We start from the raw sequence: 63,022 nt of genomic DNA, 5'->3' as shown, positions 1-63,022 counted from the left end.
ACAGTTTGAGCGAAACCGTGAAATAAGTGGGATTTGTTGTAAATTGCACAAGGACATGACTACTCGTCGCTATAGGATTTGTTTCCCGAATAGACCAAATGTCAATTTTTCAGGAGACGAAAAACAAATTTCATTGTCGTATATTGAAATATCAGTAGATGTATCAATCATTCTTTCTACACTGTATGATTGCAACATTATCTAAGAATAGATTCCAAGAATAATATACTAGTATAAATCAGTAAATGCACAGAAAATGCGTTTTATTTACAAGTACTCGTTGTGGATATTCGGGAAATTTTTAGCGCTCTCTCAGAATAATGGATATTCGGGACAAATCATGGACGTTCGGGACTTAAAACCGTAGCGTATTGCTGCACGGCCCACGGATTACTGAGTGGTTAAAAAGTACGCACCTCAAATGTTATATTTATTTACACGATAATTGGTAATGATTACTTTTACTATTTAAATACCTAATTATCGTAATAACCCAAGTTCGTAGGTAATAATAACATGCGGCATTCGCTTTTTTCGGTTTTTTTCGTAATAAGTAATAAAATAGTTTTTAATAATCTTTTTTTTTTATTCAACGAATAATTCACAAGATTTAAGAATGTACCATTCTAATTATTGAACATACATAATTTTGAAAATCACTTCTGAGAAAATATATTAAAACCAATAGAAAAAATCTTTTTGAAAAAAGTAAGACACCCGGCAGGAATCGTCCCTGCATCTCCTGGGTTTACGACCAAGTCCACGAATTATCCACTATGCTACGAGGTGACATACTTATGACGACAAACTTTAACTATCGGCCTGTTAATACCTGCTCATCAGTATTCTTCAAAATCAAGCGACTATTGGCGATCGGTTTTTGTTTATTAAATAAAAGTAGGTATCTACTACTTCAATTACTAACCGAAGTCACGGATTTCTCCAATATTTTATGATGGTACTTACTCGTACTTGCTAACAATTTTATATTAATACTTTTTCAAAAAAAAAAAAAAACTATGTATATATATCTGTATATTATTATACCTATATATTTCTATAATTAACAATTAAACTTATTACAAACCACCAAATAAATATTATATATTTACTATTGGAATGACAACACAAAATAATAGCATCTATAAATTAATTACCATTGGCTGCTAATATTAGGTAGGTACCAATATCCTAAGTATATAATATTCACCAAATAAATAGTTACTAACATACATATTAAATTAAATTAACTATCAGCGCATTCAAAAATAAATCATAGCATCGCCTTTATTTTCATAGAAATACCTAGATTAAAAGTAAAATAAAGACAAACAATGTTTGATTAATAATAATTTGAAATAATAATTATTTTTTACGTCATAGTAGTTGCCGGGTCATCCTGTAGAATTCATATAACCGTTGGGATTTTGTGTCATTTATCAAAACAAAATGCAGTTATTTAGGTTAAAATACTCACTTCCATAACTTTACTATAAGTTCAGGGCAAACTGGTGATGTATCAGCTATAAACGATCTCTTCAAATTAGATGAATTCACTATTAAAACAATAGTAACTTTAAAAACAATATCAATAAGACGAAATTTGAAAGAGGATTCCAGACGGCCGAAAAATATGAAAGTGGGCGTGATTGTTTTAGAGCTAGACAGCGTGAATGTGGGAGCGAGATGCACGACGTCAGCGCGGTTTGATTGGCTAAAAGTCATATTCGGGAAATAAAAACTCAGCCAGAGATTTATTTCGACCGAAATTAACTTGGATATTCAGGTACGAATAGTTGGACATTCGGGAGAACAACACGGAGTAATTGTAACTTAACATGGCGTATTCGGGTTTTTCAAAAAAATATCTCTGTTCCTAGATAAAAAAATATTTTTTTTATAAATGATTTCGGTAGAGTTCGATAAAAGAAATTGAACTGCATTAAAATGTCGATTTCGACAAAAATGGATATTCGGGAAACAAATCCTATAGCGACGTACTGTTAAAAGGTATGTTAAACATTTAATATCATACAAAATGCTAATCCAATTGAGAAGTATCTATGTATTTGATTTATGTATATGTACATCATTAGACATATATTTTGGAAAAAATAGGTGGGTAGCAAAGAGTAGTCTAATCTCTTTGGTGGGTAGGTATATTATGATGGTGGCCAATAACTGATTCCAAAATACGTCGATTTTCCTTTATCGGCCGGCCTAGTATTACATTTATTTTTATTAGTTGAATAGTGTTTTAACAGTTTTATTAATCATTTTTGTTTTGATTATATTTCTCCGACATTCGTAGATAAATGTTGGCCACCTGGCCCATAATTGTAGCTTTGATGGCCGATAATAGAAACATTTTTCTTGATTGTTCCAGAATAAAAATGCATCAAAATAAACTAATGAAATATAGTCAAGAACGGAAGAATAAAAGAAGCAATAGAGTATATGAAAGACCATAGTGAAGAGTCTTTGCGTTCAGTAACAAGAAGATTTGAAATAAGTACCAAGAAGCACGCTAAAATTCAAAACTAAAATTCCTTCCGCAAAAATCATATACTGAAAAGTTTTGTATGCCGTTCGACTATGGGAAAACTTCAATGATTTTCATTTATCCTCTATGCTACGTCAAGATGTTTGTTAACTTCTATTAGGTAGGTATAAGATTTTTTTTGAATTTTTGAAATCAATTTCCAACAAGCTCTACGTATTTAATTAAATATGCCTCTCTCACTGTAACTCAACGTGTTCTTTGTATTTTTAAGTAATATATTACGTATGTCTACTAAAATGACGATAAAGTTGCATTAAGTACTTGATTGAACACTTCATAATGATGTGTGATCATAATATTACATTAACTGTTTTTTAATTTTTGTTTAAATAATGGTATTACAGCAATTTTGGGGTGGCCAATAATTGTAGATTTCTGCCTTTTTTTTATGATGTAAAATATATTTTTTTTAAATGTTATGATAATTGATTATTATAAACAAATAAACAATTTAACATATTATATTTTTTTATTTCACCTTACCATCGATATGTGTCCACAAAAAATTAACAAAGTTGAAAAAATCCTTAACTGGCCAATAATTGTAGCTCTTACCCTACCGTTTTTGGCGTTCGATATTAACTTCTCATGTTTCTTTTCTTTGTAAACACTTCCTCGACTCATTTGAGAATACATTTCAACACATTAATCAGTTCAACATTCATTATAAATATTGAAAAATTCTATTAACCTATCAACACGAAGTCACTTTAATTTTGTTAAGGCAGACATATTGAAATCCGTATCACATGACCATCAGAGCAGCCGCTGATTGGCTTATTCATTTTAGGGGGATTTGAAATTCACACGCCAACTGTTTTAGGGGGTTTTGAAATTAAGCCTAATTTTTGATAAAAAATATTGACGGTTTTAGGCCTTTTTGAAACTATAGCTTTGGCCACCATATTATAATGGACAAAAACATATCTCTAAATATATATCTAACTCAAGGAAAACCGTTTGAGGGGCTTTTTAAACTAGGCGCTTCATATATGTATACACATACGTGTATACCCGTTTAAGCATTATTATAATATTTTAAGTCGTGAAAACGCTGAAATAGGTATAATGTTATTTTCATTCTAACATCTAACATTATTTTTAATATTTGTTGTAATTAACATCATGGCATAATAATTATTCTCAATCCGTATTAAAAATGTGTCAAGCGCGAAATGTATAAGGTACAACTACTGAGAAGATAGAAGCAAGGTGAGTTAGGGTAAGTGCGTCTATGGGGGAAGAGCATCTAGGTTAAATAACTTTTTACTGCAATGAATGTAATTACTGCCGTCGATAGGAATCTATTACAAATAAAGTGAGTTAGGGTAAGTGCGGTATATAAATTGACTAGATGAACTTTAAGCTGATGTTGAACTTTAATCGTTTGTAATATCTCTTCGAAATTTTTGTTGACTGTTCATCAATAATCACTTTTTCGACTACCATATTCATTAGACGTATATTTTGCATCATTAATTATAATAAAAACGTTTTAAGAAAACAAGGCGAGTAGACACTTTTACCCCCGCATTTGGGGTAAGAGCATCTAGTTAAATTATTTCTCATAATTGGATAATATAATATTTTAAGTGCAACATTTTGATTGTTTATGGTGGTAAATTTCCGTAGGGAACAGAAGATATTAAATAAAATCAAAAAAGTTGGGTAAGTGCGGCATATATAGCACTAGTGATGTGACTGTGGTAAAATAAAATAGGTAACTCGTTATTTTTAAAATATTTTATTTGCTGAATAATTTGAGATGTAAGTAGGTACAATGTATAATTCAACATGTTCACAGTACATAATCTAATATATAAAAATCAATATTTGTTTGTTTGTTTGTTCGTATTTTATGCGCTGCCATACCGTTCATGCGATTGCGATAAAACTTTGTCAACTTATTGGTTGCACTTGCGCGAAGAGTATAGGCTATATCTTATATATAAAAATGAATGTCTGTCTGTCTGTTTGTCTGTCTGTCTGTCACGTATGCGTTCCTATACCATTCATCTGATTGCGATGAAATTTTGGTAAGTGGTTGTATGCACACCTTAATGTTTCTGAATTAAAAAAATTATCATCTTCTTCATTCTATTTTCTTTTATTCGTATGGTTCCTATACCATTCATCCGATTGCAAAGAAGAAGAAGAAGATGGTTGTACTAATTCAAAAACCTTCTCAGGTGTTGGCACAATTAATTACTAACGAAAATTTTATTGCAATCTTTTTGACTGCAATCATACATTTTTTTTGTATGGACAAGTTTTTGGTTAGTGATGTTCCTTGCAATATAAAATGTATTGAATTTGTAATTTATGGTACCTAAACATTTTTTAATACAACCTCTAGATTCATACAGTACATTACTTATAATGTAAGGCCACAGATTAAATACCTACCGTGCAGTGCATATTACAATATATCGACATGACCGAATACTTCATGCAATAACACACCAAATCTAAAATGTTCATTTTTCAGCAGAGCGAAAAAACTTTTCTTTTCTTACAGAAATAGGAGCATCTCGGCCTGTATTATTGATTTATGAGGTCATACGTCACACTTGATTGACAACTTAAAAGAAGAAGCAAGAAAAAATAATGTCACAATTTTAAAATTGCCTCCTGAAAGATGCTTGGGATGAATCATTGGTGAAATGGCAAAGACTACACGTAGGCTCAAAACTGCCCAAAAATGAATTTTCAAGAATAATCGCAGAAATCTAGAAAAAACTTGACTACCAAATAATCAAAAACGGATTTAAATAGGGAGGATTCAGCCATTTTATCGAAACTTTATAGGCTAAGACAAGTTTGACCCTATGATTTCAAGTAAAAATATTACGGAAACTCTAATTATTGATTATGAGCACTGTATTGATCAGGGATCATTTCCAATGACACAATCTGCGGATGAATTAACACATCAAAAATCAACAGATTCTTCAATATTTGGCGAGGAAAATAACATATTTATTCAAGCACCTTCTACTTCTAATGAATGAATGACACCAGTGAAATCTACTAAGCGAATACAAATTTTGGATTGTCAAATAATAAAACCGCCAGTAGAAACTACTGATATTAAAAAACTTCTTTTGCGGATAAAAAGGGAGGATCCTGTAAATTTTTAAAAATCAAGCAGCAGAAGTAATAATTACCTATGAAGAAGTTTTCAACCGTCTGAAAACATCCGTTAACCAAAAAACAGTTTAAGAAGACAGACAAAAATTCAAAAAAAAAAGTTTTTACAAAAAACATGTTTAAGAAATTTAAAAAAAAATCAGTTAGAACCAGTGGATCAGACGAGAGTGAGTCTGAATGGAAATCCTCTTCCGAAGAGGAAAATGTTGTCGATTTTTATAGGTAAAAGTCTTATATTTGAAGAAGATTATTAGAACAAATTGCTTGGCGATTTTCAAATGGAGGTAGGGGCTGTAACTAATGAAATGTGGAATGCTGATATTCCATTAAATTCTACCAGTGAGTCAACTAAAAGAAATACTTGTAAAATGCCTTGTGAAAAAGTGTGAAAAACATTTTATTGGAAAAATTATGAAATTGGACAATAAAACTGTAAAATTTGTAAGAAAATCGCATGGGAGGGCCAATGATTTTTCATACCCTAAAGTAGAGGATATATACAAAATTGGCCATGAGCATATAATTTTGGTACTACCGACACCTACTACAGGACGAAGGGGAGAAATTATATTTAAAATGCGTTTTGATGGTGGCAACTGTGTAATCAGGTACAGTAAAAATCAAAAAGAATATTTTTATAACATATTATGTACTGTGAACATGCTGAATTTTACATTGTACCTACATCTCAAATTATTCAGCAAATAAAATATTTTAAAAATAACAAGTTACCTATTTTATTTTACCACAGTCACATCACTAGTGCTATATATGCCGCACTTACCCAACTTTTTTGATTTTATTTAATATCTTCAGGTTCAAATAGACTATATGACGATCGGGCACATATATGCTAAGAGCGTTTTAGTGTCTATGATCAAATCTATGCCATTCTGACATTTATACATACATATTGTATGACAGCTATGACATCGTATTTTCACTCTGTGACACCCTATGACACAGGACGCCAACATGAAAAACGGGTTTTTCGACATATATATGACCGATCGTCATAGAGTGTATTTGAAGCATTCTGTTCCCTACGGAAATTTACCACCATAAACAATCAAAATGTTGCACTTAAAATATTATATTATCCTGAGGTTGATATATTTTTCGACTGGTAATAATTATGAGAAATAATTTAACTAGATGCTCTTACCTCAAATGCGGGGGTAAAAGCGTCTACTCGCCTTGTTTCCTTAAAACGTTTTTATTATAATTAATCACGCAACATCTACATCTAATGAATATGGTAGTCAAAAAAGAGATTATTGATGAACAGTCAACAAAAATTTCGAAGAGATATTACAAACGATTAAAGTTCAACATCAGCTTAAAGTTCATCTAGTCAATTTATATTCCGCACTTACCCTAACTCACCTTATTTGTAATAGATTCCTATCGACGGCAGTAATTACATTCATTGCAGTAAAAAGTTATTTAACCTAGATGCTCTTCCCCCATAGACGCACTTACCCTAACTCACCTTGCTTCTATCTTCTCAGTAGTTGTACCTTATACATTTCGCGCTTGACACATTTTTAATACGGTTTGAGAATAATTATTATGCCATGATGTTTATTACAACAAATATTAAAAATAATGTTAGATGTTATATTACATATATTATATATATTACAAACGATTAAAGTTCAACATCAGCTTAAAGTTCATCTAGTCAATTTATATGCCGCACTTACCCTAACTCACCTCATATTAAACTGACTTGCTTACTTACTCCATCAAATCGTTACTTATGTCTATTCCTTTGCGCATTTAATTCAACCGTGCGGCGTCCAATTGTGCCGGCGGGCAATTACCGGTAACCAATCGCCTACGGCCAGTTCGCGGTGCCAAATTGTCCCATTCCCCTTAGATCAGCGTTTCGAGGGTCGTAAAATTCGCGTAACGGTTTCACTATCTTTAGAGAGCAAAACCAGCTGGAAACTTTTCCACGGAATCTTTTTATATTATGAAGTAACTAACTCAGTCGGTAAGCGGCTGACTCTAGTACAAATTTAACGTGAAAATATTGTGTTCGGCTGGAAGTACAAGGTACTTGTCGGAACAATGACTGCGATTCCTAAAAGGGGTGGTTTTCTGGTTTTCACCCCTACCACGCGAAAAACGCACGTACGGTAGAGTGTCTAGCATCAAAAGATTTGTCTTCGAATTTTCTTTCGATAACCCCCGTGATGTGACGTTCCTCATGGCTGAGGGAAAGCCTCCATAGTAGCGGCCGGCGCTCAAGCTTTGGCGGCTTGTAGGTACTTTCCCCTCGAAAATGAGAATGCTCACGACCTTCTATAGATCACGGGTCGTCGTATTCTGGCGGCTAAACTGGAATACCTGCGGCACCAGGGCCTGCAGGAGAGCCCCACTCTGCGGCATCGACGCAAAATACATCCAATCACAGAGCAGGCCGATATAAGTAGGTAATGGTATCGATTTCAAAACGTCGCTCTCGGAAGGGACCCTCCATGAGATTTGCCAGCGTCTGGGAATTGGGTCTGGGGGTTTTCGGACAAAAATTTGTATGGAACAGACACTTTGAAAATCAATATGAAAAAAAAATCGGTGTGTGTACTTATGTACGCGCGTTAGAAGTAGTTATACTTCTTTGGCGTAACAAAACAAATTAATGTTACAGTGGATTAGGTTGATGAAAACGTACGTGTGTCTCATATAGCTCATGCTAATTGTAATTTAATTATAGTATTGGACCAAAACTCATCTTTGCCATATAGCTGTTATAATCGATTCAAAAGTGCCCAGGAAGAATTATTACTAAAAAAAACAAAACTTGTGATAACCTAGATTCTTCGACTAGCTCTTAATTATATTGTTAAATTACACACGTAAGAAAACGGGCTGCTTATTGAAGCGCCGTTGGTTTATTTCTATAAATTTTAACTTATATTACTAAATTATTTAGAATTGCAAATGGCCGACAATAATAAATTCGCTGCCTAGGCAACGGAACAATAATTCTAAACTATAATATTATACTGTATAATCGTCACGATTGCAGTATCATACTGTGGCGAAAAGGTAGTGCGTTCGGCTGATAACCGAACAATCGGTGGTTCGAATCCAATCGAGTGCATTTATTTTCTTGTGAAAAAATAAATTGTGTGTAACAAGTCACACGCCAAAAATACACTCTGATCTGATTTTCTAAACGCACCAAAAGAAGTATAACTTCAAAAATACTTGTTAATTAAAAATTAATTAAAATTAATTAAAAAATGAAAAATTTTTTAGACAAGAATTTACGGAAAATATCGTGTCTTAAAATTTTGTATGGCCGGGCCATTTTTGTACTGAGAAAATACTTTTCGAAAAAAAAATAAAATTCTTTAAAGTTGGAGTTAGTCGATTTCAGAAGAAATAACGACTTTAAAAGATTTTTGTAAATTTTTGTATGGGAGTCAGGACTTGTATGTGATATTAACTTGGGCTAATTATAAGTAACTAATAAAAATTCGGGCAAGATTTGTTTGCGCTACTCTATGATAAAAATATACGTAATTTTCATATGGAAATCTAGCGTATCGCGTCACATTGTTCTGCCTTTCATTATGAAAGACGTTGCAATGTATACAACTTTATTCATTTACTAATTCGTCGTGCGATCTTACGGTTGTTTGCCTATATCTAATACATGCTATACAGCTATATTCAACTAATAGGAAACCATCCTATTAGTAAAACATATATAGAATCCAGTAATTGTTTCGTCGGTGTCCACATTTTCCTCTGCAGATTTTTTTCATACAGATTGATTCACGTATAATAATCTTCATACGTGAGATTATCATCACATTTTTCCATTGCTTCGACTTTGTGATTGTACGTGATATGTGCATACCATTGTCGTACAAATGGAAGTCGTCGCAACAGTTATATAGACATATACCCTCAATTACTGGTATCGTGTTGTATAGCAAATATTAATACCGGGAAAAATTGAACAATATTTAGCTTACAAATTAATCTTAAAATATCTTAACTAACAGTTCTGCATAACGCCTGTCCATATTTCACGCCCTAATATTCATCAAATCTTTTACATTATACTTTCATTACATTACACTTTATATTCCATTTCATATTCAAAGTTTAATTTCTGTAGGTACTAAAATTTCGGATAAAAATTTTATTATTATTTTTACCATTACCTTGATCAATTACCTATAAGTTCATGGTCCTTATGACCGACTTATCTCATTTACAGCTCACCTTGAGAGGTCGTTTGGATCTGTCATGTTGAGCTGCAGGACTTTGTACATACTATTTATTTTTAGCTTTATCAAGGGTCTGCATCCTTTACCTAGTGGTAGATTTTGACTATTAAGGTCAGATCGAAATGGTTACATCGTCACCTACTTCACTCGGAACGTCTACAGAGGGTTGTCGTTTTGTGTTTGTATCACTACTCTAACGCATATTGTGGAGATATAAGCATGCCGAATGCTTTCTCACTTGCACTTATGGTTCGTTTTTGTTCAGGCCTTGCAAAAAACAATAAATAACAGAGCTTTACGACGTCAAATGGACGACCGCCAGCGACAAACTAGCGCCTCTATCGGGGAAGCATGTGAAACTCATAAGCCTCCATGACATTTAGATGCAGTTGTATAAATGTAAGCAGAAATAAAATGTCTCATACAAAATCGAAGTAATGTGTTTGAATAGCTGAGATACTGTTTGTTTTTTATGCTCCAAAGGAGTCACAATGTATTTTCTAAAGGGTGTCAAACTGAATGAATATCGACAGATGCAAAATTCTATATTAAAATTCATTTTAATTGCTGTCTCCACGTACCTATGCATAAGAGATTCAAATAATATGATCTTTCATATTTACATTTATTTATTCAGATTTATTACTCGATTAACATCGTCCACTGAAAATCAGAGAATTCATCAGTAATAACAAATAAAAACAATAAGTTAGCAGTGGCAAAGTTAAAAATTGATCTTCACAAGACCAGAAAAAGTATTAACCGGTTCTATGCCTTCAACGATTTATCTCGCTCTGTGTTCGACAGGCCACGCATACAAATTTCGCAAGTTATAAGCTATAATATATTAAATATTAAGCAAGTGTACTTTTCTACATATTATTCCAATAACCTGAGATTAGGTATCCCAATTCTTAATTTCTCTTTTGATCCAGGGATATAATTATATCTATCATATTATATCAAAGAAATATTTTTTGACTGATACTTTCACCTACTGATGACTTTTGGTCTCCTAAAGAGAAGCCTTTTGGGTATTTTCATTCACGAGACATGATTTACTCAACAGATTCCCATTTTAACATGTTAGATTTTCATCGAGAAATATACTATAGAATGTAGACATACCAAGTTTTTGTAAGCATAAAGGCTCCTTCCAAGCTGTTGTCAGTGAATACTCAAAAAAGTGTGTTGTCCACATAATGAGATTCATAGTTCACTTTGGAATAAATGTGATCAAAAAATACTAGAAAAGAATCATATATTTCAGAGCGTTGGAGCGGAGCTCAGAGCAGGTGCACGGAACACTGGAGCAATGGGATTTTACCCGGAGTAGGAGCAGAGCCAGGCACCGAAAAATTTGTAGTGCTCCACTGTTTCGGATGTTTTTTTTTATTAATAAATTTTCGTCCTAAAATCCAATGAAAATAGTATATTTTGACACTTTGCAACACTGGAATTATTTGAAATATGGCAACACTGCTGAGTGATAAATAACCTCACTTTTTTGACAGAAGAGGCAAATAATGAGAGACGATATGCTGTCAGGTTTTGTTTAATAGAATTAATAATGAAAATGACGATTATTATTTGTATACATATAATACTTATTAAAACATTTTACCCGGAGGGGAGCTGACCCTGGAGCGGAGCCGGAGCAAGTATTAGGTCCCGGAACGGAGCAACCCAAAAAAGGGTCCGCTCCAATATTATATTTCATGTTTTCAATATAAAGCATATTATGAGGTGTCTAAAAACAATAACTGATATATAACTCCATAATTTAATATTGGTGGAAAATTACGTTTTTATGCATCAAGTGTACTTGCTGGTTGGTTTTAATGTTAATTACTTTTTTCTATCGTATTTTATTTTTAAACTAGAGCAATATGAATATTTCTATTGGCTGATTAACCTCTCGTTTGACGAAAAATTTGACATGTTAACATTTATTTATATCACTTTAAACAATCGGTTTCTGTAAATCGTTGGATTGGATTGTGTGATTTTGGAGCATTTTAGAAGTTATAGACCATTATAATATATTGTGTAAAATTGCACATAGAATATAAACATATTTTTTTTCTATTTTGTGACCGTATGTGAACACATCGGTTTTTGTTATTAGACACCTCTTATACATTAATACTGTTGACTGAAGGTACTTGATGGAATTTGAGTTAAAATTCTAATTGATTTAAATTTTGTACCATTCCTTACAAATAGTTTTTAGCAAGCCATAACATAAACATAATATTAAAGCAGGAATTGGCAATGTGATTCCTGGACCAGTGACACAGCTAGAAATATTGGGCCCTCGTGCAAAGACCTCCATGTTACTAAAAATCGAGAACTGTTCATTTAACTCTTCCTTCAAAGATTTTCTCCGATGTAATCGGCTTTCCGCTCAAACCGAGAACATTTTTTTAGATATCCATGTGATTTATTATTAATCTATAATTTTTGTGAATTGTTGATTGTGCTCTGGATCAAAGCACACCTTGAAAACACCATATTGCCAGAAGCGGGAATCAAACAAGCGACATACACTTGGGCCTTCCGCTCACGAGAATACTCAAAAAAGATGAGACTGAAACTAAAATTGCAGCCAGTATCTAGCTAATGTATTTTAATGGCGGCTCGCTCACGGCAAGAATGGAATCTCTCAGTTTCAAAACGTTCGCGACTAAACTGAAAAGACGCAACATGCTAGCCTCTCGGTTTCCAGATCCCCCATAAAACAGTGGTGCTGATATCAGTAGATTCAATGAAAAATCATATTTTCTTACCAAAATTGGTAGCACTTAACTGAAATGAAGCAATAACAAGTCAATACGTCAAAAGTTGGGTAAACTGATTTTTAATTTAAAATTTGAGGCAGAAGTTGAGAAATACAGAATTACAGGCAGCCAGAATATTCCCGTAAACATATTACGAAAAAAGCTTAGAATAAAGTATGAAAGACAATGGGTATGACAGTTTTGAGGTTTTGAGATTATTATTTCAAGTGGATTTCAGTATCGCCGTGTGCGAAGCATCAGTCATTGGTCAGTTTATGAGTTCCATCAGCAACCAGTTCGTCGGATTTTAGTTTCTCTATGAGCGAAAGGCCTTATTGATACATATTATAATATTTTGGATAGTAGAAATAAGTAAAACAAATTCGTTTAGGTAATAATACACATGTATATTTTACAAAATCATTATCACAATGAAAAAACAGCGATGGAGTTTTGATTAAATATTTTTATAACTTGATAAAAATTAAATGACTATGAGGATTGACCGGAACCGGAACTAATACCTGCAATAAAAATAAAGATATTAAAAACACTGCCATAAAATAAAAATACACAAAGCTATTTTCAATAGTTCCACACTTCCATAATATATACTAGTAGTACAGGTCCTATCCTGTCCTGCTGGAAGTGGATAATTTTTAAAATAATTTTCATCCAATCAGCCATAGTGAATTTCAAATTAAAAAAAATGGGGAATTAGTATTTTACACATAAACAAAATTGTGTCGTTTAATAATAGGAGCAATAGACAAATTAATCAAGGATAAGTAATGCGATTGATTAGAATGATATGTATACCTTTGTGGTTATGATTATTATGTCTTTGTGGTGGTGGGAGTCTTCTAGGTGGGGGTGGCGATGGTGGTGGGCTTAAATCCGTCTCCGTCTCGTCATATCGTCTCAATCTTCTGTCATCGCCACTGTCATAGTACCTTGTTGAATATAAATAAATAACACTTTTAATCATGCTTATAATTTACATATATATTGTCACCGTTCCCGCAAATAACATCACATAGACTGCACAATGCGTCATTCCAATAGACCAACCAATGGGCATAGTGCGAACTTACTTCTTATTCAATAATTTAGAAAATATAAAGCAGATTCTAGTGTTCCTTGTGTAAAACATCACGCTAAGAATTGAAGTACAATAGGCGCATGGTAATTCGACACCCATATTTTTTCACCTATGCCGGATTGTAGGAAATGCCGGATTATTGGATTTCTATACGAAATAATTCTACAACACGTGTTTATCTGTCAAGGTCGGGCACCGAACTGCCGAGCGAACGGCTCTCCGCTCTGTAATTCGCCGGATTAGAGAGCAGGAGAGCTGAGTTGCAAAATGTCGGACTATCGGACGTGCCGGATTGGTGAACGCCGATGTCAATGAATTAAGAATGATCTGACGATTTGGTTTACCTATCATCCTCATACCGGCCATTGTGATTGTAGCCCCTCCTCCGAGCTTCTGTCGGTGAAAAGGGTGATCTCATTCTGTTGTGCTGAGGAGTTGATCGTCTGGTGTCCGGACTGTATCTATCAGGACTATATCTGAGAATAGAAGAAACAATTTAAAAATTAATACTTATATAGATAATCCACAGGATGTCATTATTTGTTTAAATAAAATATGAATCAACAAATTCAATATGCAGGCAATGGAAATTTATCACGATAAAGCCTCAAAAATTAAAAAAATCATCCAAAATTCAAATTTTTTTCAAACAACAAAGCATAATATGGCTACCAGAATATTAGGAATGTGGAAGATTCAAAATGGTAATTTACAAAAATCGATTGTTAGCCATTAACTCTTTTTCAAATAGAAAAACTTGTTATAAACCAAGATTGCTGTCAAAGTCGCGGTATATAGGGACTGGCTTTAGCATTTCTATCCCATTAATCTGTTCTGTGCAGTCACCCAACAACAAGATTTGCTACAGTAGGTACCAGTGGCGAAAGGTGGAGGTAGGCTGTTAAGATTTGCCATTAATAGTGCACATGAAGCTTCGTCAGTCATACTTATTTGTTTTCATTGAACTAAGACTACAATTTACAGACGGTGTTCGTTAGTTTTTAAAATTCAATTAAACCCTGCGAAAACCAAACCATAATAGTCAAAAAATACTAAAATAAATAAAGTGCCGCCAATTAGTTAATTGATGTAATTACAGACGAGTAAACGCGTTTTCGGGTATACAATAGATAGAATAATATTTTTTATCTATTATAGTTTGATATAGGCAGGCCTTAAGGGGGTACATGCTCAGCGTACGTGTAAAAAGGAGCTTTTATGCTATTTTCAAAGCATGATCCATATAATGTTTATTATATATAACATTATTCGTAGAATGTTTATCACATTTGAATGGTCAAAGACATAGCTTATAATTAGTACCTTTAAATGTGTAAATCTTGCCCATTTTTTGAATAATAAAATGTCTAATTCTTGTCAAATTTGGGATCACAGAGATTATCAATATAATTTTTTATTGTAAATATTTCACTATAATAATGTTGACATAAATTTTACTAATGGTTTTATAAATGCTAAAAATTAATAGATATAAAAAAATCTTAACACCACTTCACATGGACGTACTGAAATATTACTATATTCTAAAACACTAGAGCGAGAGGTTTAAAAGAATACTATTTTATGTGATAAAAATACTTTATGCAGTCATCAAATGTTTAAAAAAAAGGATAATAAGGCTTCAAAATTATGTAAATAGATTATCTACAACGTTTATGGAATGTCCAGGATCATGCTTTGAAAATAGCATAAAAGCTCCATTTTTACGTACGCTGAGCATGTGGGCCGTTAATGGATTTAAATAACCAACAACATAATTTGTAATATGTTTTTCTAATTCAACGAAAACAAATAAGTATGAATGAAAAAATTGTGCACAATTTTGTCGGATTGCCCAAAATATACCCACCAAAACTATTATGGTTTGGTTTATGTAAGGTTAAATTGATTTTTAAAACTAAGCAACACGTCTGTAAATTGTAGTCTTAGTTCAATAAAAACAAAAATACGTATTGACTGACAAAGTTTAATGTGTACTATTTTTGTCAGATCTGAACAGCCTACCTCTACCCTTCGCCACTGGTAGGTACATACGTAGCTACATTTGTGTTGTAACAAATTTAAGCAAAAATTAGTGTTTAAATTTATTAATTACCTAGACTCTGGTGAGTATCGATTGTTATTTGGCGGTGGACTGCTGAGTCTCCCGAGGGGTGGGGGCCTGTGCGGCGGCAAGGGAGGAAGGTGGGGAAGAGGAGGGGGTAACATCATTGCAGAGGGAGGGGGTAAGAAGCCCATGGGGAGAGGAAGAGGAAGAGCCATGGGTGGCATTGGTCCCATCCCCGGCGGAAGCATCATACCAACATCCGGCACACCATCCATCACGTTCAATGGCGAAACGACTCCTGCAATAATAAGATCAAAATCAGTTAAATTTAGCATATAATATATCATGGAAAAGTTTTTCTTTATATTTGTAGTACAGTCGAACTCGGTTATTACGAGGAAGATCGGGACCGACTGAATTTGCTCGTTATAAGCATTACTCGTTATATCAGAGAATAGGTATTTTTAATGAGCAGTCACATAACACAAAAAGTCGCAATTCAAACAAAAATACACAATTACAGTAAAACCTCGTTAATAAGAACACTGATAATTCGAAATTCGCCGTAATTCGAAATTTTCGCAAAAAAAAGTTCCTTGAGTAATTCGAATTTCGTATAATTCAAAAATGATTTCAGAATCCTGGCATATAAAAATATTCAACAAATCGTAATCAAGTACACTATTTCATGAGCCAATCATTGAAAAATTGTGACAGACTTTTCTTAAAATATCATAAATTACTTATTTTATGAAGGTAATAAAAATAATCCTGACATTTTATGACCCATTAACACACATGGAACCGGAAATGTGGTAGGCACATCTATGATCGTAAACAATATTAATGAAAATCAAAATTTTTTCTTCATAATTTTAATATTTTTCCCCCATACATTTCATTTGTAATTCAAATTTTTTTTCGATTTTCGGTCCTGTGGAATTTGTATTAACGAGTTTTTACTGTGTTTTTTTTAGAAATGCAAGATACTTTGAATAAATATCAATTCCCAGATACTAAATGAAATATACTGACTCTTATCATTAGGAGAAGGTCCCGATAACCGTTGTCTCAGAGCCTGTGCTTCCTTCTCCATTGCCTGCGAAGTCCTTTCAGCCGCACGCCGTGCTAGCCACTGCTCGTGAGCTTTCTTCTCCAAAGCGGCAACACGCGCTCGCCACGAGGCTTCCTGTTCTGCCAGCTCACGCTTTACGCTCTCCGACATTTGCCTAAAACAAGATATTAAATTAAGTGATAAAAAAGTTATGTATTACACAACTTGATAGGGATTCCTCAATGTTTTCTTCTTTGGCGGCCGTTTAGATATTTCATTTATGTATGTGTATGACATAAATGCGATATTTTTAAATTATTTATGAAAATATCCTAAATAACGATGGATCAGTGTATTTGACGATTGTTGCATTTTTGCATGTTAGTGTGAATGCTTAGTTCTGGTACAAGTCATATGTGATTTGTTCTCAAAGTGGACAGCGTTTGTAGTAATTAATACAACAATACCGAACCACTCACCAAATTTAAGTTTCAAGGCAATATGTAGGCACATTTAAAAAAATGGAATTAACCGATGAGTTATTAAAATCTGTTGAAATTTTTGCGGCTTTTGGCAGATGCAGGCATAGTAATAACATGCAGATAATTACAATCATGAGTATTAGTAACCTTTTATTCAGCCTCACTTCATATAATTTGGCTTCATCTATATTATAATTTTGTTAATTATTGTGTTAACTGCCAATTCATTGAGGAAATACATTGTATTCTATATAGAGAAGGTTTACTTCAACACATTTGATTCAAAATATGATTTGCTACTTACTTGTATTGTTGAATTTCTTGCTGTAGACTTTGAATTTTATCAACAGTCGACATGGCTTCACCTTGCTGTGACAGCCATAGGGCTTCTTTTGTACTTAATTCTCTGCAAAATAAAAGAAACAAGGTCATTGAGCATTTACTGACAAAGTCTCAAATAATAACACAAACATTACATGTACTCATAGTTTATGAACAGACACTGCAGAAGTTTAGATGTCAAAAATTATTCATAATATCATTAGTCGAAAGACTATACTAAATATTATATACTAAAAGACAAATTAATATGTCATAAACTGTATTGGTTTGGCTCTTAATTACAAAAGCACTGCTAAAGGCAAATAGAATACATAAACAGATGTTTTTGATATACTCAAGACATAAAATATTTGCTTAGGTAATAGATGTTTATTTACATTAATGAAATGAATGCTTTTCAAACTCATTCTTTGTGATATGTGAGTGGAAGAAAATACTACACTATACCCAACATACTCTTGACATAATTAGAATTACAAGCATTCGCAAAAATTCCTTTAACTTAATGTCACATTATATTTTTTTTTTGACCATATCTGATTCTAATAAAATCATATAAAGGCTCATTTAGACGAGTCGAGACAAGCGTTCATTTTTTGTTTATACGTGTCACTGAAAGTGACATACACAATTCATCCAAAATGGCGTCAAGGAAAATTACGCTGCAGGTTGGAATTCAAACAATTTGTTATATGAACGCAGAAATTTCATCGAGAGAAAGACGGATAGGATAGAGTCGTTGGTGGATAAAACCATAGACTAATACAAATATACATGGGTAATGCGACGGAATATCATGGGGATATGATGACAGTACTCAGGAGCATAGTGCGCATGCGCAGGACTTTTGGAATTATCCGCAGTGAACACCAAATGATCAAAAAGTAGAACCAGTTGAACTTCATTCACTTTTGATTCCGGATGATCACTTTTGATGATTTGTTGATGAATGTGCGTTTACATGGGTCACTGGGGGTGATTCCTCCGCGATGATCGTCAAAAGTGAATTATGTAAACGAGACTTTATCGGCCTCCACATAGTAGAGGTTTATATTAACCAGATTTTTTTTTTTTTTACTAGAAATGGATGTTAGTCACTTGCCAATGGGACCCGACGCATAAGCCGCTTGGCTATCGTAGGCGTAGGCTAACATAATGTAGTTTAAATAGGACGAAGCAACATCGTACGAAGCTCGAGCGAATCTTGCAAGAAGCACTTCCTGGATGAATGTAAAAACCGTTTAAGAATTTGGACTATAAATAGAAGGAGCCTTATAGGTTTTCTGTTATGACATTCGAAATTATTTAGCTAACGCATGAAGCATCGTTAAATTGGTAAAATTCACAAATATTAACATTGTTCAGTTGGCATTCCGATTTTCTGACGTACGCAGTGGCTGCCAATTTGTATGACCATTGTTTTCTTATGACTTATTCGACTATATAAACGGTTTTACACAATTTTTACAAGATTTATCAACTAAATAATAATGTTGAACTGTAGTATCATGCAGCAGCTTATCTACTCATCGTGACAGACTGTCTTTTTATACGCCCTTCAAATTGGCAGACAATTGTCATAGTAGAAGTGTGAAGTTTTCTTCAAATGAGCTTGCAATGCGAAGCCACTTATAGTTAATTTCATATGTGGACAAGTGGTACTTTTTTTTTAATCAATTTGAAACATTTATGCTGTATTTCTATAAAAGGAAGTTTCATATCAATAGGCCACTTTGTTCACTTGATTTAACAGTGCCAAGTTGGTTTTTTTGGGCTAGTTGAAGGAATGGGTTTACACAAACAATCTGACAACAAATGAAACATTTGCGAAGAAATCAACCGAATTACTGAAGAAATATAATGAAAAATGTTATTGAAAAACATGCAAGATATTTGGCCAATATACTTTATAACTCATGCTAAGAATTAAATAAATGGGTTTTAATTACGAAGCATTAAAAAATAAAATCGAATCGACACATAAAAAACACCCTGTATTACAACATTTAGGAGTAGGAGTAGATAATAATATGGTCATAAATACAATTGACTTACTTTAATAGATCCGCCTCTTTCTGATTGAAGTAATTGGTGAGTACTTCAAGGCGGGAGGTGGACTGTAATGCATTCTGTTCCGCTTCATTTAACTGCTCCTTCATCTGTGACATTTTTGCTTCTTGTTCGTTCATTCGCTCGCTCAATTCGGCTTGGGCCGTCTTTTCCATCTGCAATATGTAAAATTAAACATTAATGCAAAATTAGTCTTCTGTAAAAACTAGGTGAACACTAAAATCGAAATTGTTTCTTACGCACCTCTAATTTTTCAGCAAGAATACTATTCTCTGAAACTGCTTGCATTAATTCCGCCTTAGTTTGACTGATGTCCACGATGGCTGCGAAATTTTTGTCATCAAGTTTTAGCAGCTTCAGATTTTCCTGAAAAGACAACGAGGCTATATGAAATAGATAAACTCTTTAGTATATTGCGCCTGCAGTAGAGTAGTGACAGAACACCCACTCCTCCAATCTCAATTAAATGAACGCTCTTCTGTGGCTAATGAAATGATTAGCAATAAGATTATGATATTTTAGGGCCCTATGCATAGTCAGTGGGTTTGTGAGTTATGTAGCCAATTTTCAGGTGCATAAAACTTAATAATTGGCGAAATTGAAACAAAAATAACAATCGTCAAATGAATACAATTTGTAAAACAGAAATCAAGTAAATATAATATTAAATGTCTTTTACTAGTTTTGGGCACATCAAAATTGTATTGAGTACCAATTATTTATGCTAACACAAACCAAAAAAGACCATGAGATTTGTAAATATGCCATTTCAATAATAAATAAAAATAGTGCTAGAGATACTGGGTCCACGGTGCATGAATTTATTAAAATAAATTACTGAGTTTTCATGTTTTTAAAGTTGTCAATTTATAAATATTTTTTAATTTATGGAAAAGAGTTTAAAAATGGCACCACTATCGATTGCCAAAAGTCCGACAGTTTAGCAAAAAATAAATAACATGTTGTTTGACATGACATCGAAATATTTGCATTTGAAGCATGATATAATATATAAATATATGTGGTAATCCTCCAGTTACCATTTCCGAAAGAATGTTATCATTTCGCATAAAAAAAAATCTGTGCAAACTAATAGCATCTGTACACGTGCATGGATTTACTTGCGCAACGCTAGTGTGTATTTTAAACTATCGCAATAATAACTGTAAAAGTGCTGACTGTCTCGCCAATCTCATTCTTCAAAAGTAGGTGAGACGCGATGTTGTCATTTTATAGGCTATTTGACAGGTCCTGAAAATCGTTTAACCTCTGAGTCTGCGCGGTGTAGTTTGTTTTTTTACCGGCATGTTCACCACTATCGTTCTACTGCGCATGCGCAGATATACAAAAAATCCTAACTGTCACGTGCAAATTCAGAAACTTCCAAACATTTTTGATTCATGCATGCATTCTTGCAACTTGCATGATAATACATGTTTATAATTTTTTTTTTCAAAATATTTGGGATCGGAAAAGTTTTCAAAATATCCGCAAAGAAATGGTGTTTTTTTGTTAGTTGTGACATCAATTGAATGCTAAAGTACTAAATTACTATCAATATCGCAACTTTTATGGGGTTGTATTGTATTATATTTGACTGTAGAAGTAACATCATCAGCCGGGGTCTATCCACTGCTGGATGAAGGGCTCCCTCATCATACTCCATTTTTCTCTGTCATTTCGTAATATGGTAATGTTGTAGGTTGGTAGGTACTGTTACGATAATATGTTTTATTTTTGTTTCAGTTCATGAGTAAATCTAAGAAAAAGAGCTGTCGATGTGCTTATTGTAGTACAGTGAGAGAGCCAAAACGCATATCTAATTTTTGTAAGCAATGTAACATACCGCTTTGCATACTATGTTTTGAAAAGTATTACATAAATGGGTGTAAAAAAATAAAAATTGAATTGTAACTTTTCTTATGTTTAAGTAAATAATATGTACAACCATTATTTGTTTTATTTGAAAAAAATGGTTGATAAAAAAATCATCATAAATTATAATTTTTCCAAATTTCTGATAAGATATTTTTTATTTTTATATTAAAATTGTTTTAAGATATTAAATACCTGATGCAAAATGATAGAGATCGGTTTGAAATGAAGAAAAAATGCTTTTCCCTATAATTAAGAAATAATTATAATGAATCTTACTTGAAGTGATGTCACCTCTTGAATGCGTGCCTTCAATAACACCTTTGCGGAATCCATTTCATTTTTAGCATGTCTCATCTTGGATTGGATCTCTTTGACCTCCACCACCCTCTGCTCTTCCATCTTCTGAAGAATTTTCTCTTGGTTGGAAGACAGCTCTCGGATATGCTGGGCCTTGTTTTCATTTTCTTCTTGGACCTCTTTTAACTTATCATTCAATTCAGTTAATTCCTTTGCAACGGATATATTCCTATTGCCTATGTCAGCAATCTTCATGAGTAGCAGTTCATTCTCTTCTACCTTGGAAGACAGCTGCGCTTTTGTCATATTCATTGTGGCTGTAAACGAAAACAAAGGAATCTTCTGTTAATATCACCAGTTTCAAATATTAAAAATCTATGACCACAATATACGACCACACCAAATTTATCATAAGAGAGAAAACGATAACTCAGAAATTCAGAACTTGTGAATAACCACATGTCACCTACAAGATGCATCACATGGGACTTTCACAGAGAGGATCACTTGTTAGCCAGTCACTCAATACTTTGGGTACCTACATGAGATACATTCTAACACAGAAAGTGTTCGGAAATTTGTACGTATGCAGTTTGCCGTATCACACTTCACCGTGAAATGTTGTATCGGAAATATATGGTGGTATATTAAATACCGTCCAACCTCTTTGGGTCGTATAGTACTGAGATAAAATTCATGTCTAAATAAAACACGGTTCTTGTCGGTTTACAGGAAGCAAACAATTTGTGAAAATAGCCGATATACTGGATTATTTGTTAGGTTAGGTTAGGTTTTCATTCTTGAATTCATGAATTTTGTCAAAATCTGCAATGAAAATTGAATTATTGTTCATATTGAATCTAATAAAATTGGAGACTGTATAGTAAACGGTCATCTCTTTCCGATAGAAAGCTCACGGCGAACTGTGCCACGGTGAAATGTTTTACGTACAATTTACATGTAGCCACGCATATATCAACCCATATTTCAATATGCCCTAAATTAAATGAATTCAAAATTTGCCACATATTTAATTATACTGTAATTGAATTGACCCAGCTGTGAGATTCACAAAGACATGACTCATATAACAAGGGAAAGTGTTTTAGTTTCGACTTCAATTTGGGAATAATATATATGGAACACAGACATCACCATTTAGTTCACTGCAGAGCCTTTGGGTCTCTCCACGTGTTTTTTTTTTAAATAAATTTTTATTGAATTACAAATAGAGATTTTTTTTTCTGGTAACCCAACTTTGTTTCTAGGTTACATTTGTATATTTTACTATTGTTAAAATGTTTAAAATGCTAATGATTGTTTCACCTATATTCCGTTTATCCAGACTTGAAATTTGGCACACAGGTGCTAATACGATGACAAAATATTGTACTTAAATTAAGGACCAATCCAGAGTTCCAAACATGGGGTCTCACCACACAATGTTCTTCCAAAAATAAATGATAACATCTGGCTCCATCGCCACAGAAGAATGTTTTCTCCAATACCTTCGGTTTGAATAAAAATGATTTCAATCTTTATTAATATTTGGGTGGGTATGAAAACATTTAAAAATATGTATTTGTATATATCGGAATATGTAGGCTGACACATACTTTGCTGGTCATCAAGTTGCGACTGGAGATTAGTGACGGTGAAGGTGAGCGAGGCACTGCTGGTGTCTTTGCAGTTCAGCTGTTCGTCCAAGATGGACTGCAACTCCAGCGCCGCCTCCGTGGAGTTGGCCAACTCCTCCTCCGCGGAGGCTAACTTGTCTTGCAGATCACAAATGGTCTGCTCTGAATCGGACAGCTCTTTTTTCAGGCACGCCACCATCTCGTTTGACCCGAACGAACTGTCTTCGATTCCAAAGAGCTTTTCCTTCGTCACCCCGAGGTCTTCTCGTAGTATAATGTTTTCCTGAAAATGAATCGTTTATAAAATTGTGTATGGATGTCTAGGTAGTGGAGGATCATATCGTCGCCCCAAAAGCGAAAAGGCACTTGTGACATTTTGATGATTGTGAGTGTTGAATGTAATTTTGTTCGTATTTTTTTTCTTTATATTATAGGTAAAATAGCATTTTTGAATCTAAATTCATGAAATCAGAATTAAGAAAGAAAATAAAGGTATTTGTAAACTAATTTTCAATTAACAAAAATGTAACATGTCCACGATTTTGTCAGTCTATGTGAGGTAGTTACATATAAGAAAAGTACTGTGTAATTATTTTAAAATGTGTAAAGGCCTTTGTACAAAAAAAAAAGATTTCATTGCACAAAATGGGCCGTTGTGACGAGAATCTTCAGAAGATATGAAAAATAAAAAAAAATTTAATCCTTTTTTAATTCCTTTTAATCCTTGAGTGGTAAGTTACCAGTGTTCTGAATTTCATTCCAAAATATTAAGAAATAACCTCCACACGATTTTTTTTAATCAAAAAAACTTAAACATGTTTTTCACAAAACTCTATTTTTGCACAAATGCCCTTTTGCTTTTGGGGCGACGATATGATGCTCCACTTCGGAACAAAATGGTATTTTTTAAAGTATGTACGTCAACTTTTGTCTAACATTATAATAATGTACATAAGCTATCTGCAATATTGAAAAATAATAGATTTTCAAAAAATGTTATATTTATGCGATATATGAGGATGGATTACTGTTCATTCCTTTCCAGTGGAGTAAGAGGATCAACATAGAAGACAATATCGCAAACACTCATACCTTACACACACACTACTTATAATAATACCTGAACCTAAGAAGTAAACTGAGTTATTTGAAAGTGTGAATTGAGGCAAAAAACAAAATACCTCATATAAAACACATGCAATGTTAATTGTCATGTCATTGTCATGTTGAGACATATTATTAAGTAGCGATATGTGTCACAAAATAAACAAATGGTGGACAGGATTTCTTTATTTGCTGGTATTGAAGTTTCATTTTTCAATTTTTGAAAATATTCAATTCGGCTACGTCCGCCCCTTAGGTGGACACTATATGGGTTTGGCAAGTATACATTGTTTTTCTATTTGTGTATGAGTCAGAGGATGTACCTAATAGGTTGAGCAAGTGCTGACATAAAAACAAAATCTGTTAATACAAACCTCCACTCTGTGGAGGCCCATATGATCCTATTAAGATCGGACATGGTCGGATATATATATACAGCGCCTCCAAGAATCCCTGTCGCTAGCCAGTCTTCTTGCGGCGTTTAGGTGATAGCAGCATCCCGTAGATCCGCTGTAGACACTCTATAGATAATATTTAGTGGCCTTCCAGAACGCCGGGATCCGGTTGGCATGAAGAACAGAGAAACCAGGTTGAGGTCTCTTCTGGCATCTTCGCCTCTTCACTTTCAATGTGATGAGAGGCTATTTGATGTGTTCTCATATCTCGTTATTACTCCTAAAGTCATACCCAGTATCCATCGCAAACATCTGTATTCAATGCTCAGTATACGGTTGCTCTGAGCTTTCATAAGGTGACATAATTCGCTACCGTAAAGCAGCACCGTCAAAATGCAAGAGTCGAATAGGCGGCATTTGGTTTCGACTGAGTACAGTCGTGAGTCCCAGATCATATTATTTGTTACGATCTTGTTAAAAAGACTTGCTGTCAAATTATTATTGCTGATTTTCTAGAGATTCTGAACTATTCATTTTTGAACCAATTTTGTACAATGAGGAAATTTAAAAAGATTTGAAAATCTTTAAAGAAGTTATGGTTTAGTTACGATGAGATGGTTTGGAAATTGTTACTTTTTAAGCTTCTAATACATGTAACTCTTGTTAAATAAAAATTTTCATCATTTTCTGTAAGTGGCCGAAATCCCATAAATCTAATTTTTTGTCTGATTTGCCGTTATCTCGTGAACCCCCTAATTTTCATATTAAGAATTGAATTTTTATTTCACAAGTAGGTATATCGAATTTGCAGCCTAATTTTCAATTCCATTATGGCAATATTTAATATAACGAGAGTCAATTGAATAAGTGTACATTATCTCTTAAATTAAAACTCATGACGTTTTTCCAACGTAGATGCGGTCACAGTTGTTGCGTGTTAATTTTATAATATATGTTTACCTTTGAAGAACACAGAAGGTCTTTCTGCAAAGAGTTCACCATCGCGAGCAATTTCCCATCGTGCTTCCTATTCTCGAGGTAATAGAAACCGAGTGTGAACATCAACACGCTAACGGCCGATATTACCATCCAGAATATCAGGTCTGTGGAGATATCCGTCCAGCCGCTGGGCAATCTATCCTCCGCATTGCATTGCCGACCCGACTCTGTAAAATCAAATTCAATAAAACAATCTATCTGATTGTTCCTTACAAAGGTTAAAAAAACAACAATAAATTGTAATCAGTGTATATATTTTTATTGTGTAAATAAAATTTAATCTTCCAAAGCGTATATATGCCCAATGACCAAAGGTGTTGGAAATTATGCTGATAGTTATGATTACAGTGTAAATAAAGCATAGAAATTGATAATACATACATAGTAGTTCTGTTACAAAGAATGAATTAAGTAATTCATAAGTGGATTAAGGCATTACAAATATTTCGAACCAAAACTAAGACGATTGATTAAAATTCACTATAGCCTGTTTTTGGTTATACCTTTCACTTTCATTCAATGAATGAAAAATGTTGTAACATCACCAACTACGAAAGTATCAATATTACTATTAAATACATTCAATGTATCTAATGTATGCAAGAACGCATATTCAATGTTTCAAATGTTGCACCAACAATTTAAATTGGGAGTCATATGAATATAAAATGAGATACTAGAAAATAGCTAAGGTTCCATTCAGGGTGTTTCCAAAAAACACTTTTTCAATTGTCCCTCAGGTTAAGGTACATCACTGCACAGCGTGCTTAACTAATTTTTTCAAACTCGTGAGTCAGTAATTGAAAGTGACCTATTTTCTTTTTTTCTGTTTCATAGGGTTTGTATTAAATAAACAGCTAAAAAATAACTCATAAAGATTCATTCAATGTGAATAAATGTGTGAATATTCAAATTATCATTACTCATTGATAAGTTTCCTTTCAATCCATTTTCAATTTTGAGTTAAACTTTATGAAGATTGTGAATCTGTGAGAAACAGATTTAATATTCTATTGATATTTGCATTGTGCAAGTATATTATAACAACACTTGATTAAATAATTTTAATTGATTAAGTACTACTTTTGGTGAAAAAAATGCAAAATAAATTTAATGAAGTAACAAAAATTGTAATAAAACAAAAACAGTGTTTCGAAATGATAAAACACAAACACAAAAAAATGAATGAATGAATGTCTTCGTGGATCTGATATAACTCAACCGAGGAATACGAAAATGAAAAATTATTGGGTTGGGGGTAATTGACAATGTTTTTTAGTTAGTGGTACCACAAACCTGGAAAAATGGCAGAAAGAAAGTCCTGGGAATGATCGTGATCGTGTTGAACGTTCATTTTATTCTGCGCCTCGTAATCGTTTGTTGTTTTCAATATGTCCGACGCGACTGGATTCAAAATATTCTCGTTGTTCAACGGAACACTTTCTGTTTCGCCCGGTTTAAAAAGACCCGTTAAACTTTTATAAAACCCTCGGAACATACTCTCAGACGAGTCGTTTTCACTAGACGAATCAAGAGGTATTTCCTCAAAAGAAAATACAGAATTTGAGGATTCTGCTGTGTCTTCGTTACCGCTAACATATTTCTCTGTAGCATACTCTTGAATAATCTCTGCTTTCGGTGGTAAATCAAAGTTTTCATTATTTTGATACAATTTTTTGTACGGGTCAATTATTGGTTCTCGAGTTGTATCAAATGTGTTTTCTACAGGAGGATATTGCGTACCGACTTCTTCTGTCTTATAACTGATTGATTCTTTTTCAATCGGCGTATCCATGGTTGTCGATTCATGGTGTGGATCATCTTTTGTCTCATTTACGTCTGAATTAAATGAATCATTTTCATTAGAATAGTACGAATCGGGTAAGGATCGATGAACTAATTGTGACAAAGGAGAGAGCGAACCTAAATATGCATTATTCAAATAAGGAGCATCTTGCTTCTGCTCTTGAACGGGATCATTATTATTGGTTTTAATATCTTCATTAGAGTTAAGATTTAAATGTGGTTCATTTACATTTATATTTGGTAGAAAAGAGTCCTTATTTTTATTGAATTCAGCCGAGACAGATTCATCAGCTTTTATTTCTTCTTTCGAATCATTTGATTCATTCAAATTTATTTGAATCTCTTTCGGTAAAGATTCATTATTTACAACTGGTATCGCATTACCTGTTTCTTCATTAATAACTTCCGCTGAATTATTAACAACATTACTTTCTGAATTAAATACATCAACAGTGTCTTTAGAAACCATAGTCTCGATAGTAACACTATCTTTAGGTATATTATTCAGCGATTCATTAGATGTAATTGCAGAATCATCAGAACTAACCGACTCGACGGACGGTGAAGTGATTGTGACATCACTTCCGACAACTTCAGCACTTGCAGAAATATTTAAAGCATCATTATCAGCATTAATATTTTCAGAAATACCTAGATTTGCTATAATTTCTGCTGTAGCAGCATTTACAAAGCTATCTGGATTAATTTCCGCACTCGTGGATTCCTGTGATTCCGTTTTTTCTGATGAAACATTTTTAGTATCTTGAACTTCCACTGGAGAATTAGAATAGTTATTCGCACCATTATTTTCTAATGAAACTTTTTTATTATCTTCAACTAGGACTCCATCATGAGAATCATTATTTGCACCGTCATTTTCTTTCGGAGGATCACTAATATTATTTACAGCAACGTTAACACTATCGGCAATTGGCTCAGAATCATTTAAAACGTTTTCAATTTCTTTTAAACCGCCTATATCGATGTTTTCAACAATCGGAACAACATTTTGGGAATCATCCGAGACTTCCATAACTGGAGAATCTTTTGGATTTGTCGAATCCAAATTTCCTGTATTAGATTTTGGATCATTATTGGTCAAACTATTTACAATAGGCAATTCATTAATATTGTTATTTACTGTGTCTATTATGGAATTGTTTACACTATTATCAAGCACACCATCGATACGTTCAGCACCATTAACATTCACATCTTTATCGAGTTGCACCGTTTGCGGTGGTAAAATATTCTGCTCATCGCTTTTAGCTTTAATTTCTTGACTAGTCTCTACTATTGTACTTGCGTCATCAGTCTTATCTAATTCTTCCCCGTCGTCCTCCTCCAAAGAACCTTCGTAAAACTCGTCCTCATCATCTTCTGAATCAACCATTTCTTCATCTTCTTCCTCATTTTCTTCGTTAACTTCGTAGTCAGGTTGTTTAGTAACCGGTGCTTTATCAACATGCACGGCTTGTGTAGATGTTTCATACGAATCATTGGGTATAGTTGTTCCGTCGATAACTTGATAGGTGGGTGTCGCTTCTAATTTCAAACCTTCAACGCTCGGCATAAATGAAGCGTCGGTCACCGACGAAGGTTTCAATTTGTCATTCGACGGCAGCGCTTCGGTCGGCGTACTTTTGACGTTGACTTCTCCGTTTTGTTTTTTAGTGACATTTTTGTCTTTGATTTTCTTAAGTACAATTTTACCATCTTTATCATGTTCATATAATTCCGTTAGCACATTTATTTTCGGTTTCTTGACAATTTTCATTTCTCGGATAAACTTTTTGGGTACATAGCCCCTTTTTCCGTTTATTTCCACGCCCCATAGCTCTGGGTTGCTTCCCGCGGATTTTGAAAACACTTTCACGTTTTCATTAGCTTTAAATGATAGAATATGCTCATCATTACTAGGAAAACTAAGTAACGTTCTAGCCTTTGAAAGAAATTCTGAAATTAATGAAATGAAGACATGTTAATAGATTTCGCTCGGTAAGTAATTACTGATAATATATAATTATTCATGATCACATAACCAATACTGTAAACTGAATATGTTTAGGATAGGGTCACTAATAATTATTATTTTCCTACAATATACCAATACCAACTGAGGAAAGTTTAACATGTTAATTACGATATAATTAAAGAATATCTGGCTTCGCTTACACTAACTACCAAATCACCATTGCAGCTCCTACACCAGTGAGTCCCAACCTTTTCCCCTTCGTTTCCCAAAAATTATATAAAATATCAGAGAACCTCTCCCTGGCCAACACATATTTAGATTCAGTGGGGTAAATTACAATTACAATTAGTAAAGATACATGTAACGAAAATCCTGTATTCCTTCCTTAATTTGCCACTCCTAAGCACCTCATGATCTGCCTACCCTCACAGGACATCGATGCCAGTAGAATTAGTATATAGTATAGCATTAAATCAATACTCTGTGTAACTAAAGTTTCAAACTTTAGATTCTCTCTTTATGATTTATAACCAAGAATTTGTTTCGTTTATATAGAAAAGAAACCCATTAATACTTGATATAACAATTATTATTCTTTATAGGCATTGAGTGTAGATAAATCATTATATATTTTTATTCTGACTATGTCCGATTAAAGAAGATCATATTATGGGCCTCCACAGTGTTGTATTAACAGATTTTCTTGTTTTTACGAGAAATAGATGGAAGCCACTTGTTCAACCTACACATTGAAAAACAATGTGTATTTGCCAAACCCAGAATTCAAACCAGGGACCGACTACATTATAAGCTGTTATGTTAGCTGCTCGGCCATCATAGGCGTGAATTAATATCACTACAAGCTAACCAATAAAATTCAACCAAATGAATCCCATGACCAGAGGACCAACAACTATAACCTGAAGTATGGTGGTTTCAAGAACTAATACACGACTATATTTACACCGCGATACTAGCGCAAAAATCACGCATCAAGTTGTAGTTGTCGATCTATAGAAGATATTATAAGACATTTTCTAATGACCTATAGATGGAAAAAGAAATCACTATCTTAAAAGATATTTGGACATAGTTATGCAGAAAGTAGCCAGTCCACAAAAAAATGAGATATGATATAGATCAGGTGCATGAAGGTTTTCTCTACGTTCTGCTGAAAATAGCCAAGCCGCAATAACACTATTCTTGAAATAAAATACTATTTACAATTTTACATTTTTAATATCATGTTGTTGCTAAAGTACCATTATCTCAGCTCGAAATTATTGTGGACAGGCTACATTCTGCATAACACCACGTTCATTTTATATGGATTGATTTATTTGCTTAACTCATTCGGTTTGTGTCCATCCAGACATATATAAATATTGATTGAAGAAATAAAATGTGAATTAGATCCAGCCACTGGATTTGAATCAGTAATCTACAGATCAGGGTCTAAACATGCTAACCACTGCTCGACAGTAGGCGTAAATAAATTGAATACCTAGTATTTTTTAAATAAAATAAAAATAATAAAGATTTTCACTTTCTGTCCCTACGTGATCATTTCAGGAAAAAAATATAATACCTATTAATTAATTTATATACATTTTGTTTTAAGTAGGCAACACTAAGCTTGTTTGGTATTTTTTCACTTTCTGAAAGTATGTTCCAGCAAACCAAACTAAACTGAACCAAAGCAATCTAACAGGACGGTCCGAAACTGTCAGAAACTATCAGATTTTTGCGGGAATGCGATTCTGACAACTAATTAGTGTTGCCAGTATCTAAAATTAATTCAATAATTTATTTGTCTCTAAAACAGCAACACATTTATTGAAATGTCAACTTGTTATGAAATTCCAAACTCCTATAGCTTGTTGTCTACAATAACACAAATTAATATTGTTTTTTAATTTGTGTCTGTTAGGGTATGGACCTAATAGGTTGAGCAAGTAGCTGACATCCATTTCTCGTAAAAAACAAAATCTGTTATTACAAACCTCTACTCTGTGGAGGCCCATATGATCCTATTAGGATCGGACATGGTCGAAAGAAAGAATAGAAGAATTGTCGTACTCATTTATTTTAAATGTATAAAATATAAATAATGCTTTTATAAGATTTATATGACAAAGGTCTTTAAAAATTGATTTGCCCAAAGCTTTTCTTAATCGCCCACTTGTTTAGATTGTCTTCATGTCAACATGATGTGACTTAGGACGACAATCGAATATAAATTGATAAAATCGAGAGGTACTATAAAAATTAGTTAGAAAATATAAAACATATAGTTTGTAGGTTAGAATCCGTTACAAGATATGAATAAAATGAAAATAAATTATTGGTCTGACATGATTATTTATAATACAGTCAAACTTGGTTATTATGAGGAAGATGGGACTGACTGAATTTGCTCATTATAAGCGTTACTCGTTATATCAGAGAATAGGTATTTTTTAATGAGCGGTCACATAACACAAAAAGTAGCAATTCAAACACAAATACACAATTAGAATTTTCCCCCGGAACAAGCATGGCATTCATACACTATGGCACTACAAGAGAAGTTGTGTATTGTAATGATCGCTGGTAGGTACGTACTTTCTTCACAAAGCTTGGATTTTTTTTTCAAATCTTGTTGGCGAAAACACCAATTATGTAGGTACTTAGACACCTAACTAGTGTCATAAACGTAATCCGAACCCGGCGGCATCCTGTCCGTCGGATTTTATTGCTTAGGGTCGAAATGTTTTTAAACAATCCACACAATAACAGTTTTAAGAAAATTTTTTGACGATATTTTAGCTCGGTATATCCGATAAGGAGCTCGTTATATAAGTGAATAAATGTATGGAGAAAATCATAAACTAAAATGTCAACGAATGTTTCCTCGTTACATTCGAGATCTCGCTATATCCGTGATCGTAATAACCGAGCTCGACTGTATTAAATCAAACTCTTTGTATAGAGAATATGGCTGGCATTATGGAATAATAAGACCAAAAGCGGTTTCTTGTTCCCATATTGTTACTTATGAATAATAGGTATTGATTACTAAGTTATATACCTAATTACTATTACTTAGACTAGCTATATACCTATATACCTAATTACTATTACTTAGACTAGCTATATACCTATATACCTAATTCAACTGAACTCCTACTGTGTAAATGTCTATATCAACATCTCACGATATATAAATCTCGAAGAATGTTTATCATCTCGATTTTTCTTAATCCTAAAAATATGATAATGTTCATAGGTAATGCAATATGTCGAAAAAATAACAAATGCGGACTATAATAAATGAATATCATTTTTAGGTTAGGTCTGTCTGGACAGTTATCACATTGACAAATCATGAGAAGTGGTTTGTTCTGAAACGTCAAACCACTTCTGACGGTAAGAAAATGGTTTGATGCTTGCAGGAACAGTGAACCAAACGTCAAATCTCAAACTGGTTTACTTCTTTTGCCCTTTCGACATCCCGTTTGCAAACCGACAAAAATGTTTGCTGGAACGCACTTAAAATCAACAAATTATGTCAACAGTGTTTAATAAGGTATGGGGTTAATAAAAAGATTTCAAAATCATCCGATTTAAGTAGGTTCCTACTTATTTAACAGTTATACAAAGACCACTCAAGTAACCGATAGAAGAAAAATACAATAAGGCATACTACCTAACTTGAAAAATAACCAACTGAGAAAATTGAAAGAAAAAACCAAACCATTGAAATAAAACTATGTAAAATACAAAAATAACTTAGAAGCTATTACAAAGCAGTGAAAGTGGATTATTATTTCAGTTAATATGTGCGATTTTATTTCAAATTGTGTATAATATATTCAGTAGCTAGTTAATGCTCAAATTTTAATTACATATCGGTATGTCAATAATAATTAGTAATAATAAAAAATAGATGTGAGAAAATAAATTATAGTCAGGCAGATTGAATGGATCATATTAATGTCGCAGAGATAGTTCACTGCGTATTTTCAATGGGGATAAAACATCTAAAGTGTACGCACACGTCAGTCGTCTTGGAAAATATTATACACTCTTATGTATTCGTAAATATGTGCAATCTGTGAATAGAATTTATTGCAGTGTCAAATCTAGGTTAAAGTTTATCTTGTTACCTGCGCATTCTTCGTCGAAACAGGCTCTCTGATCGGATATCAAAGAATCGGCATTATGAACCACCACGATAAATAAAGAAATTAAATAAATTAAGGTAATGTTCCCCATTTTAACATGTTAATTCGAAATCAGGCATACGGCCACATCACTCTAAACGGCTTCTTGACAGCTCAGTGTTGCCTAAACATGAAAATAAATAGTAATATTACAAGTCACTAAAAATACAGTACGTCATATAATAAAAAAATGAAGGAATACTTAATTTTTTTTCAAAGAAATTCTAAATTAGTTTGTAGTGATCCAGGGCATAGTTAATATACGTAAATTCAGGGCTAGAAATGGACCGGAGCGCACCGGAGCGCCATTCCGGTTCATGAAATCGGTAAAAAATATCGCTCCATCTTAACGGCCCACATGCTCAGCGTACGTCAAAACGGAGCTTTTATGCTATTTTCAGAGCATAACCCTGGACATTTCTTAAACGTTGTAGATAATCTATTTACATAATTTTGAAGCCTTATTATCCTTTATATTTATTTTAAACATTTGATGACTGCATAAAGTATTTTTATTACATAAAATAGTATTCTTTTAAACCTCTCGCTCTAATGTTTTAGAATATAGTAATATTTCAGTACGTCCATGTGAAGTGGTGTTAAGATTTTTTATATTTAATTATTTTTAAAAGCATTTATAAAACTATTAGTAAAATTTATGTCGACATTATTATAGTGAAATATTTGCAATAAAATATTATATTGATAATCTCTGTGATCCCAAATTTGACAAGAATTAGGCATTTTATTATTCAAAAAATGGGCCAGATTTACACATTTAAAGATAATTCTAAAGATACTGATTATAAGCTATGTCTTTGACCATTCAAATGTGATAAACATTCTACAAATAATGTTTGCTTTATAATAATTATTGTCCTAAGAATAAGGTAGTATTTTTTTGAAATACCTACGCCATTTCTATTGGCATTCCCCAGTGGTTAAGCTACAACATACGGCCGTAGGCCATAAATTGACAAACGATACATGAAGTAGGGAGTAAGATCATGGTTACGCGCATGTTTGAACATGTACCGTTTTTAAAAAAATATTTTTTTTTTCGGTTAGGTACCTACATGTTCAAACACGCGCGTTAACATGATCTTACTCCCTACTTCATGTATCGTTTGTCAATTTATGGCCTACGGCCGTATGTTGTAGCTTAACCACTGGGGAATGCCAATAGAAATGGCGTAGGTATTTCAAAAAAATACTACCTTATTCTTAGGACAATAATTATTATAAAGCAAACATTATTTTGTAGAATGTTTATCACATTTGAATGGTCAAAGACATAGCTTATAATCAATATCTTTAGAATTATCTTTAAATGTGTAAATCTGGCCCATTTTTTGAATTTATATATTAATCATTTTTGAGAACGAAATCACATTTACTTAATATTTAAATCAGTTATGTAGAATTACACAATAATTAAGTGTGTACCTATTGCATAATATTATTAATCTTTGAAGTCGATTTACTCTATTTGGTCACGGGTGCATTTTTATACCACCTCAATTATTTATTTTTGTGAATGGACATTAATTTTAAAATATTATATTTTTTTGAATTTAGAATATCTACCAACAAATTATTATTGTCTATAACTAATTAATTTCTTGTCAAGTTTCTGAATTTGCATGAGAAATTTTGGTGAAGGATTAAAAGTATAATAATATGTAGTTTTCAGTTAATCTTTTCCAAGAGTTCGATAATATGGCTGCGTTCCTTGATTTGAGTTCATTAAATGCTTTTGAATTTGATAATAACAACTTAGGTAGGTAAGGCAGCTAATAACTAATTTATTATGCATTATAATTTTAATATTTTAATGTTTATGTAATAATTTTTACCTATGATATAACAGCAACATACCTAGGTACATACTAAGACTTTTAATTATTATTTTTATAGATGATGGTAAAATTAAAGCATTATGTTTTTCTGAAACACTTTTGATAAGCTGCTTCCATTTTAAGACTATTGAAGAACCTAAGAAAATTAAAAGCAAGGAAAAAGATAAGAAATATATTGTCAGTTTATCTGGTTCAGATGTCAAAATAGCTGAACAATCTGACGAAAGTCAGCAGGCGTATGCTAAATTTTACTTCTTTTTCTTCGATCAGCAATTGGAAAATCGAAGTACAGATAGCCTAGTTTTGATAAACGGTTTCCCGGAATTGCAACAGAATAAGAAAAAATGTGGCTGTCAGGAAAATGAATGCCATTGCAGTCAGGTTGACTGTACTAAAGAAGACTGTCAGAGCAAGATAGTGATTGATAATTTAAATGAGCCAGACCATTTTGAAAGTGATGCATCCGTCCAATCTATGACTGATGTAAACAATGATGAATTTCCTGATGCAAATATTCTCAATCAAAAAATTAACGATGCAGAGGATGAAATTATCAATAATGATGATTCTAAAGAAAACAGTCACGCTGATAAATATGAAAATCTTTCTGTAGAAAATTCCACACCAGTAGGCGGTAAAATAATAAAATACAATCTTTTATTACCCACTACAAACTATATCCATACCAAATAATTACTCAAATTAAAATTATGATAGTAAAGTTGTTGCATAAATTGCATAGGTGGACTAAGTGGCCCCACTTAGTAGTCCATATTATGACATCACATTCTAACGGAGGTGAGACAGTCTGGTATAATATGATGATTATATTATTTAAATGGGGATATGGGGAGTTATAGAGTATGTGACATCATAAAACCAAGCATGTAAACTTTTCTCCTTTAATATTTTTTTACAGAACAAATAATTAATTATACCATGTGAACATTATACTGAAATCAATCATTTTCAATATATTATCTGGTTTATTATGAGTGAATAGTGGGAGGTTTAGTAAAAAAATGGTATATTTATAATGCAGGAAAGGCACCAAATCATAAGTCATTTATAGTTACATATTAGTAGAAGAATTGAGACTGTTAATTTCAAAGTTGTTACCACCATATTCCGCCATTTTAAAACTGTCACAATTAGGACTGTAAATCGAAAATTTTCTTTTACTAACATATTGAAAAACAATTAGAAATATTTGAAATAAATTACCATTATTGAAAAATCATGTTTAAAGTTAGTCATTTGATAATATAAAAAATGGCGGCTGGTGTGTATGAACGACATTGCAATCATCCTCCGGTTTCATTATATTTAACAAACGGGGATGGTTTTAATATTTCATGAAATTACTTATGATTTTATTATTATGATGGTAAAGTACTTAGGTACACAACTAGAGTCAAGAAAAATATTTAAAAATCCCAAATTTGAAACTAATAGTCACAATAGCGTTAGCACTGAACTTAATCTTAAATTGATAAAACTTCTGTACCTGAGAGCTAGTGTATCGGATGTCCAAAACTTTTTCGGAACTCAATAATTTAAGATTTCAGCCGTTTAATGTGGATTTTTGTTTTAAGGTTTTTGTTATAAATTAGCTAAAAACGTGAATTGGCTCCGAAAAATATGATATTTCAGTTACTAAATCTTTACTGACTTGAATCATTTTCTGCACAATCATACATGTACATGACACGCTGGCTCTTAGATACAGATATTTATCAACATGTTGTTTTTTTAACTAAAAAAAAAATTGTAAATTTATATACCTATGTTATTAATTAATATAGTATTATGGTATTCTAATATAGGAGTGACCTTCAGCGTACAGAAGTTCAGCAGAAGTGATGATAAATTTTTGATTTATTCATCATCCAAGTATCACAAAAATGGATTTAATGTGTGCGATGAACTAGTAAGCATTATCGGAATGAATTTGGATACAATAGAAGAAAATAAAACAAAGTAATTATTTTTAAATAATGACAAATAGTTTTCCTTTGTTATCACAATAATACAAAGGGTACAAGACGTGATCAATGGCGGCTGCAGTAACATCATGCAAGCGCACTGCGCTCCCTATAATTTCTTAAAACATAAATCTATATTATGTTTGCATTATTATAAGCAATCACAGAATTAATTAAAAAAATGGCAATACAACCTTTTTTTTAATGATGTCACGGATGTGCTTAAATGTCGTTTGGCTCAGAACGCCTTAGCACATTATAATTTGACATTAAAAATACATACTTACTCAGTGATGTCCTGTGGGGGTAGGCAGATTGAGTGTCGCTTGTGGGCGGCAGTTACTAGAAGGACGGCAAATCGAGGAGAATCATTAGGTATATATAGAAATAGCTACCTCAACTTAGTAATAATGAAAATATCTTTCCATTAAAAAAATCACCTCACTGGTTAGAAACAAAATGTATTAATTTGCAAAAAGGTTTAACAGGACTGTAATTTTTTTCTCGGGTTCGCCATGTTTAGCTTACTTTCGTTGGCCTTCGACGTCCAATATCCTTGGTGACACATGCAGATTTATCTGGTTTATTATCCAGTGCGTACGGAAGTTGCATTGGCCGTCGAAACTAAAGATCCCCTCTCACAGAGCGTCCCACCTACCGCTCGTGGTCAACGATTTTAGTCTTTGGTCTGTATCGAAGCGTCGCACCATCATTATATCGATTATCGATTTAATAATGCCTAAACCTCCGTGATATCAGGCTACAAATATCATTACAAATGTTGCCAATTCTACTGAAGAAGAAAAGCGCTGCGGATTGCTCTTAATTCCTCAAGACAGAGCAAATTAATGTATGGCAAAAATGACATGTAATAAGTCAAAAAAATCGGACGACGAAGGCCAACGGAAGTAAGCTAGACATTGCGAACCCAACAAAAAAATTACAGTCCGATTGATATTTTTAAATACTTTTTGACCATTTTTAACAGATTTTTGTTTTTACAAGAAATGGAAGTTAGTCACTTGCTCAACCTATTAGGTTATTAGATTAGGTTGTGTACCTGACCCAGGATTCGAAACTGGAACTCACGACATTATAAGCCAACGCATTAGCCGCTCGGCCAATAAATTATAATGAATTAACCATTCCATAATGATTATATGATACTTATATGAAAATTTAAAACTCAAAAATATATTGAATAGAAAGTAATAATACTGGAATAATGAGAAAACACTAATGAATATTATCCAATATTATTTACTGAATAGGTATACGAAACAGGAAAATGAATTCAGGGAATTCAAATGCTATATTACAACAGATAAAGACTCTGGATTTGATTTAAAAATTACAAAAAAAGATGAAAGGGCAAAAATAGTTGAAAACAAATATTTCAATTCGGATGATGGGAAAGATTTTATATTGGAAGGAGCCAATATTGTGTTGCTACGTTACTTAGCATTAACAAGATATGAAGGTCAATTCAAAACTAAATCAATTTCAATCAACGGAGAAAGCTGCGATAACATTTATGTAAGCTTTATGAATAATTTTATTACCATAACTATAATAGATATACCATCATAAATCTTCAGGTGCTCAAATTTAGAACTAAGCTCAACACAGTATTAAAAAGTATTAAATGATATTATGTCAAATGTTAGCATGTGGCGCCCTCACTAAGCGGACAACTTATACTGGTGGATCTATACTAGATTCCTGGTTTTTAGTCTTCCACGCATATGCCATGTATACCGTGTGTCTGAACCTATTGCAGTGTGGGCACTCCGGATGTGCTTATATGCAGCATAAATGGGCCTCCATTTTATGATTGTGGTGTGATTCAGACTACGGAGTACATTGTGGAGTCATTTAATATGCATGTCTTCCCTGTTGGCGTTTCAGTCATACATCAGCGCATCTATTCTATACACAAGGCTGCTATCGGCCGCTATCAGCGTAGTTTATTATATTTATGTATTGAGGTATTATAATGGTTACAATAAGTTAGCCATCTAAACTGTCAAAACTTTTAGTTGCTACTAGCCACTCAATATTTGACAGCTCGCGGGAACTATAAATTAAGCGGTCGTGACGTAAATATTTTTCAAAACAGTCGGATCTTGTATTTAAATATGTAAAATTGACGTAGGTACTCTATCTCCCTCTAAAAGTTATCACAGCCAAGAGAAGTGCAGTTAAAACATAGCACTTATTGTACACCTCAAAACAAAAATTATGTATATTATTCAGTATAATAGAATGTTACATTCTGAAATCTTGTGTATTATTTGTTGAATAAAAGAAATAGTTTATTAAAAATAAATATGAGAAACTACCCTTGATAGCCACTAATAGCGGTCGATAGCAGTCTTGTGTATCGGATAGATGCACAAGCCAAACTGGAAGCTATTGCGTAGATTGATGCCTTGTCGGTAGCACTGTGACTTTTTATGTGACTACTTCTGACATTTTGTTTTTTTGACAGATTTATTATCTTGATTGTCATAATATGATTATACAAGTAACCCTCACTCATTATAACTCTGGCGAATGCCAATTCATTATACCTACACAATTGATTTATAATAAAAATTTTGTTGTCCTCATCATGTTTTGATTAATTAAAAACATCTAATTAAATATAGCTTTAAAAATTCATCATTGTCCAAAAATAAATAAATAAAGATTCAATTCTCGCAGAATCCTCCACATAGCTTATGAAACCATATGGTTCCATGGAGCCTGATTAGCAATCACTGCATATGCATTAATTATTGTACTTATTCAGAAGTAGTTTACTGTAAGGAGGACAATAATAATATTGTGGAGAAATATTATACTGGAGCAGAACCTCGATATAACCGACTATGGATATAACTGACAAAATATCCCGTCAAAATTGTTAAAAACATCCTGTTAATGTTATACATGTTTAAATCCAAGTGTCACCGCTTGTAAACAACGTTCTGCGCGTGATAATCACATCAAAACTCTCGCACTCAAATTCGAGATGGAAATGATGATAGCGAGGAAGAAGAAAACACGCCCAAAAACAAAGTCGGTGATAAGATTGCGTTTCGATGATCTAATAACATTCATTGACTATTCGTTAGATAACGAAATTCAACTTACTATATTACACACATTTTTATAATTCCAGCTAGAGATTTGATTATAAAATAATTACAAGATAAAAAGAACTTTTCATAAACAATGTTCTTAAATTTTCTGTTGAATCATATAAACTTGACTTGACTAGCTTAAACAGTCAAAAAAATTTGTAGTTGATAGAAATAATACTGAAATATCATATTCATTTCCATAGTGACGCACGTATATATTAATAATTTACTTCCTAGGACCCCAGACCCCTAGCAACCAATAATGGTGTCGAAATAACTTTTCATACAAAACAGAATTAACTGAAAATGAATTCAATTCTACTTAAAGATGGCAAAAAGTATTAAAAAAATGCATTGGTTTCGTGTTCTGATATATTCTAAAAGTTTCAAATGTCACCAAACCACCGGACAAATAAGAATGCAAGCTAAGAAAAACGTTGTAAAATAGACTTCAAAAATGCAAACAAAATTTGATTCTTTTTTTAAAAGCAGGGATACCGAAAGCAAGCGTGTCAACATCGAACATTAACGTCACTCCACAACGGGTGTGTCTGGCTATATCATCAGGAGACAAATAAATAGGATTTTGTTTGTGTTTTTATAATATAACGGATTTTTGGCTTTAGTGGACACCCCCTTATTCGATTAATCCGTTATATCGAGGTTCTACTGTACTGTTATTATTAATGACACCTAGTGACAGAATTACGAAACATGCAGTTAAATACAATTTACTGAAAATTTAAGGTTCGTTTTTTAAAAATGTATGTTTTAAAAAAAGTATTTACTTTTCTCCTTATTGTTTTTAGATAGGTACCGATTAATTAAAATACGTTTAAAGTTTAAATTTTCAATGAATTGTATTTACTATTCTTAAGGAGCACTATATTATTACCCCTCAATGAATTATATTGATATCCTTTGTGTTATCTGTCTCTTACAATTATTGAAAAATTCTTTATAGTTTTATTTATTTTTTACAAGGTTTGCATGATTATAGTTGGTTCACTTCATGAAAATCAAACTCTACCTTTACTGAAGGTGACCAGAATAGTTATTGACCATAAAGGGTTTATGACGGAGGTATTGTTCTATTTGACTCTCACAGGTATGTAATATACAGCATCGTAATAAATAATTATGACGTTCACCTACCTACACAGTAAAATGATTACTAGTGACATCCAGTAATAGACATGTGAAACACCATAAATAAATCTTTGGTAATTATGCCGCAGATGCCCGTATGAGCTGTTATATATTTTTTTTACGAAAACAGTTTATTCCTTGTAGACAATTATATTAAATACCTTCTTCTGTCGGCGTAGATGCTTTTCGATCCAATAATTGTTAATTTAAAATTTGAAATTTTCATGCATTTCGATGCATCATTATCACACACCAAGATTATATTAGTTTATATTAGGTATGGGTAGGTTAGGTTAGGTTGGGTTTGGTCTAAAAAGAAAGTCATAAAAACTCATGCGGACATCTGCGGCACATTTACCAAATCTTTTTTAATAAAGTCCAGATAATTTCGTCACTGCCGGCAGCCAGTCGAGTATTATGTAATAATTTATGTAATAAAAATACTTTATACAGTCATCAAATGTTTAAAATAAATATAAAGGATAATAAGGCTTCAAAATTATATAAATAGATTATCTACAACGTTTAAGAAATGTCCAGGATTATGCTCTGAAAACACCATAAAATCTCCATTTTGACCTACGTAGCGCACGTGGGCCGTTAAGCGCAAGCACATTTAAAAACAAATTTAATTATGTTATGTACTTACTACTTATCTGGGGAAAAAAATTTAGATTTTTAGATTTTTTTTTCATATGTTTTTTGAATGGAGGTGGAGACGGTGGCTTTTAGGTTTTTGCACAATTCCCTCGAGGTGGGCCTGCTCATTTCACCCTGCCGCAGGATTGAAATCCGCACCCCACGTGTCAGAAGGTGAACACGTTATCGACTGGTCCACCGTGGGCAAAGTATAATTTATTACTAAGTTAGCTATTATTGATTATTCAGTATTGTGTGTTCGTTTGTTAAAGGAAGTCTGATCAGGCTTGAATGGTCCAATTCAAATTATGTCGTACATTTGAATCCTCTGCTTCCTATTGATCCAAATACCAATGAGATATCTCGGCATGTGCCCTTGAGGAAAAACTGGCAAACTGATATGGAACTCTTCTCTAAATACGTGGATTTCAAAGTAAAGTATTTATTATGAATCTTTGTAAATAAAAATAAAATATCGATGCTCTAATGGAAATACCCCGTATCTGACCTATATGAGGAAAATGACTTTTTGGTGTAGGATAAACAACAAAAATACTGCCCATCGACTGCGAAATTGCCATAATTATATGCATTTATTTTAACAAAAATGATACAGCCATTTTAGTAATTTCCCTGAACCTTCTGAACATTCCAGAAATAAACCTGTAATAGCCCGTATCTTGCCTCAAAGCTGTCAAGTGTGTTGCATGACGTGTGTTGAATTCAGTTTCAAAAATGTCACTTTCGAATTATTTAAAAGGTAAAACAGTAAGTGATATAATAAATTTGGATGTTTATCTTTATATATAATATATGTCACATTTTATTGGATGTTATCATTATATTATTAGGCGTATATGTACTTTGCTTCACCACTGTTTACGTTACGGGTTATTGGCATGCTAAGTAGTTACAACATGTGTGAACTATTAGTAGTCAGATACTGGATATTATTTAGTTTTTTTAGCTTCCTGCACAATTTATAAAAAGTCACTTACGGGATATTAATATTAGGCCATCGATATGCATAAAGAAAGGACTAATATAATATAATTTCTATGCATGTAATTTTTTCCCCCATTGGGCCGGGTCTTCTATCCAGTGATGATTGTTGCTGCATCCTCAGGAGGTTTTTTAATAAAATTTCTTCATAAGAAATGCCTGTCAACTATGTACATAGTTGAATTTAGAATAATTAATACCAGTGGTGAAGACTAAACGATTATTCAGTTTTTATTTACCTTGGAAATAGTAATAATATGTAGTTAGAACATGTAATATTAATTTTTTTAGTTTGAGCATTTAACGTAAGCCATACTCAGTCAGTAGGCACTTACTTAGTTTTTGTGGAAGTAATATTGCACCGCGAGTGTAAAATCCATAGTAAGTGTAAATCATATAGTTTGGAAATATTGGAGTTAAACATTTAAGTTTATCAAAAAGTAGAGTTTCTAAAATAAAATATTAATAATACATTTGGTTTATAGGTAGGTACATACATTGGAGACAGACAGATAACTAGAAAACAACAATCAGATTAAATTGTGTAGTAATTTTTAAGTAGTTTTGTAGTAAGTGTTTACTAAAACTGCTATGAATTTTAATTTAAATATTGTTTCAAACTTATATAGATTTCAATTTTTTAACTCATCTTTTTAAATATGTAGGTAAATTTGTAGATTTTTAAGAAATATCTAAAATTAAAAAATAAAACATTTTTACCAAAGACAAGTGTCGTCAAATTGACGCCGATTGTCTCCAATGGGCTAATTTCCATATTTTTACATGTACACAATTAAATCTTGAAAAAATTTTTACACCTATTATGGCTTTATATACGTCACGGCTTTACATCACGGTGCGATATTTATGTATTACACCATTACGATAATACACCTTATATAAAAAAATAATCACTTGTAATACATGATTATATTATACATAATAATTGGAAAACCGAGAAAATGTTTTGTTGAAAATGAATGAAACCATCTAGCGGTCAATTATCGAAGTTTTTTCATAGCTTATTGAATATTTTAGAATTTAAAATATATGTGACTTGGTTCTATCTATAAATTTAAAGTCATTATCAGATAGGTATACCATAAATTATAATTAATCTTCAAACCAAGGATGAGTATTATTTTTATAGCCCATAAACTATTTTTTCTATGAGACGGAACGATAATCTCGGGGATTTCATAAACTGTAGCTGTGCTCCATTGCGTTCCAGTACATTTGGAGCCCTGAGGGGAAATTCTTCCAATTACATCCGCGAGAGCAGTTATAATATTATGTTTTTAGTAAATTTTACATTTTGACCGGTACCATTTTATGATTTAAAAATGAAATAACCGAGTGGTCCTGACAAAAATGACTACAAAGATTCCATAATATTATAGCAAGGTACATGATATAATTTTTTTTGTTACATTGTTTCTTTTTTATGGTAAAGTAATTAAGTTTTGTTTTTAATAAAAGTGAATTGGATTAAATTTGTCAACAGAACAAGCGTCTTGTTGAAAATGAGGAATACATAAAGCATCACACTCAATTGAGAGCTCTATTGAGTGATTACTTGGAGATGATTCTGATGATGAAGCCCAAAGAAGTTTATCCGTTCACCAGGAGTTACTTTGGCAGCTTCACCAAGAGACTGAATTTACCTCACAATGGCTACTTCGAGAAAAAAGGGCAGCATGTTCGTTATTCATATTTCCAATGATTTTAATTCAGAGTATAGACTTATCAAATTTCAAAAAAAAAATATATTTTTACATTTTGATCTTATCTCCCAGACACTAATTTATTATTTTTACATAATTTATATTTAAAAAAACTTTCAGAGAAATATCACAGATAGATAAAAAATATAATAAAGTAAAGTTATAATCAATCACATTATTTCACTACAAATTATTGTGAAAGCCTTATTGTATCTTTATTTTGTGTATTATTTACATTATAATGAAAAAAATGAAGTATCCAATTTATTTACATGTTAAAATTTTTAATATTTGCTGCATGAAAATGTGAGTGAGTGAAAATATAAGTGAATATTATAGAAGTGCTGAGAATGTATAATGTAACACTGTCAGTAACTTACAGCTACTGCTATTTTGTATGGATAGCCGTTTTCAGTGAATCATTTTTTTTAAAATAAGGTAAATTTCTAGGATTTAAAAAAAGCTTTTAGTAAACTTCAATAGAGAGCAGTAGCAATATTTAATTATTTATTATTATTGAGAATGATAACAATAAAATTTCTGTCAATAGTAATTTAGTTGTCAAAAATATTATTATTCTCACAGGGTTTCTAAAGGTGTGTGGGTTACAAATTGGAATGAATATAATATGTACTGCTAGACGCCTGGCAACGCCGTTGGCAAAATGATGAATTGTGTTTTAAGTAGCTTCATCCTGCCAATTTGAAGTATATAATATTATTATTCACAGCCTGATTGAATCTTTACAGATCCATACTTAAAATAAAAAAAAATCAGTACCTAAATATTATTTTTATTAAACAGGACATACAAAATAAATTATTTAATAAAATCACTGAGTTTTATATTTATTGCTATTCGTTGATACAGTTTTTTTCTTATTGGAATCCGGTACACAGAAATTAAAAACAAATTGTAAAAGTCTCTTCATAATAAATAAAATAAAGCCCAAAATGGCGGCGAAAAATAGCCAAACATCCAGAAGAAGTAACTGATAGAGCGGCAAATCGGTGGCTGTACTCCGAAGTAGTTTTCCTCCGTGACGGGCGATATATTCGACTTTTTCAACTGCAACTTCTAGAGGAGATCTTCTGTCTTTCCATGCATCAGATACACTTTTAGCAGTTATTCGCATTCTGTAACAAAAGTAAACAATAATTAATTATAGTAACATTCATTCAAATTATTATTATGAAGTTAGTATCAATAGGTTAGTGCACAGATGTAGATGATAATTACAAATTCAGCCAAGTCCAAAATGGATGAACCATAGAAAAACAGCTTTTTCGTTACTTCGTGTATCGTGTACAGTGCACACTGTCAAAATATGATTGATTATAGCATTCTAAATAATATAACATTCATGTAATCTTAATAAATTCCATATTATAATATTATGTAATTTGCATAGAAATATCAGCCATCTTTTTATAATAGTGGTCAGTGCTTGGCCTAAATGTACATGATTCAGTGGAAGTGGCTGAAAAAAAAATGGCGAACTTTTGGCTATTTCGAAAATGAAGAAATGTTAGAAAATAGTAGTTCTACAGCAACTGACGAATAACTCAATAAATCCAAAATGTGGATTTGGCTGAATTTGAAATCTAACAACACACTGATAATGTTTGTCTAGTATTTACTGAAATTATCTGTCTGCATTATACGTTTTGTAAAATACGAGGGTGGGTCAATAAGTCCTTAGAAAAGCCGACAGGTGGCGCGACTAGTACTGTAAGCGGTTTGTTTTCATGCAGCGGCACTACCGATTCAGTATGCTGCGAAGTTTCAATCAGATTGGTCGGGTTGTTGTGTGTTTCTCGTACATTAAAAAAAAAATTTGCTTGTGGAAAATGGAAAAATGGAAAATGGAGAAAATTGAGTTTAGAGCTGTTATTAAACATTTTAATATAAACGGGTTAACAGCAAAGGAAATAAAAAATGAGTTGGATTTAGTTCACGGCATATCTGCTCCTTCAATTGCAACTATTTATAACTGGTTAAATGAATTTAAACGTGTTCGTACATCAACAAAGGATGAACCACGCTCAGGACGTCCTGTAGAGGTGACTACACCAGAAATGATCAATAAAATCCACGATATGGTGTTAAGTGACCGAAGATTAAAGTTGAGTGAGATAATTGAGGTTACAGGGATCTCAAAAGGTAGCGTCATTTCTATTTTACATGACAAATTGGGCATGAAAAAAATTTCTGCAAGATGGGTGCCGCGTTTGCTCACAGTCGACAATAAACGCAATAGGGTGGTGGCCTCTAAAGCCCTGTTGTCGCTCATGCAACGCAATCCGGATGAATTTTTTCGTCGCTTTGTGACTGTAGATGAAATATGGATACACCACTATACTCCCGAGACGAAAGAACAGTCAAAGCAGTGGATTGCGAAAGGCGAACCATGTTCAAAGAAGGCGAAAACCGTAAAATCAGCTGGTAAGGTTATGGCTACTGTATTTTGGGATGCACGTGGAATTATTTTCGTTGACTATTTGGAAAAAGGAAAAACAATAACAGGGGATTATTATGCATCTTTATTGGACCAGCTAAAAAATAAAATTGAAGAAAAACGGCCTCATTTAAACAGGAAAAAAATCCTCTTTCATCAGGACAATGCCCGTGTTCACACATGTTTACGATCAATGGCTAAAATTGAAGAATTGAAGTTCGAATTGGTCGACCACCCACCGTATTCGCCAGATTTAGCCCCCAGTGACTTTTTCCTTTTCCCAAACTTAAAAAAATGGCTAAGTGGACAACGTTTTTTTTCAAATGAAGAAGTCATCGATCGGACAAATGCTTATTTTGAGGACCTTCCGAAAACTTATTTTTCTGACGGTTTAAAAAAAATTGAGAAACGTCTAACCAAGTGTATTGAGCTCCAAGGAGATTATGTTGAGAAATAAAAAAAAAATACAAAAATAAAAACTGTTTTAATGCTTTTTTCTAAGGAATTATTGACCCACCCTCGTATTATATTTTTAAATAGGGTATTTGAGAAGATATTGATTCATTCAAATAAAGTTAATTTAGTGTTTGATCTGAATCTTTCAAATCCATCATATCCATAATCTCTTTTTGGTCGTGCACTCATGGCTGAGGATCGTGACCACATTTAAATTTCGCCATCCTTTGAGCGACCAAGACTTTCCATCCTTCGCGATCTTCCGCTTCTCTCAGGGCAGAATGGATGGTGCCCCCAGTCAGCTCTTTCACTTGGTCGCTCCATCGCACAGACGCTCTTCCTCTGCTTCGCCTTCCCTGGAGGCTACCCAAATTTACCAGACTCTCCAGGTTGTCCGGTTCGCGCCTGACAATATGTCCAAAAAACTGCAGAATTCTTATCAGACATATCATCGAGAGCCGTTCCTTTATCTTCAGTCTCTGGATGATTGACTGGTTCGTCCTGTGCCCCGTCCAAGAAATGCGAAGCATTCGGCGCCAATACCACATCTCAAAGGCATCAATTGCCTTCCGTTCTCTTGCCTTCAGGGTCCACGACTCGACTCCATATAGAAATATCGAGAACACTAATGTTTGCACAAGCATCATTTTTGTGGCAATAATAAGGAGGCCGTATTTGCAACTCTCTTCCTCTACCCGGTGTAGCAGCTCTGTGAGTTCTCTTTCATCAGCAGCGATTAGTGTGGTATCATCTGCGAATCTTAAGTTGTTTATTTTCTGGCCACTAATTGTTATTCCGCCTTGCCGATGATCTATGGCTCTTCGCATTATATGCTCTCCATATATATTGAATAGTTAACTGGGGAGATAAAACACATCCCTGACGAACTCCCTTCTCGGTTCGGAAACTCTCAGAAAACGCACTATTTACTCTTACCTTTGTGTGGCTATTGTTATATAAGTTTTTGATAAGACAGGTAAGGTGTGATGGAACTCCCATTTCCAGAAGTACCTTCCACATACAGTTCCAATATCTGTGCAATAACCCATCAATATCATTACATAGTCATGCTGATAGAACATGACAGCCTCGTAGTCCAATGCGGAAGACTCTGGGGTCCCTGAGTTCAATTCCCAGTGAGGTTACAATACATTTCTGTAAACTTCTCAAGCTTTGGTGATTCTATGATTGTTCCACGACTGCAACACTACTGTCTTCGAAACTCATGGCCTGTGAAAATGTTAAAAAGAAAAAGAAAAGGAAACACAGAAAAAGAGTAAGTACCTACTTACGAAGCAACAAAATAGTGTTATTTATTTAATTATTTAAAGATTATATCAATATAATATTATCATTCTCAGGCCCAGGTGCCCTTTATTTATCAAAACAGTGGTTTTCATTATTATAGGTACTTACTCTGGTGATAGAACTCTTTTCATTCCTTCCCTAACTCTGTCCTCGGTGATGTCTCTGTATTCTAGCTTCACTCCCATGCCAGCTTCCTCTGCGGTGGCCGCGTTCACGTACTGGTCTCCAAATACTGGAATGAAGAGGCAGGGTAAGCCTGCATGGATTGCTTCTGTGAGTCCCAAGAGACCAGCGTGGGATACGAATGCTACTGTGTTTGGATGATCTGAAAAGAACACAAATATAGGTCTTATTAAATAATTTATACATACTAATTTTTATTCCTTATGAAATAATAACGCTATTAAGGGAGCGTAGCGCTAGTAGAGACATCTAGTGACGGAATTACGAAACATCAAATTTAATTTATGATATTTTTTTTATTTTTTATTTTATTATATTTTCGGAATTGTTGCTTCGTTGAAAGCAAAACAATTAGTGTAGGTACCTACTATGCCATCGCAAGTTTACTGTTTTACCGATTGCTAAAATAAAGTCACCTTGACCGTACACAAAACAGCTGATGTAAAAAGTTAGATAAGTGTTATTGGCCCAAGCAACGAACTCGAGTGGTCCAGATAATGAGATAACTTTATTGTATATTGTAACATCATGTAATACGCTGATTAGACAATCAAGCGAATGATTATCTATGCAAATAAAATACTTATAACTCATATTTATTTAAAAAAATATTTTTTTTATGAATTGATAAAATCAAATACTTATCTATATACCTACAATCAATAGTTAAAGAGAAAACACTTTAAATAAAATCAGCTTGAATATTAAAATATATAAATTTCTTTTATTTTATCAAAACAAGATATACCCATATTATAATATCATTTATAATAATATAATAATAAAGTGTTGTTAAAAATCTAATGATAGGTAATAAGTAGATAGGTATATTATTTTTTAACCGATTCGTCATAAAGTCGTTGTCATTTTACTAACATCGCTTATAGGTAGGTATGTACTTACTGTGACCATATTAATTCCTCAGTGGAAATAAGAGATATTATATTAGGTTTTAGGACGTTGTGGGTATTATTTAGGTATACCTACTTGCCAAAAAAATGTTACTCAAAGTCACGGAACACTGTGCCCAAAACTATCTACGTTTTCGTGTGAAAAAGATACTTGAACAAATGCCACAATAACAAATACATATTACGACTAGTGTTGGGTATTTCCCGAGAAAATCTCAATCTCGAGATTCGGGATTTCCCGAAATGATGAAATTTTGAATTCTCGAGAATTCCCGAGAAATCGGGAAATTTAAAAAAAACCTGTAAAAATCCTAAAATCAGTGTAAAAGAGACAATTTCCAAAAAATTATGATTTTTTTTATTTATGTAAGAAGACAAAGAAAACAGGAAAAGTAGGAAAACAAAAATAATTCAAAATATTACTTATTAAAATAGAATTTCAAAAAACACTGTCAATCGCTTCGTCTGACAATCGCGTACGCTTTTGAGACACAAAATTCCCTGCTGTTGCAAAAATTGCGCTCATTTTGAGTCGACGTTGGCTTAATTGTGTTAAATGCCCCTATCAGTTCTTGAAAGTTTTGTGTTTTCTGTTCACTTTTTTCATATAGAAAGTAGTTTTTTCAATTGATATTAAAATATAATATAATAATATAATATAATATAATAATTAAAATTCTCGAGATTCGGGATGGAAAATCTCGAAATAATCTCGAGAATTCCCGTCGGGAAAATACCGAAACCCAACTATAATTACGACACCATCCATTTTCAGAAATTGGTTTCTGTCCTCTTAAAAACGGACGGATTTTCACTGTAATTATACTCCAAGAATTTATATATTTAGTAGTTTAAATGTTTACTAAAATGTTGACTTACGATAGATTAAGATTGGCATGTTATGGTCTATTTTATCGAAAATTAGTTATTTATGGAATTATATTGTATAGTTAGAATACAATATTATTACATTAATATTATAGTTAGCGTCTCAATAGTATGACAGCAAGAAGATTAGTTAGTGAAAATAATATGGTCTTTAGTAAAGTTGATAATAATTGAATACCACAAGGCAAGAACATGTTAACTAACGTTTTTGTCGAAAATGAGTTATGGTATGTTCTAGGCTTAATTCCATAATAATTATGCACTTTCCAGTAAACTAACTAATAGCCACAACATTTGAAACTATTAGGTATTGAACATGTTAACTGCAGTCTTCCATGAAAACCAAATCGATCAATACTTATTACGTCATGCATAATATGTTAAAAAAGAAGTTAACATGCTTTTACCATAAGTCTTCGGTTAATAATATATTCATCACGCCATTAATAACTCTGTTAGCAAATCTACAGTTAACATATTTTTTCAGTGACAGCAATACTTACACATTTTTGGCTTAACAATTTAGAAACTGTTCAACCAAAGAAGGACGTAAAAACTATATTTCAAAACGTACGGTACCACACCAAACGTAACTAGAATAGCCAAACGTTCTACGGTAAAAAAAACGCGACTTGCTTGCAAAAAATCGTTTTTTGTTCGTTTAAAAAACGTACCTACCTATCTACTGGGTAAGCAGAATTTTGCATGTTACCTGATACTCTCGAGTAATCGAATACCGTTTGTCATTACTCGTTATAAATAAATTCTCGATATTATTGGACGAATTTTTAACGTTATTATTAAATTTGATATAGAATATTTGATTCCATAGGAATTTGATATCTTGATTGCAACGGTTGCTTCAGGGCCATACTGTATCGACAAGTATCTTACAAATCTTATGAATTATGAATAATATGATTAACACAATCAAAGTAGGTACATATTAAATACAAAATAAATATAAATCCTACCATTCTATTTGGAGGATATTAATTATAATTAGATTATTTTTGTCCCGACATTGCAGACCTTTTGGATATTGGCGGTTAATATTTTTGCTACATACAAATTTTAAGATAGGGCATATTTTATATACTTATTAATATGTATACCTACCTTATATTTATAAAAATTTATTCAGTAAAAAATATGTTATGTTAGGAAAGGGCTAAGATAAGATAGTTAAATTAAGATGGATCTCTACACAGAACAGATTAATAATTAACATAATTCAGATAGGCAGAGTTTTGAATGTGTGAGTGTCCTACGAAGATGAAACACACATTATAGACGTGAAATAGTGGTTGTTGCAACCTTCAAATACACCGATATTGAATGAGCGTCAGTGCATAAACCGAGAGCAGTTGTCAGAACGAAGAACATGCTTGAAATGGCGTATTCTTGACACGTGTTTAAGTTTATACCAAATTCTTCCACATTCGAGATCGGTTGCCTGTTACTCCACACCCGTTAGGTATTTCAGTTTCCATCAATTCTGTGTTACCTGGATCTCTATGACAAATCATCACAGTAGGCAAGTATTATTTTTATCAATAATATATTAATTCCGTCTCTTCATATTCTTTGAATGGTAGGTATATTTTCTATTTATTTAAAAATTATTTTCTTTTCCGTTAAAATCACAGATGCAATGGAATTACAGTTTAGGCCGATGTGCCATATAGGAACAGTAAGTACCTACATGGCTATGTAAAAATAATACAAAATAAAGTTAATAAAAACCAGTTCGGTATTATGATAAGATATAATATTATGAACAAGTACCTATTTGAATCTGCAGTATCTAAGATTCTTAAAACCACACAAAAATTCAGCGTGATAACAAAATAAATACGTCAATCGTATGATACATCATGGGATTGTCAATGAATAAGGACGTATTTTAAGACTCTAGTCTTTTTATGATTCATTTTATATTTTAGACTTAAGAGGACTTCAGAATTCTCTTTATTTGATCGCGATTTGCGTTAGATTTATTTTATTTTAAAAACCATAGATTATTTCTACCGATCCGGAGAAAATAATATTAGAGCCAGAAAGAACTGAGACTGGAGTAAGGAGTGAAGTATTTTGGGAAGAAGGATGTTATAGGCCCGTAGTTGTGTGCCTCTATTATTATTTTGCCAAGTATTGAAAAGCGAACGCATAACAAACATCTGGTAATGCATTTGATAAGGTTTGCTTCATGGCCTCATTGTTTCATGCCTTCTTTCTTACTGTATGTTTTATATCTGCTTTTCCAATCAACCTAACGTATGAGAATGCTATGCTTAAAATATATTGAGACGATTTGTTTTATATAAAATCATCGTAGCCTTCTGAATAATCTGAATCAGTAATTCAACCCTAACTAAGGAAGTATCGACCGCATTCAATCAGATTATTAACAAATTATTGTCCAACACATAATCCATTAGATATGTATTACTACTAGGGAATCCAATCCCGAGCCTAATTTTCGATCCCGGGATTTCGGGATTACAATTTGACGATTGGCATTTTTTGATAGTTAATATTAAATTTTTATATATACAAAAAACATTAATAAAATCGGTAAAAATGAATCTAGTATAATTAAATTTATACTACATATTTAAGACATTTATTGTGAATATTGTGTACGTTCAATCTTCGAAATACATAGGTTTAATGGAGTAAATAATATTGTGATTATTGTAATTATATTTCGTAAAATCAATATTGTGTTTAGTCTGAGATTGCTGTTTCTGATAGTAAAGACTTAATGAATGGGTTAGCGAGATAAAAATAGTAAAGTAAATCATGGTGTACTTATGGCCTTTCCGCTTCATAAATCTAATTAGTCAGCCAAATATGAAACTGTCGTAAAACGTACATGGTGGAATCACTTAACAAGCGAAGCATTGTTTTTTTCAAATGTTTCTCATTTGTATAAAATGAATTGGCAACACATGGGTAATAAATCAAACTTATTTCTAATGTAGTTATGTGTTATTAAAAGTATTTTTTCTGTTATATTTTAGTTTTTATTTTATTTTCCATAAAAAATGATTCCCGAAAGTTTTGGGATTATGTTTACCAATCCCGGGATTCATAGGTATCGAAAATAGTTCGGGATCCCGGGATTGGAATCCCTAATTACTACCAAGTTGTCATAATATATTAGATTATAATAAACCCAGTTAAAATATAAATACGTGTTTACATGAAGTTGATCCCGCCGTTCCATAACAAAGGAAAACACGTCGGTTATTTATGTATGGAACAAAATGGAAAGGAAAGCTATAAAAAAGCTCTCTTGACCGATTTTGAACCGTTATTTTAGAATGAAAAGCTGCTAGGTGTGAAGATTCCAATTATTATTAATAATAATATTATACATAGGTCTAAAAATAAATGGAAGGTATCACATTCTTGTAAATATGCAGTGCAGGATGAATATTATGTTAATATTCTCTTTGATTCATACTCTATTCTATTTTAATGTAGGTATTGTAGAAAATAAAATAAATTTATTGAATAAAAAAAAAACCGATTACTATGGCATCCCACACGTTGGTAATTAATTGTTTTATTTTCTAGAATTTGATTCAATAAATTTTCTATGATCCGAGAATAAAAATAAAAATCTTGTATAAACTTTACGGCGATAATTATGGTTCGCTGACATAGCAACACACCGTCGATGGATGAATCAGCTGTTCGTAAGTAAGATAGAATAATTATGTTTTCACAAACAATTTATAGAAATACTTAGAAGATTTTGAGAGAGGCAATTCAGTTTATTTATACCGAAAATTAATATTGGTATTAGAGGCAAATTAAATAAAGTTATTCGATACAAAAATACATTGGTTCAAACGAGAATTATTATATTCTTGATATCAAATCTTATTTTTGTTGAATTCGATTGGAAACGAAAAGTTCTATATTTTAGCATTAAATGGTGACATGTTTAACTATGATGTCATGACGTTTGTATGTGTAAATATACTATCTGAAGCATCTCGATAGTTTTGTTAGGTAGTGAAAGAAGCAGTGGACAAATCCTATATGAAATTATTTAGAAAGTAAAAAAGTAGATTTCTCTCCCAATTAACAGATCATTTGAGGCAAAAATACTTACGTAAAACTTCAAGTTGTGGCAGCCATTTTTGAATGCGTACGTTTTTTGGAAGATCAGGAATTGGCTCGCCTTCCCATTTCCAAATAACATTTTGCTTCAGATCTGCAAAAGTGTTAAGAAATGCGTTACGCTTCTCTGCAGGAAACGTGGCTGCCTTTATCATTGAGCCCATGCTGAAGACTACGACTCCATGCTTTGATCCATTGATGAACTTCTCAAGCTCCTGGAAAAGAAATGAAGAGCTGTTACATCATAAAAAACAATGTATTTAACGAAAGGGACATACTACGAGTTTTCTGTTCATACTGCGTATGACGGTTTAGTTAGGGCCAAGATACATGCATCGCAGATGGCGCTGTGTCAGCGCAGGTCTTACTTGATTCCAAATGTATCTAATTGTAATCAGTGCGTTTAATTGGAATGCTTTTGCTTGATTCCAAATGGACACATTTGGCAGCGCTGTTTACGTTGCCGTCAGCATGGCAATAAAAGACAATTCATTTTTCTTTAATTTTTTTCAGGTATACTTATGTATTAAAATAATGTCGATGGGTAGGTATCTACCTACAAAATTGTCAAGGAGTTATTTCAATGTGCTTTTGGATTCACAACATTAGATTAAGGAAATTGTTAAACAAAATGTATCGTAAACATCACCTCTTCGAGAGGTAGACAGACAAAATTCACTTCTAATTATAGAGTCGAACTATTTAATTTAAATAAAGCATGATATTTAACAATGGTAGGGGGCGGCATTTTGCCTACAGACGTCACTTGTTTATTAGCTTGGAAAATAATACGAAAGAATACAAACAAAATATAAGTAATATTATTATTAAGCACCTAATACTACTACTTCATCCTGTCTCGCCCCAGCGTTGAGGCACAGGGCAAGCACAAGTAAGGCCACTTCCCTCGGTACCTACATATATAATATAATAATAAATAATGTAGGTACCTACGTAATTACTATATACTTTTGAATTTAATGTGAGAATTACTTACGTTGCACTTACAACACGAATTTATTTATTAGAACATGTGTGATAGAGGGAGTGCTAATTTTATGTATTAGCACATAACAAATTATTAATTCAAGACGTGCACAACATGACATTTAGAATAAAAAGTACAAGTAAAGCAACTAGAGAAAAAACTAGGTAAATTAATAAACAAAATAAACAAAAAATAATTTTATAGAAAAGAAATAATATAAAAAAACAACAATTCAAAACAATACAAATTAAACAATAAAATATAATTTTAAAAACAGAATACATGATGCATCGCTAAACATGTCTATATCTCTAGGGAGTGCATTGACCAGCAGCACAGCCGTCGCTATTGGTGCCTGGTGAGCCTGACATGAGAAAACAGCTTTCATCCAACATAGGTCATGGCTGCGACCACGCACGTAATTGACGGGTGCATAAAAAGAATATCGGGATTGGAAACTATACCACGTGAGAGCAGGGAAAAATTCTTTAAGAGCAGAAGTGCCCTACGAGCTTCGAGATAATGAAAGGCAAGTATGCCTTGAAGAAAGTTAGTCGGAAAGTACTAGTTTGAGAAACTTTACTGTCAAAGGGAAAATAATTATAATATACATAATAAAGATGTCGAAGAATTTTTTTCTGAACACGCTCTAAAACAAGTTTATATAAAACCTTTTTGTATTATTTGTATGTTTTTAAGAATATTACATATAGAAAAAACACATTTGTGAAATTATGTAGAATTCGAAGTAGGTACATCAGTTTAAAAGTAAATATAATAAATAATTCGTATGTGACTTTGAGTGCCACTCTATTTTTTCTAATAATATTTATGTTTTTGAGGTTTTTCAAAATTGTGTTTATTTAAATATGTTGTAAATACCGGGTCGAGTTGTTTCATCGTCTGCTTAACATGGATTCCTCCAACTTCAACAATTCCTGGGACAAGCGGTCGCACTCCATTTACAGTATAATGTGTATTAGCGAGCAAAAGGCTAGTATTCTTTGCGATTTCTTCCAGTGAAGGAATCGTCCTATTAAGATTCCTTTGCAAAATCTCCCGTTCTGGACCCAACACATCGTATTTGTAAAGTAGTTGAAAAGCGTATTCAAAGAAAGTATTTTCTACACGCTGAATAAATGATAGACGACTCCCTACATGCAGGAAAATGCATGGGATGTATGAAGGATTGTCTGGTTGGCCGAAACGATTAGCTGTCCATGGCATCATTGCGTGAGACTGCAATGCAATTACAGGTGCATTTAAAATATGGGCAATTCCAAGTGCACAGTCACTTGTAAACTGTTCAACGAGAATAACATCAAATTTTGCTTTTTCGTTTATCATGTCTTTTATTTCTGGCAAAGTTGTAATTGTTTCACACATGCCTTTAGCCATGTTTGCCATCATAAAAAAGTCACGAACATACGAGTATCTCTCCAAACCGTATAATTTTGTCTCGAATATGTTTAAGTCGACGATTTCTCTGTGCATGTGGGCATAGTTTCCCATTGGAATCTGTCGCCATCCTTCAGGTTGTCTCGAAGGGGCAAAGTGGGAAACTATTGTCACTTGATGGCCCTTGTCTGCAAGATCCAAAAGCAGGGGCTCGAATACATCGTGATGGCTTTTACCATGGTGTGGAAATAAGCCTAATACTTTAAAGCCGTTCACATATACTGAAGCACACACTAGTAATAGTATAATAACCTTCATTTTGATTGTAGTCTCTTTTTTGCACACACTTCTAATTTACAGCTATTAAAGAAAACGGTGCGTTCATAATTTTTAATATTTTCTTTTATAAACTTTATGATACTTTTTAACGGTTAGAGAGAAGTAAAATCAAACAATGTTTTATCACTGTGTAAGTAGGGATTGCAATACCGAATGAAAATATTAATACCGGTACCTATTCATGAAATATTTGGAAAAACAAACAGAATTATATAGCAATATATTTATATGACTTGGCTGTATACTATAGCACGTGTCATTGCTGGTCTCTAAGAGCGTTGAAGGGCAATATAAGTAAACCAGACATCGCGTAACCCGATGTTCAATCTTTTACGTTAATTAATACATTTTGTTTCCACTTTCAATACCGAATGTATCGGTATTATCTGATTTTTAAAACCTGGGAGAAATACTGGGTTACCGGTTTTTAAATACCGGAATTGAAATCCCTATCTAAGTATGTATCTCTTATGTTTTAACTATTTTTTTTTGGACCATGTCCGATCCTAATAGGATCATATGGGCCTCCACAGAGTAGAGGTTTGTATTAACAGGTTTTGTTTCTTACGATAAATGGATGTCAGCCACTTGCTCAACCTATAAGGTCCATACCCTGACTCACACAAATTGAAAAACAATATGTGTACTTGCCAGACCCAATATTCGAACCTGGGACCCACGGCGTTATAGTCCAACGCTTAAGCCGCGCGGCCACTGTGGGTGTATTAATTGTAAGTATAATATTATTTATATTGATTAAATAGGCATTTATGGTAAAGAACTACGAGTATAATAGTACTTATACCTAATGGTTTAAAAAAAAATTTGTTAATAAAAAAATTATATTGCAATATACCTATTGCTATTTTTGTTGTCATACTATTATCAAGACAATAATATGTCATGAATAATGGTGTGACAACCAGAATAGATACCGGGAAAATTTATGCCTTCATTAATTAGTAATAATATCCAAGGAAACAAAATGCACAGTTGGTACGTATTAAATAGGTAATTTATTATTGCACAATGGTTTTTAATTTAATACTCGTACTTATAGTATTACTTGTTAGAATTAGTTGAATATTTAATAAAATAATAAACATTCACGCTTGATATAATAATAACAGCATCTCTAATAATGCTTGCCAAATTTTTCGCAAGGATTGTAAATTTTACGCTAAATGGTCGATTGATTAATTAGAATACGAAGAAAAATATCTAGAGACAAATAAAAATATTCTGATTTATTATTCGTTTATATTTTTTGGTCAACTTCAATGATTTCGAATATAGTCAGCAGTCGTTAGTTTTATGATACTGTATAATTATTTATTATATTTTATTTTAATTTTATTGACGCATGCACTATTGAATTTATTAGATATTTATATATATATTTTTTAATACTTATTTATTTGTTTACTTTATGCTTGTTGCATTAGTCAGGTACAAATAAAAATAAAATGCACTGACGTACTCCTAATAATTATTCTTTTATAGTGTCTGGTTGATTATTATTATTTTTCAATATCACAGTGAATAGACTATAGTTTTTTTAATTAGCGTGTAAATCTATATATCGATATGAAATAAAAAAATTAAAGCGTAATAAAAAAATATTAAAACATTACATATTATATTATTTATGATTTTCCAGTAAACAAGTGCATAAGGCGCTGGCCTTTCATCTGAGGGCTCCGGGTTCGACCCGGTGAGGTCACAGTATATTTATGTGATTTTCTCAAAGCCCGGATGTTTGTGATTGTTTCACTTCTATTACTAATAAATTACACCACTGTTTTACTACACTACCATCATTGGGCCTCGTGGTCTGTTGTAATGTAAACAGAAATATATTTCTATTTTTTCAAATATTTTTTTTTAAATATAGAAAGATCTTATTGATATTAAACACACACACTTTCTTATAACAGCATATTATGTCAGTCCGGAAGCAATTTTTCATTCATTAAATTTATAAAAAAAACTCACAAGATTCTATTATATTATATTATAATTATTAATAACTCGTGATAACTGGGTTGAAACGTAATCTATATAAAATTAACAAAATTTAACAATCACACTTTTCATTGAATTGAAAGAAAATGTTGAATTATTTAAATTAGGTATTTATTATCACATTTCGGGATGATTCGCGACGTACCAATATATTGTACTGGAGATCACTACCTGTCAATTTAACACAATCAACTGTGCGAATTTTACGTGTAGCAAAAATGATGTTCAGTAAAAATCATTTATACACAAGTATCGTAGTGAGTGTATTTGCGTTACGTTTCAAGTCAGAGATAACCAAAAAACCAATGCAAAATATTATTATATTGATAAATAAATATATAAAAATATATGACGACAATCAGCTGAGATTGTTCGATTTTCTGTAAGACTAATACTATCAGACAATTTTAAAACTCCTCGCAAAAAAACAATCCCCAGCGGGATACGAACCCGTATCCACTAGACTCGCGCCAATTACCAATTGAGATATTATGTACATCATATCTAATTACGAGGAAATTAATTAGCAGTTTTTACATATGTGTTTATTAAAGCGTTTCACAAATCGCGTTAATTTTTTGCAATCGGCTTTTGTATTTTAAATCAAAGTATCAATTACCTTAATTTGTATGAAATGAAACACACTCAATGGTATCTCTACTAGCTAATTTCGCCGTAATTTGATAGGACGCAGTTGGCTCAATTCGTAAAGTACATTTACCGGAATCCGATGGTTGCGGGTTCGTGTCCTGCCCGGTGTGGTATTTTTTCAAGATTTTTTTAGTTGATACCCTTGTTTACGTGTGTATTTTATAATTGCAATTGCAAATAGGTACTAATGTAATGTTGGAAAAGTATTTAATTTCTATAAAGAGAGAAAATTTATAATAACATAAGTATTATAAATACCCCGTTTACACGTGCATGGATTTACTGCTGACAGAAAATGCACATATTATTATAAGAACATATTGTCGTACAAGTTGCAAGATTGCAAGGATAAAAAAAGTTTAGAAGCTTGTGAATTTTCACGCGACAGTTAGAATTTGTGCGATATATGCGCCTGCACAGTAAAACAATAGTGGTGAACTTGTCGGAAAAAACCGCGCAAAGCAGTTTCATGTTTACAATTTTTCACAATCAGTCAAATAACACTATAAAATGACAACAACGCGTCTCGCTTACGGTTGAATGAGATTGGCGAGACAGTCAGCACTTTTACGTGTAGGTAGACAGTTATTATCGCGATAGTTTAATTTACATACTATTGGTGCCAGTAAATTCATGCACGTTTACAAGTGATATTATAAGTTTTATATTTGTTACATCTTTTTATAATAATATATCTTTTCGAGGTATTGGTTCTCTATAAATATCAGTACCTTGATACTGCAAGGGCCGTTTCAGACAGGAGACTGGTGTCGCGCTCGTATATAATAAGGATGTCTTTGTATTCGAATAAAGGGGCCTTTGTATTATGTTTATGAACGCCGATACACTTGTTTTTATTACCGCAGCCAGTTTTATGTTCTAATTTATAACGCAAAATTATGCGTTGACTCATTAGCTCTGGGTCATTCATAAACATAATACAAAGACCCCTTTATTCGAATACAAAGGACTCCTATATTATATACGAGTGCGACACCGGTGTCCCGTCTGAAACGGCTCTAAGGATTGTGTATTCGTGAGAGAACTCCTGCATCGTCATCGCATTCTTTGGTCATACTCTTCGCCATCGCCCAGAAAGCCTCGAGAGATTGATTGTTTTGAAAATATGCATTTTAAGAGGGGTAGAGGGCGAACACCGATGAGGTGAAGTGACCGTGTAAAGAAATTGATTAGACAACCGATAGCACCCAACCAATGACATTAATATGGACGAAGCATCTAGAAAATAAAATGACACTCACTTTGTGTAGGGTCTGCCGGATGGCGAAATTCATATTTTAATATCGGTATCCTACGCTCAAATGAACATTCTGGCGACACCGCTGGGTCTGCCCATACAAAATTTCTGACTGTCAGGTTTCGACTCCACCGTTATTATTGTGTTACAAAATGCCAATGTGCCTAGTTAAAAATTGTAAAAAAATCTACTAAACACTCCAAGAAAGATGGAATATCACTTTGCATGTGTTAGTATTATTTATTATTTATAAAATGCCATTTTAAGATATTGATGAATGTTTATTAAAAGCAATTGAATGACAGGAACCATTGGACAGTCAGTCGCCTGTGATTCGCTGGGCTCCCTTGCGTCTAATCTCCGAGAAGTCGTAAGT

General features: G+C 32.7%; 2 protein-coding genes across 11 annotated transcripts; both read right to left on the bottom strand.

Annotated features, from left to right (window-relative positions):
* Positions 1-13,132: 13,132 nt before the first annotated feature.
* On the bottom strand, positions 13,133-34,282 carry Tango1 (transport and golgi organization 1). The gene is made up of 13 exons (XM_085958746.1): positions 34,104-34,282; positions 27,471-29,936; positions 26,136-26,341; positions 23,656-23,959; positions 22,019-22,356; positions 20,108-20,230; positions 19,850-20,019; positions 17,757-17,858; positions 16,952-17,145; positions 15,965-16,214; positions 14,193-14,324; positions 13,566-13,699; positions 13,133-13,270 (listed from the first exon to the last, which is right to left on the bottom strand). Exons 1-13 carry the CDS (start codon positions 34,210-34,212, stop codon positions 13,239-13,241), a joined length of 4,560 nt encoding a protein of 1,519 aa, XP_085814872.1. The 5' UTR covers positions 34,213-34,282; the 3' UTR covers positions 13,133-13,238.
* Positions 34,283-46,422: 12,140 nt separating this feature from the next.
* On the bottom strand, positions 46,423-60,967 carry LOC147078332 (UDP-glycosyltransferase UGT5-like). 10 transcript variants are annotated; one of them, XM_085960533.1, is made up of 5 exons: positions 60,909-60,964; positions 57,858-58,887; positions 55,980-56,202; positions 49,977-50,193; positions 46,423-46,782 (listed from the first exon to the last, which is right to left on the bottom strand). In XM_085960533.1, exons 2-5 carry the CDS (start codon positions 58,689-58,691, stop codon positions 46,479-46,481), a joined length of 1,578 nt encoding a protein of 525 aa, XP_085816659.1. In that variant the 5' UTR covers positions 58,692-58,887; positions 60,909-60,964; the 3' UTR covers positions 46,423-46,478. The 10 variants fall into 10 exon arrangements, with proteins under 10 accessions (XP_085816659.1, XP_085816660.1, XP_085816657.1 ...); XM_085960534.1 differs by having other exon boundaries at positions 46,425-46,782; positions 57,858-58,838; positions 60,883-60,967; XM_085960531.1 differs by having other exon boundaries at positions 46,425-46,782; positions 60,883-60,948.
* Between the last annotated feature and the right edge of the window lie 2,055 nt (positions 60,968-63,022).

This window comes from Rhyacophila brunnea, unplaced genomic scaffold (assembly GCF_057557595.1).
Source record: "Rhyacophila brunnea isolate RB1 unplaced genomic scaffold, BYU_Rbru_1.0 scaffold_11, whole genome shotgun sequence".
Lineage (NCBI taxonomy): Eukaryota > Metazoa > Arthropoda > Insecta > Trichoptera > Rhyacophilidae > Rhyacophila > Rhyacophila brunnea.
The sequence above is the reverse complement of the archived record's forward strand: the minus strand, read 5'-3'. Positions and strand labels throughout refer to the sequence as shown.

Excerpts from the sequence above, each read along its gene's own strand:
- Tango1 (XM_085958746.1), bottom strand. The coding sequence starts at position 34,212 with ATGGGGAACATTACCTTAATTTATTTAATTTCTTTATTTATCGTGGTG. Across the intron at positions 29,937-34,103 it reads TTTCGACGAAGAATGCGCAG|AATTTCTTTCAAAGGCTAGA; the intron begins GTAACAAGATAA and ends CATTAATTTCAG. Across the intron at positions 13,271-13,565 it reads TAATAATCATAACCACAAAG|GTATTAGTTCCGGTTCCGGT; the intron begins GTATACATATCA and ends TTTTTATTGCAG.
- LOC147078332 (XM_085960534.1), bottom strand. The coding sequence starts at position 58,691 with ATGAAGGTTATTATACTATTACTAGTGTGTGCTTCAGTATATGTGAAC. Across the intron at positions 50,194-55,979 it reads GCCACAACTTGAAGTTTTAC|ATCATCCAAACACAGTAGCA; the intron begins GTAAGTATTTTT and ends TGTTCTTTTCAG. Across the intron at positions 46,783-49,976 it reads AAAAGAGTTCTATCACCAGA|AATGCGAATAACTGCTAAAA; the intron begins GTAAGTACCTAT and ends CTTTTGTTACAG.